This window comes from Nicotiana tomentosiformis, chromosome 9 (assembly GCF_000390325.3).
Source record: "Nicotiana tomentosiformis chromosome 9, ASM39032v3, whole genome shotgun sequence".
Classification (NCBI taxonomy): Eukaryota; Viridiplantae; Streptophyta; class Magnoliopsida; order Solanales; family Solanaceae; genus Nicotiana; species Nicotiana tomentosiformis.
The window spans coordinates 107,798,854-107,870,942 of record NC_090820.1 but is presented as its reverse complement, the minus strand read 5'-3'; the positions used below and the strand labels follow the sequence as shown (position 1 = coordinate 107,870,942).

The 72,089-nt window shown below is 39.0% G+C and overlaps 2 protein-coding genes and 1 long non-coding RNA gene across 3 annotated transcripts; 1 reads left to right on the top strand and 2 right to left on the bottom strand.

The window, feature by feature from the left end:
- Positions 1-26,300: 26,300 nt before the first annotated feature.
- On the bottom strand, positions 26,301-26,741 carry LOC138899338 (uncharacterized). The gene has a single exon (XM_070185501.1). It carries the CDS (start codon positions 26,739-26,741, stop codon positions 26,301-26,303), a length of 441 nt encoding a protein of 146 aa, XP_070041602.1.
- Positions 26,742-41,996: 15,255 nt separating this feature from the next.
- LOC117280039 (uncharacterized) lies at positions 41,997-55,257 on the bottom strand. The gene is made up of 2 exons (XR_004510500.2): positions 54,247-55,257; positions 41,997-42,299 (listed from the first exon to the last, which is right to left on the bottom strand). It is a non-coding gene; the product is annotated as an uncharacterized lncRNA (long non-coding RNA).
- Positions 55,258-55,692: 435 nt separating this feature from the next.
- LOC104110195 (disease resistance RPP8-like protein 3) lies at positions 55,693-59,992 on the top strand. The gene is made up of 2 exons (XM_009619641.4): positions 55,693-56,783; positions 58,386-59,992. The coding sequence occupies exons 1-2, from the start codon at positions 56,078-56,080 to the stop codon at positions 59,843-59,845; spliced, it is 2,166 nt and encodes a 721-aa protein (XP_009617936.3). The 5' UTR covers positions 55,693-56,077; the 3' UTR covers positions 59,846-59,992.
- Positions 59,993-72,089: the final 12,097 nt, after the last annotated feature.

The window sequence follows — 72,089 nt, the reverse complement described above, 5'->3', positions numbered from 1 at the left end:
ATGAGAATAACTCAACCACTATTTCGTCTTCCTTCTCGTAGAACAATAACAAGGGATTGTTATGAAGTTTATGGTGAATTAAAGCAAAATCTAAGGTCTTTTAGAGAAGCACAACCAAAAAATTTTCTCACAACAGACACATGGATTTCATTACAAAGAATAAATTATATGCGTTTGACAACCCACTTCATTGATAGGGATTGGAAGTTTCATAAAAAAATACTAAATTTTTGCCCTATCACTAGTAATAAGGGTGAAGAGATGGCTAAATCTATTTCTAATTGTTTGCTTGAATGGAAATTAGACAAAGTATTCAATATTACAGTAGACAATGCTTCTTCAAATGATGTCACAGTAAAAGAATTGTCTAAAACGTTAGATATGTGAAAAACTAATATGATGAGTAATAAACATCTTCATGTGAGATGCATGGCTCATATACTAAATCTAATTGTGCAAGATGGTTTGAAAGAAATTGATGCTTCTGTCACACGTGTTAAAAATATTGTGAGGTATGTGAGATCTTCGCTTGCAAGGACCTTAAAGTTTAAACAGTGTTGTGCACATGTAAAGGTAGAATGTACCAAAATATTGTGTTTGGATGTTCCTACTAGGTGGAATTCCACCTATTTGTTGTTGGATATGGCACAAAACTTTGAAAAGGCCTTTGACAAGTTTCATCTTTTTAATGATGGATTTTCTTCTTATCAATGTTCTCATCTTTTTGAAGATGGTAGTAGTGCAGGTCCTCTTGAATTTGATGATTGGGTGAATGTGAGGAATGTGATAGAGTTTCTTGCATGATTTCACGAGCTCACCAAAAAAGTATCAGGTTCATATTATGTCACTTGTAATTCCTATTTTGAGGATGTATCTGAACTTTATTGTCATTTGAAAATGTGTTTAGTTAGTGAGGATGAGCATTTGAAAAAAATGGCTGAGCCGATGCAAAAAAAGTTCAAGAAGTATTGGGGTGAGCCTAAAAAGATGAATAAAATAATTTTTATTGCTTCCGTCTTGGATCCACGTAACAAATTTGAATATATAGAGGGAGCACTTAAAGAACTTTTTGGGGAGGAAAAAGGGAAGAAAATAAATGATGAAGTGTATGCTCATATGAATTCTTTGTTTGAAGAGTATCTAAAAAAGTATTCAACTTGATCTTGTCCTCAATCTCCATCTAGTTCTACTTCATCTAATAACACATCTAATACATCTAGTGGGAGTGTTATAACTGTATTATTTATAAGGACGAAGTTTCACTTGAAGAAACAAAAGGAAGACAATGGAAGTGGGGGTGCTAAATTGGAGTTGGATAAATACATTGTGGTCGAGTCTATAATGTTCATTCAAAGAGGAATGGCACATATTGTTTAAGGAAGCATATTAGGCATTGTCTTGAGCGTCTTCCTGAAATTCGTATTTAAGAATTAAGACTAAGTTGATTCGAGTCTATTAGTATGAATTTGAATTAAGGGATGCCCTCTCTGTTTTTGTTGCACTGTGTTTAATTCAGCTGCTACTGTTAATTCTGCTACTGCTACTATTATTTTTGCTACTGTTAATGATGCTACTGTTAATTCTGCTACTGTTAATGCTACTATTGTTGCATATATTTTCTGCCAAAAGATTACATTTAACTTGGTCATTTTCAGAGAAACAATTTGCAGCATGTTAATGGCTTAATGCTGCTACTGTCGCATGTTTGCTGAATAGTGGATTAAGGCATTAAGCCACAAGAATGCGAGTTGTCTCCAAATGCCAGCATTAAAAAATGCATCATGTCTATTTACTTCTTTCTGAAGAAATGGTTGTTCAATTTCATTGTATTTCTTGGCTGAACAGTCAGACAGGGCATTGAAACATAGGAGAATTGTCACTCGTTAGTGTTGCTTATTTAGCGAATATTAAACCGAAATCGTATCGAACCAAAATAAGAAATACCGAACCGTACTGAAATACTTTGGTACAGTATTTGGTATACATAATTGATAAATCAAATACCGAAATACAGAATCAAAATTCTTAAATACCGAAGAAGCAATAAAGCGGAAGAAGGTAATATGCAGATGCAGAAAATGTAAAAGTGACACGATTTTCTTTACCAATTCGGATTCAATATGAATCCTAATCAAATCCCCTTGGTTTACAAGAGGTCTCCTATGCACACACCAACTATTTTTCAAACTTGTTTCACTCTCGATTCATTTTTTTAAAAGCAAATATACCACTCGGCTTGATGCCTTGTGGTGAATATATAAATAATAATCTATTCTTTTGATACAATGGTTCACTAATATTTTTCTGGCTCTCTTCTCTCTTTTATGGGGTAAAATTGATTTATACAAATGGTCGAATGACTACATGATACGTGGAATCGAAGATAGGCAAAAGGCAAGTCAAGTAATGACCAATACTGAATACACAACCAATACCAGATACAAAAAATGTAACCGACATCGGGTAAATTTCAAAGGGAGCATGGTCAATGGAAGAAAATTATTTGTCATCGGATCACATTCAATGAGGGAATATTCTCTAACATTAAATAAGCAATCGTTACAGAGAATATTTGCATTCATTGTCTGCCGTTACATGCTCATCAATGGCTCATTTATCATCATTTAAGAAGAGCTTGATCCTAGGATCTTGTTTCCCTGGGCAAAATTATATATAGTAGGCTTAGCAGCCATTGTAAGGACACGAAATACTTTCTGCATAATAAAACTTTGTCTCGTTATTTTTACTCTCAATTTAACAACTTTGCTTACACTTTATCGTTACTCTCAGTTTTGCTCGCAGGGACATTGTGTTCGGAGCCAGACTTATCATCTTCTTCAATTTCAATTGCTATTATTAATATTTATTTTAAATATATATTATTTTCTCAATCAAATCAATTCGCTTGTCTATTAATTACGTAACAAATTCAATTGTAATATTTTACGGGTAAACAATATACACAATAAATTGACTATAAGTGAATTAATATACTTGTTAATAATAGAAAAAAGAATTGTAATTGGGTAAACAACTGTACTTATTTATTTCTTAAATTTTTCCAATATATAGGTTCTTGATTGACATGTTGAAAGTACCGGGCGGGGGAGGGGGGTGTTGTTGCCATTTTTCTGAATAATGCTTAGTTGTAACGACCCGACATGTCGTTTTGAGCCCTGACGTGTCATTCGACAGTTAGAGGCCTTGAGTATCTTTACTTTAGGTATTATTACTTGGACGTGTGGTCGGAATTTAATTTTGGAAAGTTCGGAGTTGGTTTGGAAAGAAAATTCTAAATTTGAAAGCTTTAAGTTGGAAGAGTTGACCAAACTTTGACTTTTGAGTAAACGGCCTTGAAATCGGTATTTGAAGGTTCCTACATGTTCGTATGATTATTTCAGACTTGGGCGTATATCCGTATCCGGTTTCGGATGACCCGGGAGCGTTTCAGCGCATATTGTGGAAGTTGGCAGTTTGGAAAAGATTTCCTAAATTTGAGTTAAAGTGCATTTCAATGTTATCAATATTCGTTTGGGATTTCGAGCCTGGGTATAGCTCCGTATGGTGATTCTGGTATTGGGAGCACGTCCGGATATGGATTTGGAGGTCCTTAGGTCATTTTGGGGTCATTTGGCGAAAGTTAGAAATTTGAAGGTTTTTGAGAAGTTTGACTGAAAGTGGACTTTTTGATGTTGGGGTCGGATTCTGATTCTGGAAGTTGGAGCAGGTCTGTAATATCGAATATAATTTATGTGTAAAATTTGAGGTCAATCGAACGTGATTTGATAGGTTCCGGCATCGAAAGTAGAATTTTAAAGTTCTAAAGTTCATAAAGTTTGAATTGGGGTGTGATTTGTAGTTTTGATATTGTTTGATATGATTTGAGGCCTCGAGCAAGTTCGTGTTATGTATTGGGACTGGTTGTTATGATTGGACGGGGTCCCGGGGCCTCGGGTGTGATTCGGGGTGGTTCCGGACTAAGCTTGGGTGTTTTGATGCTGCTGGTTGTTGGTTCTCGTGTTGTTCTTTGCGTTCACGAAGAAGGAATTTTTGTTGTCCGTCATCTGACTTCGGCAGCTTATATCTCTCAATATATAATGAATCCGGAGATGATGTAAAAATGAAAGTTGTAGCCCTTGGTGTCTAGATTTTGGAAAGGTAAACCATTTGTCATTTAGAGTTGTGTAAAAAATGTTATGTTGGATAAAATACAGACTGTCCGAGAAGAGTTTGGAAAATCTCTGATGCATGAGGCTGACTTTGGAAGCTTATATCTCGCAATCTATAAGGAATAGGGAGATGATAAACATATGAAAGTTATAGTTCTTAATGTCTAGTTTCCAGAAAGTCAAACCATTTGTGATTTGAAGTTTTTTATAAAACGTTATGACCATTATACTAGAGGCTATCTGAGAAGAGTTTGAAAATGGCTTTTGAGAATTTTGTGCATCGCGAATGCGATGGGGGTTCGCGAACGCAAAGAAGGGTCGCCTCGACAGTGTATAAGTCTGAAAAAATTGGTTTGGCTCATTTCATCTCATTTCCTCCATGGGAGCCGACCTAGGAGCGATTTTGGAGCTCCATCTTCATCATCTATGTCAAGGTAAGTGATTCCTACTTATTTCAAGTTAAATACTTAGTTTATATACGAATTTAGGCGTGACAATTCATGGAAATTTGTAGAAATATGGGATTTTGAAGAAAAACCTAGAAATTGATATTTTTAGATTTTGATCACGAATTAGGTCATGGTATTGAGAATAAATTATATGTTTGAGTTCGTGATGTTATGGGTAATGCTTATCTTCGAAAATTTTCGAAATCCGGGCACGTGGGCCCGAGGATGATTTTTATTGACTTTTCGATCGAGGTTAGAAATTGTAGTAGATTGAATTATAACGAGTATTAGAGTATATATTTATGTATTTGCACATTTATTGACTAGTTTTGGAGCGTTGGGCATCGGTTTGAGTTGTTTGAAAGGCTTTGGAGCCTTTTATGGAATTCCAAAGCGAGGTAAGTCTCCTTTCTAACCTTGTAAGAGGAAATTAACCCCATAGGTGAACTAAATTATTGTGTGCTTCTATTTGTGGGGGCTACGTACACACGAGGTGACGAGAGTCCGTACGTAGCTACTAGCTATGCCTATGTCCGGGTAGTTTTAGGCTCACATCATGCCTTGTTGATATTGTTATTGATTTATGTTTATAGATTGCCTCGAGAGGGAGCGATATTGAGTTTGGTTATTAAATGTTTTGAAAGGAGTTAAAATTGATAAACTTGAGATTTAAAAGGTTTCATTTGAACTTCGTAATTTCAAAAAGGATTGAGGAATTCTATAATAACTTAAGAAATCTATGTGTGACCGCGTCGCATGTATGTTTCGCGAGCGGGGTAATTTCCTTAAAAGGCTACACGCTGAATTTCTCTTATTTTGAAAAGAATAAAGAAAGAGATAGGATTTTAATGTTAAAATTATATTTGACCGCGACAAATATGATCCGCGAGCGGGGATATTTCCTTAAAGTTTTATTTGACCACGTCGCACGTATGGTTCGCGAGTGAGGTATTTCTTTCTACCACTCTTATGGAATCGGGTCGTTCGCCTCGGCAGGATTTACGTACCACACTCTCATGGGAGCGGGTCATTAGCCTAGGTAGGTAAATAGATACATCTATGGTTCATGCCGTTTGACCCTCGGCAGTGCACAGTTTACTTTTATGTTGGATCGAGCTGTACGCCTCAGCATTTCCTATATATATTATGCTCATGGAATTGTGCGTAATATTGGCAAGAAGCTGGTGTATCTGAGGTTTTTCCCTGATTTAAATTATGACCACCTCTTTGATGAAATCCACCATCTCTATATATGCTCCAGTTACAGAGGGAACTTGTTAGTAGAGAACTCGAGTAAAATTGTAAAGAGGTAAATTATGCCACGTATTTTATACACGTTTATTTCGTATATTTACTCGGTTTCATATCTATTCACTTCTTTATTGTACCTGATATTGTTGGACCACTAGTAAGTGTTGAAGTCGACCCCTCGTCACTACTATTTCGAGGTTAGACTGGATACTTACTGGGTACACGTTGATTTACGTACTCATACTGCACTTGCTGCACATTTTTGTGCAGGTGCATATATGTCTAGCAGCCTTGCAGGCGCAGAGGTGTGGTTAATGCAGAGATATAGGTGAGCTGCATTTTCATCTACGATCCGCAACCAGCAGAGCTCCCTTCAGAGTTACTTATATATTTTTCTGTCTAATTTGTATTCTGGACAGGTATTGTATTTTATTTTATCTTCCTAGTTGACGCTCATGCACTTGTGACAGCGGGTTTTGGGATGATTACGGGTTATTCAGTATTGAAATCGTTATAAACATTATTATTTATTCTGTTAAGTCCATCTTTTACTATTAAATGGAAGAAAAAATCATGATTTCAAAATACTAAAATGAGAACCAAATTAAGTATTTATTTTTGGCTTGCCTGACAGCGGTGTCCGACGCCATCACGACCTTTAATGGATTTTGGGTCGTGACATTAGCAGCCGACTAATTTACAAGTTAGTCGACTATAAGTTAGTGCAGAAGTATAATCAGAAAATAAGTGTAGAATAAAATATGCAGAACATTAAATGACACTGGATGTTTTTATACTGGTTCATATTTAATGTGAATCCTAGTCCAGTCCTCTTGGGTTGCACAAGGGTTCTCTCTTCAAATCTCCTTGATATTCCGAATACACTTTTGTTGATGAGTTTCCTACGCACACATCAACTACTTTCTTTATGCTAAGTTAACTCTTAATTATTTTTTATACAACGCTTCACCAATGATTTTCTCCCTCTTCTCTCTAGATGTTACGCAGTAAATCAGATTGAATTACAATGCTTTCAAAGAGTAAAACAAAGATCTTGAAATTAGTCAGACAAAAGAATACTTCATTCTTCTAGGTTTTAGAATATATATAACTTCAGCGAGGATCTAGTTATGTATCTAGATTGATGCTGATTTAGAGAGATTGGTAACCTTAGGGAATTGATGCTTGGAATGAATTTTGATTGATGATTCTTACCAAGTTTGGCATCATTTGGAGTTCGTTTACCAATGGGCTTGGCTTAGCCAAGTTCATTGGCATTGTCGTAATTAGCTGAACCTTGCAAAGGCTATGTCTCTTTCCCCAGAAATTGGAAGGGGATGAAATTTCATCGAAGTGTGAAGGAAGTCAAGACAAATTATTGAGAAAAAAATGGTGCCTCATTTGTAATTCAGAGTAGAGAGAAAGGTCCATTATGATGTTGTGGCCAAAACATGTCAAGTGAGAAAATATGGACTTTTTCTTTTTAAGCATATCTAAGGGGGGAAGAGGTGTTGAATGCTTAGAGCCATCCTCCTATGTACGTGCTGCAACCAAGCCGGACCAAGTGACCAACCTTGAGGGGAACATCAAGGGCCTGCCTAGGCATCTTTAAGGAGTGTGCAAGGTATCCATACGAGTTATGGAACTCTTTGGATGTCGCCATGTCTTAGGGCTAGCGTTGGGCACATAACTAGTGTCAGAGGCTTGACGTATGGAATGACTAGGCCCTGCGGACTACCGTAGAGAAGGATAAATACCTATGTGTTGATTAAACACTCGAGGGCCACTCTTAAGAGCCTCGTGTGTCGACTTGTGAGCATGGCTTGGGTTCAGTCTTGCAAGCAGAGTCCGTTGGCCTAGACGTGTAGCTGTGGGGCGACGATGCACTAGGCAGGATAGAAGTATGTTGTGAGGGATATTGTCACGACCCTAATTTTCCTTTGTAGGGTATAGTGATGGCACCTACTCTCTATGACTAGGTAAGGCTCATAATTTGCGGAATAACTGAACATAAAATCAAAAACTCAATCCTCAACGACTGAAATAAATAAAAACTACAAATTTAATAATTACAATTCCCAAAATCGGGTAGAAATAAGTCACAAGCTTCTAAGAGAAATACTAGGTGTATCTATATATTAGAGTCTACTAAAAGTAAGAAAAACAACATGATAAGGATAGAGGGGGATTCCGAGGTCTACGGACGCCGGCAGATGTATCTTGAAGTCTCCACGTACGGTTATCTCACTGGTATCTGGCAAGATAGGAAGAACCTAGATCTGCACAAAAAAGATGTACAGAAGAGTAGCATGAGTACACTACAATGACACTCAGTAAGTGCCAAGCCTAACCTCGGTAGGGTAGTGACGAGGTCAGGTCAGGTCCTACTGGAAATAATAGGAAATACGACAGAAGATATCTTACAGTTAAATATCTAATTCACATCAAGGAAAGCATGTAATTCAACTAAGCATGTTGCACAAAATTTCAAGTAAGAGTGAAGGCATGTAGACATGCGATACTAGGCTAAACATGATCACTACATATGCTAAGGCAACTCAATTAATGAATTTAAAAGAAGACTACTCAGCAGGAACCAGAATTTTCACATTTAGCCCGCGTACACATTCGTCACCTCGCGTACACGACACTCATATGTCACAACTTGTTACATATCTATCACGACCCAATTTCTCCTCCGTGTGACGTCGTGACGGCACCTAGTCTCTACAACTAGGTAAGCCTAACATTTGCGGAATAATGAAATGAAAACATAAATTTAACCAACTATTCAAAAATACACAACAACCCCAAAACCTGCAACATCGTGAATCACAAACTACAGAAGAAAATCTAATGTCTCTATACATCAGAGTCTAACAAAAGAAAAATACAGAAAATAATGAACATAGGGAAGAGTAGAAGGGGACTCCGGGGTCTGCAGATACGGCAGATATACCTTGAAGTCTCCAAAGTGTCCTGGCTCATTAATAGTGCGGCTGATAAGGAGCACCTGGATCTGCACACGAAAAACATGTGCATAAGAGTAGCATGAGTACACCACAATTGGTACCCAGTAAGTGTCAAGCCTAACCTCGGTAGAGTAGTGACGAGGTCAGGTCCGGGCCCTACTGGAATATGATAATAAGGCAAGGCAAGAATGAAATATCGCAGTAAAATAAAGACTAAAATTTAACAAAAAGGAAATTCATAGAAGGTAACAGCTCAGAGCATAGAAATACAATAGGGGATCTCCCGAGATACTGTCTCATAGTCCCAAAGGTAAATGTGCATGGGGATCTCCCGGAATACCGTTCCGTAGTGCCAAAGTAAATATGCACGATAGGGGGATCTCTCGGAATACCGTTCCGTAGTCCCAAAGTAAATATGCAGTGCATGGGGATCTCTCGAAATATTGTTGCGTAGTCCCAAAGTAAATATGCAGTATATGGGAATATCCCGAAATACCGTTCCATAGTCCCAAAGTAAATATGCAGTACATGGGGATCTCCCGAAATACCGTTCCATAGTCCCAAAGTAAATATGCAGCTAAACAATAGAATTCAATAGTTACGGCACGAAATTCTATAGTTCAACCTAAGTACTAGTTAAGGAAGATAGGTAAATTCACTAAACATGTTGCACGTAGTTCAAGTAAACAGTTAGGGCAAGTAGGCATGCAATTCAAATCTAGAAGGATACTACACATGCTGATGAAACTCAAATAAGAAAGAAAACAGGTTATTACTTAGTAGAAAAATTGGGTTTTTACACAATTAGCCCATGTACGTACTCGTCACCTCACGTATACGGCGCTCAAATATCAAAACAATACAAATTCTAAGGGAATCCCTCCCCCCCCCCCCAGTTTAGGCAAGCCATTTACCTCGAACCAAGCTCACTCAATCGGTCATAATGCCTTTCTCACGAATATCCGGCTCTGAATGACCCAAATCTAGCCAAAAATAATTACATATCATAAATACAACTTTAATAGACTAATCTAATTAATGAAATCAAGATTTTAACAAAATATCCGAAATTAACTCGAAAATCGTCTGTCGGGCCCATGTCTTGGAATCGGGTAAAAGTCACAAAATACGAACACCCGTTCACTCACGAATCTAACCATATAAATATTACTCAAATCCGACCACAAATCCCCTATCAAAACTCGAAATCTTTGTTAAAGAAAGTTTTCCACTTTTTTCCCAATTTCAAACCCAAAATCCGAAATTAAAGAGAAAATTAATGATAGATTAGTGGAATATAACCAAAATGAAGTGTAGAATCATTACCCAATCGATATCTCTGAAACTCCCTCAAACGCTCGTCCAAATCCGAGCTCCCAACTCATGTTTTTGATAAAATGGCAAAACCCCCGTTTTTGGAATGTTTAAATACTGCCCAGGTAATCCTTCTTCGCGAACGCGGCCATCTCATGGCGTTCGCGTAGAACAAAAATCCACTGATTGAAATTTCTCTTTCGCGAACGCGAGAGTCCTCTCGCAAACGCATAGCTTCACCAGCCAGACCCTTCGCGAACGCGTTCTCCTCTACGCGAATGCGTAGAACAAATCCATGGGTTCCTAACTGTTCGCATAGAACAATTCTATGCGAACGCATCCTACTGCTTGCGTTCGCGATGCTTCCACTGGCAATAGCTTCGCGAACGCGAAGAACAAACTTCTGCAACAAAACCCAGAAAAAATCTGTTATCTTTCCAAAGTCCAAACAGATCCGTTGGGCATACGAAACACACCTGAGCCCCCCGAGACCTCAACCAAACATACCAACATGTCATAAAACACCATACGAACTTAGTCGAGACCTCAAATCACATCAAACAACGCTAAAATCACGAATCACCCTCCAATTCAAATTTAAAGAAACTTGAAACTTCCAAATTTGACAACTGATGCCGAAACCAATCAAACCACGTCCGATTGACCTCGCATTTTGCACACAAGTCATATTCAACACTACGGACCTACTCCAACTTCCTAAATCGGAATCCGACCCCGATATAAAAAATTCCACTACCGTCCCAAAACTTCCAAAAATTCGACTTTCGCCATTTCAAGCATAAATGAGCTACGGACCTCCAAAACACAATACAGACACGCCCCTAAGTCCAAAATCACACAACGAAGCTAACGGAATCGACGGAATTCCATTCCAGAGTCGTGTTCATACTGTTCCGACTACGGTATCAAATCCTAAGGCTTAAACCTCCATTTAGGGACTAAGTGTCCCAAACAATTCCAAAAACCAAAATGAAACCCCTCGGCAAGTCACAATAGCAGAAAAAGATACGGGGAAAGTAGTTAATAGGGGATCGGGACTCTAACCCTCAAACGATCGGCCTGGTCGTTACAATATCACATCTTAGACAAGTCACTACCTTAAATCTCGCTCAATCTATCAGTAAGAATGCCTTTTTCTCAACTTTCCAACTCCGATCGGCTCGAATCTAGCCAAAATATTTCATACTATAAATATAACTATAAGAAACTAATCTAATTAATGAAATTAAGACTTTAACAAGAAATTAGAAAATCGCCCCAAAAGGTCGACACGGGCCCACATCTCGAAATTGGTTAAAAGTCATAAAATACGAATATCCTTTCAACCACGAGTTCACCCATACCATAATTACTCAAATCCGATACCAAAATCCCGATGAGAACCTCAAAATTTGGTCTAAGAACTTTCTCCCATTATTTCCCAAATTTTCCACCCCAAAACACTAATTAAACATAATCATGAAAACTAATCAAAACTAGGTAAGAATCACTTACCCCAAACACCCACGTGAAAATCTCTCCAAGAATCGCCTAAACAGTGAGCTCTCAAGTCCAAATGGTCAAAAATGACATAAACCCTCAATTTTGGGATTTTAAGTCCTGCCCAGGTGCTTCCTTCTTCGCGAACGCAGAAGTTTTCTCGCATTCGCGAAGCACAACAATGCTTCTGCCCAAAAACCTTTTATGTGAACGCGAGGTCCCACTCGCGAATGCGGCACTTTCCATGCCTGACCCTTCGCGAACGCTTGCACCTCTGCGCGATTGCGTAGGCTAAAAGCTTGAGGCCCCAACTGGCTGTTCCTCTATGAGAACGCGGAGTCCCTGATGCAAAAGCGTAGACCTTAGACTCCACAACTTCGTGAATGCGGGACCCTCATCGCAAACACGAAGGCAAAAAATCCCAGCAACACTTAACTCCTCTACTCAAACACAGGAGCAACATCGCCAACGCGTAGAAGGAAACCACACACCACAACTCTTGAAGCTTCAACCATCATCTAAGTCCAAATTCCAATCTATTAACCATCCAAAATCCACCCGAGGCCCCCGAGACTTCAACCAAACCTACCAACAAGTCTTAAAACATCATACGAACTTAGTTGAGCCTTTAAATCACATCAAACAATGCTAAAAATACAAATCACAAATCGATTCAAGCCTAATGAAATTTAAAACTTCCAACTTCTACATTCGACGCCGAAACCTATCAAATCAAGTCCGATTGACCTCAAATTTTGCACACAGGTCATAATTGACATTACGGGCCTATTCCAGCTTCCGGAATTGGAATCCAACCCCGATATCAAAACGTCCACTACCGGTCAAACTTTTCAAAATTTAACCAATTTTCCAGCTTTCGTCAATGGACACTAAAATGATGGACACTGAAATGACCTACGGACCTCCAAATCAACATCTGAACACGTTCCTAAGACAAAAATCACCCTACAGAGCTATTGGAACCATCAGAACCCCATTCTGGAGTCTTTTTCACACACTTCAAACTACGGTCAATTCCTATAACTTAAAGTTCCATATTAGGGACTATGTGTCCCATATGACTCCAAAACCAAAAACCAAATTTTAGCAACGATATATGACAATCATAGGCTTTTTATGAAGATGCACATGAAAAAGGCCTAGGATTGAGGGTTTCCCTACTCGGGCAAAGCACAACCATGTGTCAATGCACAAGGCAAGTGTCAAGCTTGAGGATTGGACTGTTTGCGCGCGAGCGATCAATACCAGCGAGGGAATAACATCTCCGTAGCCAAACCCGGGTGTGTGCAATGTCAAGACCTAGATTATGAAATATGCCACAAGAATATGTCAACAAGACAAGGCTGAAGCCTTGGCATCAAACCACTACTAAAAAATGCCAAAATTTTGACCACAAAATCTGTTAGAAAGCAGTCGGAAATCTTTATTTCCGACAGATTTCCGATGAATTTCAAGTGGTCGGAAAAATGATGGTCACAAAATATTTGGCTGGATGAAATTAATGCTTGTGCAGTTGACTGGATGGAATTGTGCAGTTGAGTGGATGAAATTAATGCTTGCGACCACTTTGGTCAGTAAATTTGCGACCGATTAATCACACTATTATTAATAAAAATTAATTATATATTAAATTTTTCGACCAAATCAGTCAGAAATTAAGAATATCCGACCAAACCAACTTCCGGTCACTTTGGTCGGAAATCAGTCGCAAAATTTGGTAAAATACAACAGAATTTTGCTATATTTTAAGTCACGCCCCCTGCCAAATCAAAAAAACAATACACAACAGCCAATATCATAATACTATATCTATTGAACCTAAAACAATAAGTATAAAACTTGTTTAAACATAACAAAACCATTTATTCTATTAAACCACATAAAAATCTAAAGCTTTCAACCAAAATCACATTACACCAAGTCTAAAACGAACAAAGTTTTGCACCAACCAATCAAGTCTAAATATCTTATTACACAATCCAAATTACTACCGATCCTCATCGGTTTCATTCTCCTTATTGTTAGATTCTTCCATTGTATGACGTTATTTTCTAAGGTTTTCCATGAATGTCTGCATCATACTTATTGTTTCTTGAGCATTGTTCCATTTTTCAGACAATTCATTGATTTGTGTCCGCATAGTCTTAGTTTCATCGGGTGAAGCATAAGAACCACTAAATAATGCGGTTGGACAACTGGACGACGGCTGCACTCCAAGTAAGTAGATTCTATCTTTATTTATTTTCATGAGAAATAAAAAAATTTATTTAAATGAGCAAGAGAAGAAACATACAACTTGTGAAAAATGATATTAAAATGAAGTCATATATAAAAAGTTAAAGAATATATTATACCTTTATTTACTCCACCGGCTACTTGTATCCATATCGAAGTCATATCTTCGGTCGTCAGTTGAGAATCGGGCTGAGTTTGTTGCCACTCCTCCATTCTTCTTTGATACCCTTCCTGAAATGTTGTTGACAAACATTATATAAAAGAATTATTATTATTATTATTATTATTATTATTATTATTATTATTATTATTATTATTATTATTATTATGTGCCTCCTGAAATATAGTAGCATGAGACACATTTCCCGCATGTGCCTTTTCTTTTCAAAATCAAAACTATGAGTTTATTACTTGAATCTGATATAAGTAAAGCTACGTAAAATTTTATAAATAAATTACCAATCTCAATCGATGGGCCGCTGAACTAATTGAACCTCCGGTGCGCAACGAGCCACCCTTACTGGAGGCTCTGTTTGCCTTCGCTTTTACACTCTTTTGCTTTCATTATTCGATATTCCACTTCTCCAATAATTAAAGTCAGACATCTTCACGCAACCATAAAGGCCTACTCCCATCTTTTCGAGCAACAGAATGAGTATCTTTAATCTTTTTCTGAGCTCTCTTCTCGAAATTAGCATTCACTTGAATTTCATGTTGAGGCTGTTATACACACATAGTCTATAATTAAAACAAATGCTAGACGAACACAGTAAATATTATATAAATTATATTTATTTGTACCTTAAATTGAAGACACATATTCACTCTGATTTGGTATGGAATATCTCTCAAGGAATTCCATGGCTCAAGGAAAAATGGCTTCATACTTCCACATCCATATGTGTGGCCTGAAAGGATGGCAAAAACCTGTATTATATGTAAAATAAACATTCGTTAAATATATATATAAATATTTATTCTAATAATTAAAAATTAAAGAATTACTTACCGTTCCCATGGGGTACGATAATCATTCAATGCAAATGATCGTACTCTACAGTTGTCACGACCCCAATTTCTCACCTTAGGATGTTGTGATAGCACATACTCTCTAAGACTATGTAAGCCTAACACATGCCGATTTACTCTGATATTAAATAATGGGATAATGATGATAAAATCGGCTAATAGGAACCTCATGCCCACAATAACAATCACCTTCGCACGGCAAAGCCCACGTGCTACCATGTACTTTGCAACCGTGATAAATATTAATTTAGATGAAAGGAAGATATATTTAGATATCATAAAATATAATAACAATATTGAATAGGGTAAGCTGTCAAATGAAATAATGAGTTTATTTAAGAAATCAAGTAAAGTAAAATAATATACAATTTGTATGAAATAGAGTATAAGATGGTTTTAGTTTAGAAATCCATAAAATTGAGTAAAAGTATCATTTTTAAACAAAGCAAAATATAAGTTTAATTAACTAATTAAATATAGAATTTGTTAAAGAAAAATATGATAACAATTTTAAGTAAGGTAACCATCTAACAGGGTGATGAGTATAAATTGAGAACCCAATTATAGTGAAAATGCGACATCCATTTAGAATAATAAGGCACCGAGTGAGTTGACGAGTTCTATCTTAAGAGGACCATAAAAAAAGCATATTAATAATTCCTTTATTTAAACCATTATGCTACCAACAACTCAACAAAATATGATATAGTAACTCCACACAATTAAATTCACATGGACAATCAATTTACCAAGTTATAATAGAGGCACAGATTGGCATGTTAAAGCAACAAAATAAATAACGTAGAATTCATGGCTCACAAAGGAAACCACAATCGTTCCAACACCAAAATAACAACGAATAACCAAACACAATCAAATTGCGAATGAATGATTGAAGAAATAACAATGACTGTTCAAATCAATAAGTTGTCCCAAGATGGAATGTACAATGAAAATCACAACCGAGGTACCGCCTCGTATGCCTCGTATTCACATTTCACAATTTCAATAAGTCTTTCCTTATACCGCCGCGTGATCTTTACATTTGAAATAGGTTTTAAAAATAGTTTTTTTGAAATAGCTACACGCACTTTAGCCCATCTAATGACACTGCATGGCTTCACGTAGTTTCCCTACAAGCAAAATGCGTATAAAGTCCACCTTATACCACATCCACATTAACCCCAAGCCTTATACAGTCGCATGCACGTCAATACCACGTCACAATAACAACTCGCACCGCAAGTGCCCATATATCATAATTTTCAAACAATCAACAATATCTATGTTTCCACAATAATAGCCCATGGCTCCACCATAACGGGTACAAGAATATCAACAACAAAAATGAATGTAAAATGCCCAACAAGAAAGATGTTTCAACAATAACAATTCCCCCCTAAACATGATAATGGCCTTCACAACCTCAACACCAACAACTCAACGATGAGATAATGTATAACCACAACATTAAATAAGAATGACTCACAATGGAGGAGATAACGTATAACAATAACTTCAAATAGTTGGAATCAACATGGAAAGACATAACATAAACAATAACTTTAAGTAATGATAATGAAGAATGAAGGGGATAACATGAACAATAACTACAAATAATGATAATTAACAATGAAGAGATAACATGTAACAATAAAAGAGGCATCAAGTTCAACTAAGGCATGAGAGCAAATTATCAAGTAGGATGTAGAAGAAGTTTTAAACAAGTCAATTAAGGCATGCACAAATAGACTAACACAAACAAGAATAGATTAACTAAGAGAATTTAGAACAGGCTATGACATTTCAACTAAAGCATGGAAAATAGTCTAAGTAGCCTAAACCGGCCAAATACCATATCCAACCGGTGTACTCACTCGTCACCTTGTATACACGTCTTTCACATAGCACAAATGAATCAATTCAATACCAATCCTAAGAGGTAGTTCCCTCACACAAAGTTAGGCAAGACACTTACCTCAACTAGGCCAACTCAACCCTATAGAATAGCTTTTCCCTTAATATTCGCCTCTATACGGCTCAAAGCTAACCAAAAATGACTTAATAACATCAAACAATGCAAGATAAACCAACTACAATAAATAAAGCTATGATTTTTATATTTTCCCTAAAATGTCAACACAAGTCAACGTCTGGACCACCTTAGATTCATAATCCAAGCTTATCCTAGCGAAGCCCGAACCAATACAAGCTCACATGAATGAAAACTAACTCAGGCGGAGTCTGGTAGCTTAACCAATTTAAACATCTCTCTTGGGCGTTCATAACCCAAGAGTTCAACCCACACTAGTTGGGTCCCATATCTCCCGAAATACTCCTCCAAAACTCGCCAAATTCGAGTATATTATTATCCTAATAAAGGAGAACAAAACTCCTAAAGGAATCGGGAAATAAACGCCTCTAACTCATTTTCAATTTTTAAAATTCAGGACATAACCCCAGGTCTTGATTTAAGGAATTAAATGGGTATTCAATTAAAATCATGTATTAAAACTTAAACCAATGGAATAAATCAAAGGGAAATACTTAGGTTATGGTTTAGACCTTATACCATGGAAGAAATTTGAAGAACATCATTAAATTTTCCCAGTCCCAAACTTTCAAGATGAGAAAAACTCACACAACATTAATAGCCAAAAACACCCAGTTGTCATGCCTCATTTCTTGTGCCAAACAATCTTGAAACTCACTTTTGACACCTCCAGTAGATTCCTCGTATAATTCCAGTTAAGTTAGGCTTTTGAATCACTCCATTTGACCTTATAATGAAGGAGATATGTTGGTTTCAATATTTAGAAATAGTGCATATTTGTTAAATACGAATGCAGTGTCAATTTCGTAATTAATCTGAAAAATCTGGCTATCCAATTCTTAGTAATATGACCATAAATTCCTCATACGATGTCGACACCTGATGATTTCAGTTGATATGGTTCTAATATTACGATACGGATTTAATGGTTTAATCGAAACACGAATCAAATGCCGTTTGTTCAATATGGTTACCTTTATGCTCAAATCGACGTCGAAATTGAAAACATGCACCATACAACCCAAACATATCCAAAACTCATCGGAATTTAACCAAACTTTGTGGACATGTCAAAAATTAACATACAAACCTATTGGTATAATTAAAACCTGATTCTGTGTCCGTTTATCCAAAAGTCAAACATTGCTTAACTCTTCCAACTTAAAGCTTCTAAAATGAGAATCATTCTTCCAAATTAATCCCGAACCGCTCGAAAACCAAAACCAACCATACGCGCAAGTCATAATACATAATATGAAGCTACTTAAAGTCTCAAACCACCGAATGGAATGCTAAAGCTCAAAACGGTCGGTCGGGTCGTTACATTCTCCCCCACTTAAACATACGTTCATTCTCGAACGTGCCAAGAATCGTTCCAAAGCCATCAAATCTCAATATAACCTCACCATACACATAACCATGTGTGATCCCACGTCACCTCAATCCATATAATTCCGACAACACCACCTAACAGTGGATCCTTACTTCTTAGTCCATAAACCTTAAAACCCAAATTCCCAACATCCGGAACTCATTATATGACCCGATCCTTGCATCTATGCACCGTATAATTCAGAACAAGATGTATCAATCCATAAACATATCTCAATACATAATCACATGATATACCACATAACTCAAATACTCATATCAATAACTTCTGATTGCAATAGCTTCTCGATAACCAACCCGACACCGGTAACAAACCTCATATCAACTAAAACCTTGTTCTGAACCTTCGTACACTGCCAATAATGAAAGAAACATACAAAAACTTATAACCACCCATCAAATTAACAAGTCGTGGAGCTTTCTTACCCGATAAGAACCATAGCCAAAATCTAAGCCGACTAGTGACACAATTCTTGCAAACATACCTTAATCAAATCTGATGGCACTCATTTCAAGCCCAATAAACTCATGTCATCAAGTATAAGCTACTCGACCGAATTGTCACACAAATCCTACTTAGAGCCACATATCATGCAATCCGTGCACCAACGAACAATATCTCGAATATACCTAATGATGGAAAGAGAATGGAAATAAGGAAACCATCTCGCCAACTCAACAATACCACCATGAAGCGCAATGCTATCAATCCACCACACAAGGGGAAACATAACACACGAAATAAGCACAAAGGATCATATCCTAGCATAATGCCGCTGCGATGCATGACCCAATCTAACAGCGGTCCACCTGGAATACGTCGAACCATGATACTCACAACCAACAACCTTAAGCATATAAACTTCAAACACACGAAGCGCGTGAATTGTGCTTCGCACCCCAGGAGCAATCTCAATCGAATTTTGCTACAAAGCCCAAACATAATTGTATCGGTGTGCAGATAACCAATAGATCATAAACCATCGCAGCATAGGAGAGTAACAAATGAGACATATTAGAACACAAATCTGATCCACCCTAACCGATAACGTACCCCTCCACAATAGTTGTGCTGAGTAGATAAATCTGACCCGATTTAGAACACACATCCTTATTAGACCTACTAGTAGCCTCCAAATCAATTCTGATCCTTCAGAAGGAGGTAGATAGCCTGCGAAACACAATAACATATCTATAGTGCATACCATCAGTTACCAACCTCTTAACATACCTTCACCGTTCACAACCATGGAACAATATGCCTCGAGAACCCTCTTAGTCTTCAAATCCTTAGAATATTAGAATCTCCATATCCGATCACAACTACACACAAAAATAACCGACACATTCCTCACATATGGTCAGCCCAGGAGAAGTACTTCTATAATTCTTTCATGCCACAACACAAAATCTGGACATAAGCAGTCGATGAACTAGGCGATTACCGTAATACCAGTCACGCATCCGTAAGTCAAAGCACAATACGCCTTTTGGAGTGCGCACCCTTCTTAGGTTGTATCAAATAATTCTAGAATTCTTCTAAACATCTAAAATCATTCGTGCTATCTAGAACTCATGACCCTATCCAAGCAAAAATCATAACACGCCACACATTTCTTATGCCAGTAGCAGACATCTAGCTCAAGTTATGGTCGACACTATCAAGAACTCTTCGAGGTCAGTCCGCACATTACCAAGCCATCAGAACTGAACTTTCCCAACTCAACCAAGTCACGCAAGTTGTCAAACCCAAAGTATTACCACAGAACACTAGTGAAGCATTACCACACCAAAAGACCAGTTACCTTTGTTGCTATGCTGACCTAACACCACCGAGCTAAACCATTTCTTCTAATCCTCCTCGACTTGTCTTCAGGACAACACTTTCCCTTATCAGTACACAATGATCATTAGTCAAAGCTCGCTGCTGAAGATCCTAGCATGGACCACGTCGTCCGAAAACCCATAAACCGATGTATTTCCTCTGGAGCACCCAACAATGCTGCAATCGAGATACCCACTCTAAAGAGACCTTCTGAAAATCTGAAGATGTTTCTCTAACCTCTCTGATACGGGAATGTATATTTAGAAATAATACAGATATACCACAAGTTCCAGCACCATCCCATGAAAATCTCAGTTCTTACTCATGTACAACTTTGGGGAACCCCTCAACACTCCATATATACCTCAAACCCAAGACTGATATGACACTTGGCCATGCAATCTGATCGTCGATAGTAGATATATGCTTCAAGCTGAATCAATGTCGCATGATAAGGAATGAAAGGAGTGGTTCCTAATAGTACTATAGCCTCTCAAATATAAATACAGACGTCTCCATATTGATCCACAAGACTCTACAAAACTTTCTTTTGACTCGTAGCACCTATGAACCTAGAGCTCTGATACTAATTTGTCACGACCCCAATTTCACACCTTAGGATGTCGTGATGGCACCTATTCTCTAAGACTAGGTAAGCCTAATACGTGATGGTTTTAAAATAGGATTAAACTATTTAATCATTTATCATAAACCATTAAATGACATACATAGATGCAAGCGGCCAATAGTTATACATTTTCCAAAACCGGTAGTACGGAGTCATAAGCACTAATAAAACACACTACAATTTCTAAACACAATACTATTTTGAATTACAATTTAACAGTAGCATAATGAAGTAAGATGGTGACTCTGAGGCCTGCAAACGTCATGCAGGTATACCTTGAAGTCTCCAACCGCACAAACGCAACTCTCAACAACACAATTAGAATATCTGGATCTGCACAAAAATATACAGAAGCATAGCATGAGTACACCACAACTGTACCCAGTAAGTATCAAGCCTAACCTCGGTAGAGTAGTGACGAGGCCAAGTCAAGACACCTACTAGACATATAAACCTATTCAAGATATATAAGCTAACAATGGAAAGAACATCAATGTAAGACCAACGATGGAAATGTTATTGATTTGCTACCAACAATGAAGTAATAAAAACATAAATGGCAGCAAGTAGTAAGTGAGTAATAAAGAAACAACATAATCAGAACACTGATGAGATATAAATGAACTCAAATAATGAAAAATCGGATGACAACTCAAATAATTAAACCACTCCTAACGCATGAACTTACAACAAGAATTGTCTCGAGGCACCACACTTCATAAACCACAAGTCATGAACCACAATTTTCAAATCTTACATATATGGCACCTCGTGCTCACAACAACAATAACCTTCGCACAGCAAAGCCCGCGTGCTACCATATACTTTGCAACAGTAATAAATATTAATTTAGATGAACGAAAGATATATTTAGACATCATAAAACATAATAACAATCTTGAATAAGGTAAGGTATCAAATGAAATAATGAATTTATTTTAGAAATCAAGCAACAACAACAAGAAGCCCAGTATTTTTCTATAATTGGAGAATACTGGAAAATAAGGCTTCGGCGGTACAACCATTCGCAAGAAAAGGGGGGGGGGGAAAGAAAGGTACAAGAAAGGTGTGGCGAATATAAAGGAAGAGAGAGACAAAGAAAGGGGAGGGAGAAAAAGGGGGAAGAAACATGGAAAAGGAGGAGGAGAGATAGAGAGAGAGAGAGAGAGAGAGAGAGAGAGAGAGAGAGAGGGAGACAAGGAGGAGAAGACTTACCTTGTACCTGTTGATAGAAGTCACCAGTGGATGGAAGTTCGTGAGAGAGAGAGAGAGAGAGAGAGAGAGAGAGAGAGAGAGAGATAAGTTAAATTAACGAATTAAATATAGAATTTGTTGAAGAAAAACATGACAACAATTTTAAGTAAGCTAAACATCTAACATGGTGATGAGTACAAATTGAGAACCCAATAATAGTGAAAGTGCGACAACAATTTAGAATAATAAGGCACTAATTGAGTAAAACGAGTTCTATCTTAAGAGGTACATCGAATAAAGCATGTTAATAATTATTTTATTTAAACCATTATGTTATCAACAACTCAACAGAATATGATATAGTGACTCCACGCAATTAAATTCACATTGACAATCAATTCACCAAGTTATAACAGGGGCGCAGATTGACATGTTAAAGCAACACAGCAAATCACGTAGAATGCATGACTCACACAAGAAACCACAATCGTTCCAACACCAAGATAACAACGAATAATCAAATACAATCAAAATGTGGATAAATTATTGAAGGAAGAACAATGGCCATTCAAATTAACAAGTTGTCCCAACATGGAGTGTACAAAGAAAATCACTGCCGAGGTTGTCACAACCCAATTCTCCTATAGGCCGTGATAGCGCCCAACTCTGTCACTAGACAAGCCAACAGTGAACTAACCATGTGATTACTCTTTTTAATAAGTTTCTAAGTAATTAAATTCCATTAATTAAAAGGTTAAGAAACATCAATTTTAAATAAATAAAACGAAAGCAGCTGAGTGCAATCATAACAATAGTAATAATCCAAGACCATAAAGTATGCTAGTGTGTCTGTGCCAAGACCTGGTGTCACAAGTGTATGAGCACTAATAGATTATACAAAACCCTAGCTACTGTCTAAAATGAAATAGACAGAAAATGAATGCAAAGGAGAGACTATAGGTGTTATGGAACGGCTAAGGAAGCAGCTCACCACTAGGCCTCCAGGTAACGGGGATGCGCGCTAGTGTGATTGCCAGATACACCTGCCTCAGATCTTGCACGGTTAGTGCAGAAGTGTAGCGTGAGTATATAAACAACATGTACCAAGTAAGTATCAATTCTAACATTGAAGAGGTAGTGATATCAAAGAGATAATAAAAAACAATTTTTATCAGGCACGACTATGCTTAGGTCGTACGTCCCGATCCGGAATAATATGTACACTGCGGAGGATCGTGTAACAAGAACTATAGATGCATCTATCTACTACAGAGGCATTCGGCCCGCTCCATAAGAAGATAGGATACTTTATGAATAATTTGTTAAAAAACTAATGCGAGTCTAATACACAGAGAAGCACAATTTCTAATAACAGTCAAGTAACCTGCCAAAACTCGATCTTTAGAATTTTTCTTATCAAGTTCCAATATAATTTAAGCACTTAAATTAACAAAACGCAAGTAAGAGTAGCTCGATCTTTCCAATATAATTTAAGCTCGATCCTAAACTACCTGGACATAAACAAAATTAGTAGCTACGTACGGACTCTCGTCACCTCGTGCGTACGTAGCCCCCACAATTAGGAGAAAATAGTAATTTAAATCACATATATGGTAAAATCCCTCTTACAAGGTTAGGCAAGAGACTTACCTTATCTCAAATCTCGCTTTCCATCCTCAAATTCACACTAAAGCCTCAACTCGGTGCCAAAAAATCCGAAACTAGTCAAATGTTGCATAAATTAATCAATACATGTTCAAAAGTTCATAATTTAACTATTAGAGTAATTACCCAACCCAAATTGGAAGATTCCTAAAATTCACCCCCGGGCCCATGTGACCGGATTCTGGAAATGTTCGAAGATAATCGCTACCCATAAACTTACGAACTCAAATATAAAGCTTTCATCACATTCCATAATCCTTTTCGTGGTTAAATTCCATTTTTATCAAAACCTAGGTTTTTCATCTAAACCCATAATTTTCACAAATTTACACGTTAAAATCTACACATAATCTATGTATTTAACTCACATTGGATAGAAATTATTTATCTCCAAATTACTAGGTGAAAACCCCTCTCAAGAAGCTCCAAAATCGCCCAAAAAGTGAGAGAAATGGGTTAGAAATGGCTTAAGTCCCATAATAAATGAAGCCTTCTACCTCCAGGACTACCGCATCTGTGGCACCGCTTCTACGGAACAAGGTCCTCTTCTGCGGAAATTCCTTAGGCTGGCAGGCTTCGCTTCTGTGGACGGGATCCCGCTTCTACGGATGGTTAAGCGCATATGCGGCCTACTCATTGCAGAAGCGAGGCCGCTTCTACGCGTGCTTCTCTGCTTCTGCGGACCACTAGCCAATTGCAAAAGTCTATTCTACAGCCAAGAGCTTGCATCTGCGGGATCGCACTTGAGGCCAAAAGCTCGCAGGTGCGGGCACACCAGAACTGGTGCACCAGCAACCCTTTTAAGCTCTAAAACGATAAGTGCATCGTCCATATTGCACCTCGAAGCCCCCGAGGCTTCGTCCAAACATACCGACAAGTTTTTAAACAGGATACGGACTTGCTAGAACCTTCGGAATGCGGAAAAAATACCAAAACTAAGAATCGCACGCCAAACCAAATCGAATCAACTTATGAACTTCAAGTTCTTCCGACTTTCTCTAAACGCACCATATTATACGTAAACTACTCGGAATGACACCAAATTTTGTGTTCAAGTCTTAAATAACCATACGGAATTATTCCCAGGCTCAGAATCCCAAACGGATCTCGATAACACCAAAACCTACTTCAAACCAAATTTAATGAACTTTTAAACCTTCAATAAGCCTACTTTCAACATTAAGCGCTGAAACACTCCCGGGTCATCCAATACCCGATCCGAACATACATCCAAGTCCAAAATAATCATACAAACCTATTCAAACTTTCAAATCCAGGCTCCGAGGTCGTTTACTCAAAATGGTTACCAAAGTCAAACTTTGCCTTTTAAAGCCAAACTAAGGAACCAAGTATTCCGATTTCAACCCGAACCTTTCCAAATCCCGAACTAACCATCCCCACAGGTCAAAAAATAGTAAAAGCACATACGAGGAGTATTAATTAGGGGAACAGCGATCTAGAAAGTAAAATGACCGGTGGGGTCATTATATTCTCCACCTCTTAAAAAAATATTCGTCCTCGAACGGGTCTAGAATAATCCCTGGAGTGCTGAATATATGTGGATATCTGCTCTGCATGTCCTCCTCGAACTCCCAAGTCGCCTCCTCGACTTGTTGGCCCCTCCACTGAACTTTTACCGCTGAAATCTTCTTGGACCTCAGCTAGTGAACCTGTCTATCAACAATAGCAACTGGCTCCTCTTCATAACCCAGGCTCTCATCTAACTGAATCGTGTTGAAGTCTAACACATGCGACCTGTCGGCATGATACTTCCGGAGCACAGACAAGTGGAAAATCGTATGAACTCTCGATAGACTGGGAAGCAAAGTAAGCTCATAATCAACCTCTCCAACTCGACTCAACACCTCAAATGGACCTATAAACCTTGGGTTCAACTTTCCCTTCTTCCCGAACCTCATGATTCCCTTCATCTGCGAAACCTTCAAAAGAACCTTCTCGCCCACCATAAATGATAAATCACGCGCCTTTTGATCCGTGTAACTCCTCGGTCTGGACTGTGCTGTACGAAGTCTCTCTTGAATCAACTTTACCTTTTCCAAGGCATCCTTTACCTAATCCATATCATATAACGTAGCCTCTCCGAGCTCAAACCATCCAATGGAAGAATGACATCACCGACCATATAACGCCATAAATTGAGCCATCTCGATGCTATACTGATAACTGTTGTTGTAAGAAAACTCGGCCAAAGAAAAGAATCGATCCCACTACCCTCCGAAGTCAATCACACATGCTCTGAGCATATCCTCCAAGATCTGAACTGTCCGCTCCGACTGCCCATCGGTATGCGGATGAAAGGTTGTGCTGAGATCTACCCGGGTCCCCAAGTCATATTGTACTGCCCTCCAGAAATGTGAAGTAAACTGAAGGCCGCTATCTGATATGATGGCAACAGGCATACCATGCAACCGAACAATCTCCCGAATGTAAATCTGGGCTAACCTCTCTGAAGAATACATGGTCACCACCGGGATGAAGTGCGCCAACTTGGTCAAACTGTCGACAATGACCCAAACTGCATCAAACTTCCTCAAGGTCTACGGCAACCCAACTACGAAGTCTATAGAAATGCGCTTTTATTTCTACTCAAGTATAGTCATCTTCTGGAGTAGGCCACCTGGCTTCTGATGCTCATACTTGACCTGATAGAAAGTTAGGCACCTCTCTACATACTTAACTATGTCCTTCTTCATCCACCGCCACCAATAATGCTTCCTCAGGTCGATATACATCTTCGTAGCACCTAGATGAATAGAATACCGAGAATTGTGTGCCTCCTCTAGGATCTTCTCCCTTAAGATATCAACATTATGAACACATAGGCGTCCCTGGAGTCGTAGAACACCATCATCACTGATAATAGCCTCCTTGGAACCACCCTGCAGTACCGTCTCTCTGAGAATAACGCATGCAAGAACTTGGCTGGGCTCTGAAATATTCAGCCTCACAAGTCTGTTAGCCAAGGACTGGATGTCCAAAGTTAGTGCCCTCTCCTCTGCTGAAATGAATGCCAAACTACCCATACTCTCCGCTTTTCTGCTCAAGGCATCTGCAACTACATTCACCTTTCCCGGATGATAATATCATAATCTTTTCGTAACTCGAGCCACATGCGCTGCCTCAAATTGAGATCCTTATGCTTGAACAAATGTTGCAACCTGCGATGATCGGTGTAAACCTCCCTGGACACCCCATAAAGATAATGCCTCTAGATCTTAAGTGCATGAACAATCGCATCCAACTCCAAATCATGTATAGGGTAATTTTTCTCGTGGGGCTTCAACTGACGCAAAGCATATGAAATAACACGCCCCTCCTTCATCAATACACAACCCAAACCATCATGCGAAGCGTCGCAATACACAATATACATCCCTAAATCGGAAGGCAACACTAACACTGGTGCTGAAGTCAATGCGGTCTTGAGCTTCTGAAAGCTTGCCTCGCAATTATCGGACCATCGGAATGGAGCACCCTTTTGGGTCAATCTAGTCAAAAGTGTTGCAATATATGTGAAGCCTTCCACAAACCGACAATAATACCTTGCTAACCCCAGGAAGCTCCTGATCTCAGTCATTGAGGTAGGACGAGGCCAACCCTGAACTACCTTAATCTTCTTGGGTCGTACCTTAATACCCTCGACTAATACAACATGCCCCAAGAACGCCACGGAATCCAACCAAAACTCATACTTGGAGAACTTAGCAAGTAGCTTCTGTTACCCCAAGGTCTGAAGCACCACCCTCAAATGATGCTCGTGCTCCTCCATGCTACGCGAGTAGATAAAAATGTCATCAATAAAGACAATGATAAATGAGTCAATATATGGCCTGAACACTCGGTTCATCAAATCCATAAACGTCATCGGGGCATTATTCAAGCCGAAGGACATCACTAGAAACTCATAATGGCCATATCTAGTCTGAAAAGCCACCTTCGGAACATCCGAATCCCGAATCTTCAACTGATGGTACCCCAATATAAAGTCAATCTTAGAGTACAACCTGGCACCCTGCAACTGGTCGAACAAATCATTAATACGCGGCAACGGGTACTTGTTCTTAATGCTAACTTTATTCAACTACCGGTAAGCAATACACATCCGCATAAGACCATATTTCTTCTTTACAAATAACACTGGTGCACCCTAGGGTGATACACCCGGCCTGAAGAACCCCTTTGTTAGCAACTCCTCAAGTTGTTCCTTCAACTCCTTTAACTCTTTCAGAGCCATGCGATATGGTGTAATAGAGATAGGTTGGGTACCTAGAGCCAAATCAATACAGAAATTAGTATCACGGTTTGGTGGCATGCTTGGATCAATGGGGAATACATCGGAGAACTCCTGGACCACGGGCACTGAATCAATAGCCGGAGTATATGTGGTAGTATCCCAAACATAAGTTAGATAAGACAAACAACCCTTCTCCACCATGTGTGGAGCCTTCAGAAAAGAAATAACCCAACTAGATGCACTAACAAACAAATCCCTCAACTCCAGTCTAGGCAACTCTGGCATCGCCAAGGTAACGGCCTTGTCATGACAATCAAGAATGGCATGATATGGAGATAACCAGTCCATTCCCAAGATGATCTCAAAGTTGATCATATCGAGCAACACAAGATTCGCTCTAGTTTCATAACCACATAATGTAACAATGCAAGACCGATAGATCCGATCCACAATAACAGAATCATCCACCGGTGTGGACACATAAACAGGAATACCCAATGACTCATGAGGAACACCTAAGAAATGAGCTAACAGAGATGAAACATATGAATATGTAAACCCTGGATCAAATAGTACCAAAGAATCCCTACCTTAGATAGAAATAATACATGTGATCATGGCATCTGAGGCCACCTGACTGGCCTCCACCTCTAGGACGGCCCCTACCCGTCGGCCCTCTGCCTATGGGCTGTCGGACGGCTGGTGTGGCAATTGGTGCTGGAATCATAGGCTACTGTCCCTGATGCACTGCCTTGCCCCGAAGCTTGGGGCAGAACCTCCACACATAACTGAGATCCCCGCACTCGAAACAACCTTTCAGTATGGTGGACTACTGACTTGAAGTCTGATCATGATGTCCTGAATACCCATTGGAGAAACCCTGAATAGCCGGGGGTGGTAGGAACTCTCTGGCATGGTGCTGAAATAAGGTCGCACAGTAGCACCTCGAAGAGGCAGCGATGCTGGATATGTGGGCCTGCTAGACTGACCCCTCACAAACTAGTCGTTGCCCCCAGCGGGGTCACCTATGAACTCTCCAAATTAACGAAACCGCTTATCCTTTGTATCCTGCTCCCGGATACGCTGACGTACACCCTTGATTCTTTGAGCTATCTTTACAACTAGCACATAAGAAGTCCCCATCTCAACCTCTCGGGCCATGGTGACCTGAATGCCAGTGTGCAAACCTGCATCAAACCTCTGCACTCTCTCTGCATTGGTGGGAAGTATCATAAGTGCATGGCGAGACAACTCAGAGAACCTCGCCTCATAGACGGTCACTAATATCTGACCCTGCTGGAGCTGCTCAAATTGAAACTATAACACTTCTCTCTAAGAGGGCGAAATATACCTATCAAGAAAAATACGGGTGAACCAGTCCTAAGTCATGGGAGGAGAATCTGCTAGTTTGTCGAGAAGATATGACTGCCACCACCTAGGGACCCTGCCCTCCAGTTGGAAAGTAGTAAAATCCACACCATGGGACTCCAATATCCTCATGTTGTGCAGTCTGTCCCTGCACCGATCAATAAAGTCCTGGGGATCCTCATGTCGCTCACCTCCAAAGACAGGAAGATGAAACCTGGTCCAGCTGTCCAATAGCTTCTACGGCTCACCGGCCGCAGATGGTCTAGGCTCAGGTATAGCTACCGCTACTAGTTGGGCTCCACCTACGGGTAGTGCGCCCGGGGTCTGATATACGGCAGCTGCATGCCCATGAGCCTGAGCAGTAGGGGTTTGTACTCCCCATCCCGCCTGCGATGTGGCTGGGTCTGCTAGAAATAAACTAGCCTGAGTCATAGATTCCATGAACTACAGCATACGGCCCATGACCTCCTGGAATCCCGGTGCGGACATGAAATCCATCGGGGCTGGCTCTGCTGCAGGAACCTTGCCCTGCTTCTCAATAATAGGATCCTCTACTAAATCCACTGGTGGCATGATTGGAGTAACTCTAGAACACCCTTATTCTCTACCACGAGCCGGAGCCCTCCCTCAGCCTCTTCCTCGGCCTCTGGCAATAAGGGGAGAAACTACTCCATGATCGGGCACATCTGTCGTGCACGTTCTCACCTTCTGTGATGAAATTGGGTGAAATATATTTAGCACAACATCAACTACACGATAGGAGATGAAGAAAAAGTAGTTTCCTAACACGCTATAGCCTCTCGAAGATAAGTACGGACGTCTCCGCACCGATCCACAAGACTCTATCAGGCATGCTCATAACTTGTGAAACCTATGTGAACCTAGTGCTCTGATACCATGTTGTCATGACCCAATTCTCCTATAGGCTGTGATGGCGCTCAGCTCCATCACTGGGCAATCATAATAATAGTAATAATCCAAAACCATAAAGTTTGCTAGTGTGTGTGCCAAGACCTGGTGTCATAAGGGCATGGGCGCTAATAGATTATACAAAACTCTAGCAAGGCAAGTTAGGGCACATCTGCTCCTCCATGATCGGGCACATCTGCCACGCGTTCTTACCTCTAAATTTCTAGATGAAATCCCCTCTCAATAAGCTCCAAAATCACCCAAAAGTGAGAGAAATGGGTTAGAAATGGCTTATGTCCCGCAATAAATGAAGCCTTCTACTACTAAGACTTCCGCATCTGCGGTCACTAGGCCACGTCTATGACACAACTACTGCGGAACAAGGTCGGCTTCTACGAAAATGCCTTAGGCTAGTAGGCTTCACTTCTGCGGATGGGATATGACTTCTGCAGTCCCACTTCTGCGGAAGGTGAAGCGCATATGTGGCCCCCTCGCACCTGCGGGCTACTCATCGCAGAAGCGAGAGCGCTTCTACGTGTTCTTCTCTGCTACTGCGGACCACTGGCCAATTTTCAAAGGTGCTTCTACGGCCAAGAGCTCGCATCTGTGGGCTTGCACCTGCGGCCAAAAGCTCGCAGGTGCGGGCACACCAGATATGGTGCACCAGCAGCCCTTTTGAGCTCTAAAACGATCTATGCAACATCTGGATTGCACCCGAGGCCCCCGAGGCCTCGTCCAAACATACCAATAAGTTTGTAAACATAATATGGACTTGCTTCAACCCTCAGAATGCAGAAAACAACATCAAAACTAAGAATTGCACGCCAAACCAAATCGAATCAACTTATGAACTTGAAGTTCTTCCAACTTGCTCTGAATGCCCCGAATCATATGTAAAGTACTCGGAATGACACCAAATTTTGCGTGCAAGTCTTAAATCACCATACGGAACTATTCTGAGGCTCAAAATCCCAAACGGACCTTGATAACACCAAAACCTACTTCAAACAAAATTTAAAGAACTTTTAAACCTTCAATAAGCTAACTTTCAACATTAAGCGCTGAAACGCTCCCGGGTCATCCAAAGCCAGATCCGAACTACGCCCAAGTCCAAAATCATCATACTAACCTATTGGAACTGTCAAATCCCGATTCCGAGGTTGTTTACTTGAAATGTTGACCAAGGTCAAACTTAACTTTTTAAAGTTAAACTGAGGAACCAAGTGTTTCGATTTCAATCCGAACCCTTTCAAATCCTGAACTAACCGTCCCCGCGGGTCATAAAATAGTAAAAGCACATATGAGGAGTCTTATTTAGGGGAACAGGGATCTAGAAAATAAAACAACCGGTTGGGTCGTTACACAGTTACCGCCTTGTATTCACATTCCACAATTTCAATCACAATTTTTTCTTATACCGCTTCGTGAGCCTTACAGTTGAAATAGGTTTAGAAAATAGTTTTCCCGATATTGCTACACGCACTTTAGCCCATATTATGTTGTTGTGTGGCCTCACGTAGTTTCCTAACAAGCAACACGCATATAAGTTCCACTATATACCTCTGCATCCACATTAACCCCAAGCCTTGTCACACCTTAATCGAAATGGAATTATTATTTATTTCAGAGTCGCCACTTGAAATAATTTATGGTGTCCCAAGTCACCGATGTATTTTAAATCCCAAATCGAGGAAATTGACTCTATTTTTATTGTCCGCGAACACAGAAGATCGGGTAAGAAATTCTGTTAACCCGGGAGAAGGTGTGAGGCACTCCCAAGTTCCGTGGTTTTAGCATGGTCGCTTAACAATTAATACTTGGTCTAATTATCTGATTTATTACATATTTAAAGCCTATTGTGCATTTTTACTTTTTAACCGCTTTTAATTATTTATGAAATTATTTCTGGAACAAGTCACGATGTCATGCACTTGTCGTTTTGGCACATATCGCAAACCGCGCCACATGAAATGCACCCGCGATTTACGACATAACCCTAGGTCTTGATTTGAAGAATTAAATGAGATTTCAATTAAAATTATGGATTAAAGCTTAAACCAAGGGAATGAATCAAAGGGAAATACTTAGGTTATGGTTTATACCTTACCCCATGGAAGAAACTTTAAGAACATTCTTTAATTCTTTCAATATCAATCTTTCAAGATGAGAAAAACTCTAACAACATTAATAACCAAAAATGCCCAGTTGTTCTGCCCCGTTTCTTATGTCAAATGATCACGAAACTCGCTTATGATGCCTCCAGTAGATTCCTCGTAAACTTTCAGTCAAGTTAGGCTTTTGAATCACTCCATTTGACTTTATAATGAAGGAGATATGTTGGTTTCAATATTTAAAAATAGTGTAGATTTTTTAAATACGAAGTTAGTGACAATATCATAATTAATCTGAAACATCTGGCAATCCAATTCATAGTAATATGACCATAAGTTCCTCATACGATGTCGAAACCTTATGATTTCAGTTGCTATGATTCCATAATTATGATACAAATAAAATGATTTAATCAAAACACGAATCAAACGCCGTTTTCTCAATATGGTAACCTTTATGCTCAAATCGACGTCGAAATCGAAAATAATCACCATACAACCCCAACTTATCCAAAACTCATCGAAATTTAACCAAACTTTGTGGACATGTCCAAAATCAATATACAAACTTATTGGAATACTTAAAACCCGACCCCGAATTCGTTTACCCAAAAGTCAAACCTTGGTCAACTCTTCCAACTTAAAGCTTCTAAAACGAGAATCATTCTTCCAAATCAATCTCGAACCGCTCGATAGCCGAAAACAACCATACACACACGTCATAATACATAATGTGAATCTACTCAAAGTCTCAAACCACCAAATGGAGCGCTAAAGCTCAAAATGACGGTCGGGTCATTACAACAGTCTCACCAGCATACTGTCTCCATGAAGGAGCAACTGAAGGAGTATTAGTAGATGGGGATGCAGCCGCCTGAGATCCTCCAATATCCAGTCTAGAAATACTAGGAGTATATGATGATGGAAATTATAATAGAGTGGATGATGATGGAGGCATCAAAGATAAACTATCATGCTAACTGTAATACCCGATCTGGGATGGAATCAATGGTGAACCATCATGCTGACTAGCCGGGACATGATGACTCAAAGGTGGCAAATTAGGTGTGGGCATAAAATTAATGGTAGTGGAGGCTGAACCATCCTGGGTCGGCATAGAGTAATACTATAATGTGCTAGCCAGGGGAAAGGGATTCTGAAAAACTCAGGTGGTAATGAAGTAGTCGACTGAGAAGGACGAGGAGGACTCATCCTAGGCATATGTGAAGGAATGTGATCACTCATGGAAGGCAAAGTATTTGTTTTCTTCTTAGATTGTTTCGGTTCTTTACCCTTAAAAATCATGTGTGCAATTTAAGTAAAACAAAATATAATAATAAAAAAAAATCAATAGGTAATAATATAAAGGAATTCTTCTACATATTACAACAATTAAAAAAAGAACATATGTAAAGTCCAACAAGATATAAATATAAAATAATAACACAAGGAATAACATAAGAAATCAAACAAGTCATAAAATACACAAACAACTCAATCCTCACCGCTTTCTTCATATTGATCATTTTCATTTTCATCATTGCTTTTTTTTTATTTTCATCATATAATTCTTCATCCTAGCTCGCTTGATATTCATCACTTGAATCTCCATCCTCGTTTTCCGTGGATGTTCCTTCCTCATACTCACTTTGATTTGATCTAAGGACTGAAGGCTCGAATACCTCATAAAGGCCTTCACTATCCTGCAATTCACCGGCTAGACCATTATCCACCATTGCTTCAACACTTGAAATGTCATTCTGGTATGCTACATCTAATGCATCATCGACCTCAACTCTACCACGGGCTTTATTTTTATCACTACCCGCCATGCATCCTGCTTCTTGCACAAAGGATAAGGTGTGTAATACACATGTTTCACATTTTGTGTCATGATAAATGGGTCATAGAGTCTATATTTCCCGTGCTCTTTATTTTAATTATTTTATATAGAGGATGCACCTTTGTACATCTAGTAGGTGTTGGATCATACTATTTACACTAAAAGAGTACCAACCTTTTCTTCAGCCAACCAACACTATACTCGAGTTCTAATATCTGTTGAAGCACACCACAATAATCAACATCACCATCAACTTTCACACACATGCCACTATTATTGGTTTTTTGTCCTTGGATGATTCTTATGTATGAAACTTGTACCCATTGACGGAGTACTTAGACATCATTCTGACCTTAAGGATAGGTCCCCAAGCAATGTCACGCAAAATGGATCATGCACGCTATTATCTGGATTATGAACCTAGATCGAACCTAATATATAACAGTTAATTAGAAATTAAAAAGTACGTATGACTGATAATAATTTGCGTTGAAAAAAACTTCGCTAATACTTACAAAGTGTTTAAAACATTCTGCAAACCTAGGATAAACATGCTCGTGCCCATATGTACCCACAAATCAACTGTCCGATAGATTTGAAACTTTCTATAACAACCCAAGTTGTCGTTTTAAGAATTAACACCTCGTTCAGTGACTTAAGGTCTCAAGCAGCCTCATAATATGTATTATGACCTGCGTGTGTGGTCGAGATTGGTTTTTCTAAGATTCAGAATTTAATTAAAAGAACAATTCTCATTTTGAAGCTTAAAATGAAAAGAGTTGACCAGAGTTTGACTTTTGAGCAAACGGTCCCGGAATGGATTTTTGATGATGTCAATAGCTTCGTATGGAAATTTCAGACTTAGGCGTATGTCCGGATTTGGATTTGAAAGTCTGTGGGACAATTCCACGCATTATGGCAAAAGTTGGAAAAATATAAGATTTTTGGAGAGTTCGACCGAAAGTTGAATTTTTGATAACGAGGTCGAAATTCGATTCTGAAAATTGAAACATCTCCATTATATTATTTAAGACTCCTGTACAAAATTTGAAGTCATTCCGGATTGATTTAATACGTTTCGGCGCAAATTATAGAATTTGGAATTTTCATAACTGGTTGAGAGACTAGTAAAGTTAAAAAATTTGGGAGTTTGACCATGGTAAGTATCGGGTCAAGACGACCTTGTTTCAGTATTTTGAGTACGCGAGCAGGTCCATAGTGTGTTTTATGATTGAAATTCATATATGGTTTGTGTCTGGGAGGTTACGGATGCGTTTCGGGGTGGTTTTGAATCATTTCGGAGAAGTTTGGGTTTTACTAGTTTCTGGTGTGGCACTATTCATCCGCAATTGCGAAAATTGTTCATCCGCAATTGCGAACACTGTTCATCGCAATTGCGAACACTGTTCATGGGAGGTTACTGTTCATTCGTAAATGCGAAAGTTTTGTACGCAAATGCGAACCTAGGCAGAAACTTAAGGATCGAAAATATGTCATTTCTTCATTTTTTATTGGGATTTCTTGACCTCGATTTTTGTGTGATTTTGAGAATTTCTTCACGACTTCGACTGGGGTAAGTGTTCTATATCCGAAAGTGATTATATTTTATGAATCTATAGATATATGCATCGTTTAATTTGAGTTTTAATGGAGGAAATTGAGATTTTTGTAAAACCTTTCAAAAACGAAAATTCAAGATATGGAGGACGATTTGTTAGTAGAATTCGATAAAATTGGTATGGTTGAACTCGTATCGGAATGGGTGTTCAGATTTCGTAAAATTTCTGTCGGGTTCCGAGAGGCGAGCCCCGCATTGACTTTTGGTTGACTTTTTAGAATACAATTTTAAGTCGACGTTTTATTATCCGGAATTATTTTCGATGAATTTTAATGAAGTTATACAATTAATTTGGATAGATTTGAGTTGTCCGGAGATCAATTCAAGCAAGAAGGCGATTTTGGAATATCGGTATAACTTCAAAAAGGTAAGTATCTTGCCTAACCTTGAGTGGGGGAATTACCCCTTAGGCATCGAGTCTTATGTTCCATTTGTGAAATTTGAAAAGTCATGTACGCGAGGTGACGAGTACGTACTCGGGCTTATATGTGAAAATTTTATTGGTTTAAAGTCTTAGGAATTTTATTTAGTAAAATGGATAATTGTTGGCATTTATTAAATCATCTATTTGTAGTGCCTCAACCCTTGTTGTCGAATTTATTTTTATATGATAATTTGGTGTGATTGTCACTTGAATTTTTATGTGAATTCCGTGTGTTTGTTGATTTATATTTCCTGGAAATAATTTTATTATTGATTTTCCATCTGAAAATAATTAATTAAATAAGTTTAAACTGAGGCGTTAATATAATTAACAAGAATTTGGATTAATGAAGGTGTTGCCCTATACGAAGTATATTCCATCTCTGTTGATTGTTTTGAGGTTATATATACGTTGTGTGAAGCCTTGGGCTATTTTTGAGAAGCTCAGAATGGCCATATCTAGTATGGAAGACGGTCTTCAGAACATCTGAGTCCCGAATATTCAACTGATGGTATCCCGATCTCAAGTCGATCTTAGAAAATACCCTAGCACCCTGCAACTGGTCAAACAAGTCATCAATATGCGGCAATGGGTACTTGTTCTTAATGGTGACTTTGTTCAACTGGCGGTAATCAATACACATCTGCATAGTCTCATCCTTCTTCTTCACAAATAATACTGGTACACCCCAAGGTGATACACTCGGTCTGATGAATCCCTTTGCTAGAACCTCCTCACGATGTTCCGTCAACTCCTTCAACTCTTTAGGAGCCATACGATACGGTGTGATCGATATAGGCTGAGTGCCTAAAGCCAAGTCAATATAGAAATCAATGTCACGATCTAGAAGCATGCTTGGTAGGTTAGAAGGAAACACATCGGCGAACTCCCAGATTACTGGCATCGAATCAATGGTCGGAGACTCTGCGATGGTATCCCGAACATAGGCTAGATAACCCAAACAACCCTTCTCGACCATATGTCGAGCCTTCAGAAAAGAGATAACCCGACTAGATGTACTGACAGACGAACCCTTCCACTCCAATCTAGGCAATTATGGAATTGTTAAGGTAACAGTCTTGGAATGGAAATTAAGGATGGCGTGATATGGGGATAGCCAGTCCATGCCCAGGATGACCTCAAAGTCGGTCGTAACAAGTAACAGAAGGTCTGCTCTAGTCTCGTAACCACATAATGTGATTACACAGGACCGATAAATCCGATCCACAACCACAAAGTCACCCACAGGAGTGGACACATAAGCAGGAGTACCCAAGGACTCACGAGCAATGTCCAGGAAATGAGCGAACAGATATGATACATATGAAACGGTAGACCCAGGATCAAATAATACCGAAACATCCCTACCACAGACAGAAATAATATCTGTGATAACGGCATATAAGGCCATAGCATCTGGTCTGGCTGGGAAAGCATAGAATCTAACTGAAGTGACGACTGGCTGTCCCCCACCTAGCTAAACAATAGTTGGGTGACCTCCCCCTACCTGGCCTCGACCTCTAGGACGGCCCCTGCCCGCCTGTCCCCCACCTCTGGGCGGTCGGACGACTGGTGTTGTAATTATGGCCTGATGACCCTGTTGTACTGCCTTGACCCAAAGTCTAGGACAGGTTCACTTCATGTGACCCGGATCTCCACACTCGTAACAACCTCTCGGTACCATAGACTACTGCCCCGAAGTCTGACCCCGATGGCCTGAATACCCACTAGAAGAACCCCGAATGGATGGTGGGCGATATGAACTCTCTGGCATGGCACTGAAATAGGCACTGGAAGAACCCTGATGAGCTGGTGGGATGTCACGCCCCAAAACCGAGGAGCGCAATCGGCGCTCAACCGAGTGAACCCGATCGAGCAAGCCTGTTAGATTTCATTCTACCCAAACTCATCCATGAATAGAGAAAATACATATTATCATTAATTAGACGAAAATGTGTTCATGTCTACAATACCAATTCATTTCCAATAGTTTCATCATTTTTAAAGTCTCAAATGGACAAGTAATACATCCACAACATAACATAGTTTGTCTTTCTCCAGCACGAATACACAACCCACACTATGTCTAAGAGCCTCTATAGATAAAGAAGAGTGCAGTGATAATGCCGGCAACAAGGCCCCGGCTATACCTCAAACAGAATACACAAAGTACAAAAGATTTATGACCCCGGAATGAAGTGGGGCTCACCAAGTCAGCTGGGAAGAAGGTGCACTGCTACAAATGATCAATATCTCCTGCTGTGGAACCACCTGCATCCATTTAAAGATGCAGCGCCCCTGGAAAAAGGGACGTTAGTACCGTCGAATAGCACTAGTATGAATAATTAAACACCCTCTCAATAGAATGACAAATAATACAAATAATATTATCATAATATCAATGAAAGACTTAATCAACATCAAACCTCAATTTAGGATCGAGACAATGTTCAAATTAATTTCCAGATCTCACATTGGGAGATTTTTAGTATCGATATACCATTGTCCACAATACCATTATTCACAAAACCAGTACCACCGTACTCTCAGCGCGGAGTTCGATCACGACCCGATCAGCTAGGCCATCTCATTAGAGGCATTAACCATAATTTTTCTCAATATCAATACCACTGTCTTTAACACGGAGTCCGATCACGACCTGATCGGCTAGGCTATCCATTAGGGACATCAACCACAATTACCATTTCAATTACAATTTCCAGCACAATCACCACCATGTGTGCGGCACGGTGTCCGATCACGACCCGATCGTCTAGGACGTCTTATTTGTGACATCAACCTTTTTATATCAATCATCGCATTTCATATTACTTTCACATCTTTTCATTTCATTGGCACTAGTGGCCAAAATTATAAGATCATTCTTGGCACGTTGGCCATATTCAGTATTTCATGCTCACATTATCAATTTCAAATATCATCCTCATCATCAACAACAAACACAATTCAAATCAAAGTGTGTAGTACAAATGTGAGCAATTTAGAGTCTAATGCACATAGAGATATCTCACAAATTTTGGCATAATATCCTTCATTTGAACTTGACTTAAGGTCGAAACATTATTAATGCACAGCCCATATTTTAACACATCCTCAATTGGTAGCATAACATGAATAGAGCATTTGTAATGCTTGTTGAACATATATCGTTCAACCTAATCTTACTCGGAATAGCCAATTTCATAATGAATCACTCGGAACTTACATAATTTACATGAATATCGTGGGATTTAAATCTAAGAGAAGAGTTTAGCCAACATACCTCACTTGAGCTTCCTTACACTATAAAATGTTCCGGAATTCTTAGCAACTTCAATCTATTTTAGAAATATAACAAATTGAATCAAAATAAGGAAGATGACCATGGTTCTAGCTCACTTGAGCATTTTATCAAATATTAGGTGTGCATAAGGTTTCAATGTCCTTTTTATGAAGGACTTCATCATCCCACAACCCAATCTTTACCATTTTTAGCTCAACAATCTTCCTACACCCTTTGATAACACATGCATGTAAAATAAATAACTCTCATTCCCAGAAATTTATCTTGCTAGTTACCAATTTTCAGAAAATTTCGAAATTAGTGTTTAGGGTGTAGAATCTTATCTCTAGGATGAAGACCTAGTAAACTTCCCTTCTTAATCTTCCAAAACTTGAGCAAGAATTGAAGAAAAATTATGGAAGAACACTTTCTCACTCTAGGGCACTCTCTCTCACTCTAAAATATCAGATTATGACTCAAAAATGGCCCAAAGAGTGTATTTAACGAAATAGGGTCGGGTTTTAAAAATCCAAAAATGGAGCTTCGGAACAAGGTATGCGATCGCATAACCGATATGCGGACCGCATATCGTTCGCATATTTGGTTACAAAATAGCCAAAAGAACTGCCTGTGTATGCGGTCACTATGCGGTCGCATAATGAACCTCATAACAGTTATGCGATCGCATAGTCGACCGCATAGTTGCTTCCAACTGACCCAATCAACTGCCTCACTCTGCGGCCATTATGCGGTTCGTAGAGTGGTTCTGCAGTCGCATAATGGACTGCAGAAATGCACTTTTCAGCCAAAAATATTTCTTTACTTTCTGGTGCATTGTTCAACCCAAAAAGAATTTCTACCAACCTTAAACACGTAAGCCTATTCTGGCATCAAGAAACATTATTTCCTTTGCAAACTTTACCGGGATTTACACTTAAGTACTTCGAAATTTTTCGGGGTGTTACATGGGAGATAAGAAATCTCTGTCATAGAACTGAAATAGGGTCGCGCCGGAGCACCCCGAGGAGGTGGTGGTGCTGGATATGTGGGCCTGCTAGGCTGACCCCTCCCAAACTGCCCTCTGCCCCTGGCTGGGGCACCTCTACACTCTCACAGAATTGGACCCTCTTCTCCTGTTGTATCTGCTCTCTACCCCTCTGGTGGTAGCCCTCAATCCTCCGAGCAATCTCTACTACTAGCTGATAGCCAGTACCAATCTCAACCTCCCGGGCCACACTAGCCAGCATACTGGGGTGCAACCCCGCAACAAATCTCTGCACTCTCTCTGCATCGGCAGGAAGTATCATAAGTGCATGGCGAGACAACTCAGAGAATCTCGCCTCATAATGGGTCGCTAACATCTGACCCTGCTCGAGCTGATCGAACTGACCTCGCAACTCTTCCCTCTGAGAGGGTGGAATATATATATATATCCAAGAGAAGTTGTGTAAACTGGTCCGAAGTCATGGGAGGAGAACTCGCTGGTCTGCCAAGAAGGTAAGACTGCCGCCATCTACGGGCCTTGCCCTCCAACTGGAAAGTAGTGAAATCTACCCCATGGGACTCCAATATCATCATGTTGTGCAGTCTGTACCTGCACCGGTCAATAAAGTCCTGAGGATCCTCATTCCGCTCGCCCCCGAAGGTAGGAGGGTGTAGCCTAGTCCATCTGTCCAATAGATTCTACGGATCGCTGTCTGCAGCTGGTCTAGGCTCTGGTGCAGCTGTGGCAACTGGCTGGGCTCCACCCACAGGTAGTGTATCCGGAGTCTGGTATACTGCAGCTGCGTGCCCAGGAGCCTGAGCAGTAGGGGTCTATTCTCCCCCTCCCGCCTGAGATGTGGCTGGGTCTGCTAGAAATAAACAGCCTGAGTCATGGTGTCCATAAACCGCAGCATACAACCTATGACCTCCTGAAAGCCCGGTGCTGACTTGAAATCTACCGGGGTTGGCTCTGCGACAGGCACCTCACCCTGCTCCTCAATGATGGGATCCTCCACTGTATCTGCTGGTGGTGCTACTAGGGCAGCTCTGGGACACCCTCGTCCCCCACCTCGGGTCGGTGCCCTCCCCCGGCCTCTGCCTCGGCCTCTAGCAACGGGAGAAGCAGCTCTTCCCGGGTCTCGAACGTCCGTCGTACACGTCCTCACCATCTGTGAGAGAATGAGGAAAAGGAACTTAGTACACCATCAATTGCACGATAGGAGATGAATAAAGAGTAGTTTCCTAACACCCTATAGCCTCTCGAAGATAAGTACGGACGTCTCCGCACTGATCCGCAAGACTCTACTAGGTCTGCCCATAACTTGTGAGACCTACGTGAACCTAGTGCTCTGATACCATGTTGTGACCAACCAATTCCATCATAGGCCGTGATAGCGCCCAACACCATTGTTGGGCAAGCCAACACTGATCAAACTAATTGTTTCCCATTTAAATAAATTACTAGGTGGATAACATTTCCTCATTTTTTAAAAAGATTTAGAAATTTGCAAACGTGACATAATTAAAAGGAAACAAACAAGTACTAATCGTAATCATGTAAACAAATCCAAAATCATAATTCTACTAGTGTGTGTACCAAGACCTGGTATCACAAGTATGTGGGCAATCTAGTAGAATATACAAAAGAGTACTAGACTACTGTCTGAAAGGAAATAGACAGAAAAATAAAGCATAAGAGAGACTCCAGCTGCTGTAGAACGGCTCGGAAGGCAGCTCACCGTGAAGTCTCGAGAGGGGGATCAAAACTGCGTTACAGACTGGTAACCAGATGCACCTGCCTCATATCCTGTACATTTAAGTACAGAAGTGTAGCGTGAGTACATAAATAATATTTACCTAGTAAGTATCTAGTCTAACCTCAAAGAAGTAGTGACGAGGGGTCGACTCCGACACTTACTAGGGCCAATAACATGATAATATGAAATTCTAACTAAGCATAATATACAACAATAAGACTCAGAACAAGAAATAACTGAACAAGTTTTCACCATATTTAAGAGCTTAAATCACTTCATTCCTTTAAAACATATGATCACACAAAACAATGACTTTGTACCAAATATGAAAGGAACTTCATGTTCTATTATCACACACGAATACCACCGAGGATGTTCGGCCCGATCCAACATAAATGTAAATTATGCACTGCCGAGGGTCGAACGACGCAAACCATAGATGCATCTATTACCCTGCTCGCAAATAATACATGCGATGCGATCAAATATAAATTTATCAATAAGTCATAACCCTTTCTTGATTCTTTGCAAAATAAAGACAATTCGGCATGAAGCTTTTAAATCCTTAAAAATCCTCGACTTAGTTCCATTTGATACAGTTAACAAATATAATCAAATAACGGTGTCCACAAGCATGGTGTAAACCTAACACTACCCGGACATAAATAGGAATAGTAGCTACGTACGGACTCTCGTCACATCGTGCGTACGTAGCCCCTGCAATTAACAACACATATTAATTAAGTTCACCTATAAGGTAAGTTCCCTCTTACAAGGTTAGAAAAGAGACTTACCTCATCTCAAATCTTACTTCTCAATTCAAGAATGCGCTAAAACCTCCAAATTTAATGCCAAGCGACTCGGAACTAGCCAAATATTATATAAATCGATCAATCTATGCTCAAAAGTTCATATCTCCACTATTAAAGTGATTACCCAATCCAAATTGTAAGATTCCTAAAATTCACCCCCGGGCCCACACGCCCGTATTCCGAAAATGTTTGAAGAAAGTTGTTACCCATAACCTTAGGAACATAATATATGATTTTCACTAAGTTTCATGATCATTTTCGTGGTAAAATCTCTTCTTTTTTTTTATTTAGCCCTAGGTTTTTCAGCTAAACCCATGATTTCTACCAATTTTCATGTGGAAATCAACCCATAATATATGTACTAAACTCATATTTAATAGAAATTACTTACCTCACAAAGCTAGGTCACAATCCCCTCCTTAGAAGCTCTCAAATCGCCGATGAGTGGGAGAAAAATGTGATAAAAATGGCCTTAACCTATAATAAATAAGGCTCACTGCCTCCAGTGGTTTCCACACTTGCGATCATAGGGCCGCAAATGCTATCCCGCACCTACGGCAAGACCTTCACAGGTGCGCCTTTTCCACGCCTGGTCAGGCTTCACATCTGCGGACACTAGGAGCTGCATCTGCAAGCCCTTTCCGCTCTTGCGACAACAATGCCTGCACCTGCGGTCACGCAAGTGCGTAAATTCCTCCGCACCTGTGATGCCAGGCTTCCTTCGCATTTCCGCTTCTGCGGATCAAGGCTCACACCTGCGAGCTTGCACCTGCGGCTGGCCAAGCGCAGGGGCGGTTATGACAGAGCTGGAGCTTCAGTAGCTACTCCCAACTTCTAACTTAGTCTGAGCCTCGTCCGATTGACCCCCGGGGCCCCGCCCGAACATACCAAAAAGTTTGGAATCATAAAACGGACTCACTCAATCTCTCGGGACACCCTAAACAACATTAAAACTAAGAATCGCACCCCAATACCAATTGAATCAAACTTAAGAACTTCAAGTTCTTCAATTTAATTCTAATGTGCTGAAATGTACTTAAACTACTCGGAATGACACCAAACTTTGCGTGCAAGTCTCAAATGATATTACGAAACTATTCTTGGTCTCGAAATTCCATTTGGACCTCGATATCACCAAAACCCACTCCAAACCAAATTTAAAGAACTATTAAAACCTTCAAGAACCCACTTTCAATATTAGGTGCTGAAACGCTCCCAATTCATCCAAAAACCGATCTGAACATACGCCCAAGTCCAAAATCATCATACGAACCTATTGGAACTGCCAAATCCCGATTACGAGCTCGTTTACTCAAAATGTTAACCAAAGTCAAACTTGGCCTTTTATGCCAACCTTAAGGAACCAAATGTTCCGATTTCAACCTGAACCCTTCCAAATCCCGAACTAACCATCCCCGCAAGTCATAAAACAGTAAAAGCATGTATGGGAAGTCTTATTTAGGGGAACGGGGTTCTAAAAAGAAAATCAACCGATCGGTCCATTACACATAGGTTCTACAAGTCTAGTTGAGTCTTCCAGATTAGTACGGAGATGTCTGTACTTATCTTCGAGAGGCTACAGAACTGTTAGGAAATTTCCACTTCTTTTATTCCTATCGTGCAGATTTGTTGATTGTGGAATTTGAGCCTTTGTATCTCTATTCTCTCATAGATGGTGAGGATACGTGCTACCGGGTTAGCTGAGCAGGCATCCGCACATACTGCTAGGGCTGCAATAGGCCGGGGCCGATGAAGGGCACGTGTCGCGACTAGAGCACCTGTTAGAGCAGCAGTTGAGGAGCCGCCAGTAGCTCCAATTGGGGGACAGGTACCAGAAGCACGTGTTGTTACCCCCGGACTTCAGGAGACTTTAGCACAGTTCTTGAATATGTTTGGTACATTAACTCGGGCGGGATTGATCTCTGTTGCACCAAATATTTCACAGATTGGGGGAGTAACTCAGACTCCTACTGCCCGTACTCCATAGCAACAAGTTCATATTGATCAGGTTCCGGGTGTAGTACCGGTATAGCCTGTTATTCCGCTTCAGCCTGAGGTCAGGCCAGAGGCATCAGAAGAAGAACAAAATAGACTTGAGAGGTTTAAGAGGTATAGTCCCCCTACTTTCAGTGGCACAGCTACAAAGAATTCCCAAGGATTTCTAGAAAAGTGTTACTGTATTCTCCGCACTATGGGTATAGTAGAAGTGAGCGGAGTTGCCTTTACTATATTTTAGCTGTCAGGTGCAGCGTATCAGTTGTGGCAAATCTATGAAGAAGGTAGACCAGCCGATGCAACACCACCAACTTGGGCTCAATTTTCGGAAATGTTATTGAAAACGTTTGTTCCCTAGACCCTACGAGATGCATGGCGCATAGAGTTTGAATAGTTGTATCAGGGTACTATGACAGTGTCAGAATATGCTATCAGGTTCAGTGAATTAGCCCGTCATGCACCTATCTTGGTTCCTACAGTCAGAGAGCGGGTCTGCAGATTCATTGAGGGGCTCGATTATGATCTTAAAATATGCATGGCTCGAGAGATGCAAATTGATACTCCATTTCAACAAGTAGTGGAGACTGCGAGGAGGATTGAGAGTGTTCTAGGTGAGGAAAGGGAGTCAAAGGAGGCCAAAAGGTCTCGAAGCTCTGAAGGGTTCAGTGGATTTCACTCTTCAGCTATGACCCATTATGGCGGAGGCTCGAGCACTCGGCCAGCTCAGTCCGCACTTCAGGTTACTCGGGGTGCTCCGGTAAGTTCTTATAGTACACCACCGACACGAGATTCTTACAATGGTTATTTCAGTTATCCAGCACAGACTCAGTACGAGCAGTCACGACCTCAGAAGGGTTGTTATGAGTGTGGCGATATTAGGCACATCATGAGAGATTGTGTACCAGACTTGGGAGAGGCAAATTTCGTCAAAACATTCAGGCTACATGCTTTATTCCAGTTAATATTCCACGTGCACAGCCAGTTAGAGGTGGAGGACAGGCGGGTAGAGGGCTCCCTAGAGGGGGAGGCCTAGCCCGTTGATATATTTGTTATGGTGTGGCTGATGCCACTACACCAGATGGTGCCATTACTGGTATGATCCCAATTTGTTATAAAAAGATATTTTTCCTTAATTTGATCCAGTTCTGAATATTGAGGCGAGTCCTCCTATTATGCTCCGCTTATGGATAAGCTTCGTAATTTTGTGAGCCACTTATATGTTTATTCCTATTTGGGAGATTTGGATGTTATCCCGTGTCTATCATTTTTATTTTGTACACTACTGAGGGCTATAAGTCCAAAAGTGACTTTATATTACTCACTACAGTGGGTTTTGATGTGATTTCGGAATAATTGATCTCAATTTTATGAATTATATGCCCTATTGGTATTGGGGTTCATTATGTGTTGTGGAAATTGTTTACGAAATTCATTAAAAAGAATAAATAAAGGAAATTAAAGATTTCAGTTGGCACAATATGCAAAATACTTGTGATACAGAGTTGAAGACCAGATCCTCGCATTTTTATATGATATGAAATATTTAAAATGGGCTACAAGCCGCGGTGGAAGTTACATAAGGACGAGATCCTTGTGGAAAATAAATTGAGTTTAATTTCTCCCTTTATGAAATTTAAATTTGTACTATAATATTAATAGGGAGTCATGCCCGTTAGGCTTATTCGATACTTCTTGTATGTGTTTCTGTGCACATTTAACCATATTCGTGCTGTAAATATTGAGTTTTAGCCTATAAGGTAAGTGCCCAAGTGGCATTAAATGCGACTCGTTAATTCGGATAAATAATTAAGAGGTCTTCATGCCTCGCATGTTGCTGTCAGTGCTGCGAAAATTTTAAATGAGATTTTTGGTTAATATGATATTAATTGAGGATGTTGGAATTAATTATAAACAACTATTATGACCAGAGATGTGGTTATGGGAATATGTATGATGTGTGTGTGAACACGAAATTTGCTACAGCCAGTGGAGACTAACACGGTGTGTTAATATGAAAAATCAGGCATTTGAAATTGATTGGAGAGTAAGGAATTGGCTTTAAAGCTTATAAGTATGGATAAAAGAAACAATATCTACTGAGACGGTGTTGTCGGGCCCTTGTTAGATTTACGGTGACTTAGAATCACCCGTGAGTATGTGTGCAATAATGCACTTAGTAATTTAAAGTCCTCAGAAAGATTCCTGGCACGTTCGAGGATGAACGTGTGTTTCAGAGGGGGAAAATATAACGACCCAACTTGTCATTTTGAGAATTAACGTCCCCTTCAGCGATTTAAGGTCTCGAGCAGCTTCACAATATGTATTATGACCCACGTGTGTGGTCGAGATTGGTTTTCGAAAGATTCAGAATTTAATTAAAAGAACAATTCTTATTTTGAAGCTTAAAATGAAAATAGTTGACTAGAGTTTGACTTTTAAGAATGGATTTTTGATGATGTCAAGAGCTTCGTATGGCGATTTCGGACCTAGCATGTGTCCGGATTTGGATTTGGAAGTCTGTGGGACAATTCAACGCATTATGGTGAAAGTTGGAAAAATAGAAGGTTTTTGGAGAGTTCGACCGAAGGTTGAATCTTTGCTAACGAGGTCAAAATTCGATTCAAAAAATTGGAACAACTCCATTATATTATTAAAGACTCGTGTGCAAAATTTGAAGTCATTCCAGATTGATTTAATACGTTTCAGTGCAAATTATAGAATTTGGAAATTTCATAACTCATAATTCGATTCGAGGCGCGATTCGTAGTTTCGGCATTGTTTGATGTGATTTGAAGCCTCGACTAAGTTTGTATCATGTTTTGGGACTTGTTGGTATGATTTGACGGGGTCCTGAGGGGCTTGGGTGTAGTTTTGGATCATTGGTTAAGAGATTAGTAACGTTAAGAAATTTGAGAGTTTGACCATGGTCAATATCAGGTCAATACGATCTTTTTTCAGTGTTTTGAGTACACGATCAGGTCCGTAGCGTGTTTTATGATTGAAATTCATATATGGTTTGTGTCCGGAAGATTCTAGATTAGTTTCGGGGTGGTTTTAGATCATTTCGGAGAAATTTGGGTTTTGCTGATTTCTGGTGTGGCACTATTCATTCGCAATTGCGAACACTGTTCATCCACAATTGCTAACACTGTTCATCGCAATTATGAACACTATTCATGGGAGGTTACTGTTCATTCGCAAATGCGAACCTGGGCAGAAACTTAAGGATTGAAATTTTGTCATTTCTTCATTTTCGATTGGGATTTTTGGAGCTCAGTTTTTGGGCGATTTTGAGGATTTCTTCACGACTTCGACTGTGGTAAGTGTTCTATATCCGAAAGTAATTATATTTCATGAATCTGTGGTTATATTCATCGTTTAATTCGAGTTTTAATGGAGGAAATTGGAATTTTTGTAAAACTTTTCAAAAACAAAAATTCAAGATTTGGAGGACGATTTATTATTGGAATTCGATAAAATTGGTAAGGTTGAACTCGTATCGGAATGGGTGCTCAGATTGCGCAACAATTTTGCCGGGTTCCGAGAGGTGAGCCCCGCGTTGACTTTTGGTTGACTTTTTACAATAAAATTTTAAGTCGACGTTTTATTATCCGAAATTATTTACGATGAATTTTAATGAAGTTATACAATTAATTTGGATAGATTTGAGCTGTCCGAAGGTCAATTCAAGAAAGAAGGCGATTTTGGAATATCGCCATAACTTCAAAAAGGTAAGTATCTTGCCTATCCTTGAGTGAGGGAATCACCCCTTAGGCATCGAGTCTTATGTGCCTTTTGTGAAATTTGAAAAGTCGTGTACGTGAGATGACGAGTACATACTCGGGCTTATATGTGCAAATTTTATTGGTTTAAACTCTTAGGCATTTTATGTAGTAAAATGGATAATTGTTGGCATTTATTAAATCCTCTATTTGCAGTACCTCAACCCTTGTTGTCGAATTTGTTTTTATATCATAATTTGGTGTAATTGTCACTTGAATTTTTATTTGAATTCCGTGTGTTTGTTGATTTATATTTTCTGAAAATAATTATATTATGAATTTTTCATATGCAAATAATGAATTAAATAAGTTTAAACTGAGGCGTTAATATAATTATCAAGAATTTGGATTAATAAAGGTGTTGCCCTATACGGAGTATTTTCCATCTCGGTTGATTGTTTTGAAGTTTTATATACGTTGTGTGGAGCCTTGGGCTATTTTTGAGAAATTTATTGATTTTACTATATAATTGGAATTGGTTGTGGTCATTGAGAAAATTGTGATAGGAATTGATTATGTTATGTTGTCGTGATAATATTCCGTGTAAATTGTTATGTGATTTGAGTTATTATTATGAGGATATATGGGTGTCATTTCATTGTTGATATTATGTGGGTATAAGGGTGGCATTTCACTGTGGTTATGTGTGTTGGGATATTGTTTGGACGGAGTGATAAGGGTGGCTATTGATATTGTCAGGACGGAGGGATAAGGGAGGCTATTATAGGAGTGATAAGGATGGTTATAGGAAAGATAAGAGTGGCTATTGTTAGGGATGATATGTGATAATATGGAGTTATTGTGTTGGTAATTTTTATATGATGATGTGGGGTTATTGTATTGGTAATTTTCATATGATGTTGTGATTTTTCTTGCGTTTATTTTTGTATCTTGTGCAATTTCTCTTGTTATTTAGGTAAACTTGATAATAGTTTGATCTATGATGAAATTGGGAGCTTGCGGCTATTGCCAGGCGGATTATGAAATAAAATGTGGGCACAAGGTGTCGTGAGTAAATAATGATGATATTGGCACGTGAATTGTCCGTGCAGTTGTGATATGAAAATATGGGCACGAGGTGTCGTGAGTAAATGATGATGATATTGGCACGTGAGTTGTTTGTGCGGTTGTGATAGAGAAATTGGCACGAGGTGCCGTGAAAATATGAAAGTGAGTTAAGACCCGTATTTTATTATATTTGAAAGAGATTTATTTGAAAGATTTATATTGAGAAGATATTTATTTGAAGGAATTATATTTGAAAGAGATTTATTTGAAAGAATTATATTTGAAAGATATTTATTTTAAGGGAGTATATTCGAAATATATTTATTGAAAAGTATTATATCCCGGATATTATTATTTGAAAAACATATAGGCGAAAGATTTATATTTGAAGGACTTGATTAATTGGTTGTACTTATATTCATTATTTGTTGAGCAATATTATAGTGTTCTTGTTGTCGTGCTGTGTATATCACTGGTTGATTATTGTTGCCATCATTGTTATTTATTTTCTATTATTTTTGTATACTATATTGCACAAGTTATTAGACTACTGAGTGTTTTGACTGTACCTCATCACTACTCCACTGAGGTTAGTCTTGATACTTACTGGGTATCGACTGTGGTGTACTCATACTACACTTCTGCACATTTTTGTGCAGAGCCAAGTATTGGAGATATAGTACTCGGCCAGAGTTAGAGTGTGATCGCAAGGATTCAAGGTAGAGCTTATTGGTCATCACAGTCCCTTGGAGTCTTTCCATTTTTATTGTACTGTTAATTATTAATCAAACAGTATTGAGTATTCGATCTTTGAGATCATTTCATGTATTCAGTTAGAGTTCGTGACTTAGTATTAACAGTCTTGGGAGGTTGTTTGTAATTATTTCCGTTGTTGGTATTGAAACTAGTATTTAATTATATGTTTTTAAAAAAATTGGATTGAATTGTAATTATAATCGGCTTACGTAGTCTTAGAGACTACATGCCATCACGACGCCTATGATGGAATTTTGGGCCGTGACACTTTCATTAGTTAAAATGATTGATAATTGACCTTGAATGTAAGTCGACAATATAAATGTACACTTACGTATAATAAGGTTGGACTTCGGGATAATTTAGTAGAACATGTGTTGTAGCTAACTTTAGCTCCATCTCAATCAAACATCGTGTTGGACTACGTTTTGGCCGTCTTTTCCAGGTTGATTGAATATGAAAAAGGGTGGTGCCAATGGATCGGTATTGCCACCATCATCATGCCGATCAGGTCTATTTATTAAACAAGGTACATCATGTTCAAAATAATATAAACAGAAATAAGAAGTTTCTCTAGCCAGATATGCCTGACATATCGATCCCTCAATCCTTAATCTATTTTTTACGGTCCGCTTACATTTTTCAATCATCCTACATAGCACGATTTTAAGATGAAATAATGTTTAACTAAAACATATAAGGATAATTGATTAAAGATAATTACCTCTCGAAGGTAAATATCCATGTACATTGAATTGGCCCTCTTAGTAGTACCTCTTGCGCAATGTTAATTGGAAGATGTTCCATGACATCGAAAACACCTAGTGGGAAAACTTTTTCCAACTTGTTTAACGTTAAGCGAATGTTACAATCCATGTAAGCTAGGTTCTCCGCCCTGTATGTGTTAGAGAACAACTCCTTGAAAAATAAGCATATCTCTGTGATGGGCTTCCATATTCTATCAGGTAAAGCATTGGATGCAATAGGCATCAAAGATTCCATGAAAATGTGACAATCGTGACTTTTCATAAACGTCAACTTCCCTTATTTCATGTCATCACACCTAGATAAGTTTGATGCATACCCATCAGGCATCCTCAAATTATTAACCCAATAATAAATCTCTCTTCTCCCATCCAAAGTGAATGTGTAACTGACATTAGGCTTCTGAATCTTGTTGTTCAAGTATGTCAAGTACAACTCAGCTCGCCTACAGTATTCTTTCAAATCCATCATAACCTTCAAGTTATCCTTTGTCTTGTTGCTTACATTCATCACAATATTAAATAAGTTATCAAAAATATTCTTCTCTATATGCATGACATCAAGATTATGCCGAAGAAGATTGTGCTTTCACTAAGGTAACTCCCAAAATATGTTTTGTTTTATCAAGTTGTGTGTTACACCATATCACGGTATCTTATTAGGCAATGGATACTTTGTTATCTTAAGTAAATTCCTAACTCTATTCCAAATCTCTTGAGGCGATAAGACATGCGGTGGCTCCTCAAAATTAGTTTTGTTATTCATAAATGCACTAGTATTTCTCCTAACCTCATGATCCATTGGCAAGAAGCGGCAATGAAAGTCAAACCATGTGTTCTTGCCTTCATATTTCAAAGTGAATGCCTTTGTGTCTTCCATACAAGTCGGGCAACCTAACTTTCCGTCAATTGATCACCCAGACATCATTCCATAAATAGAAAAATTATTTATAGTCCATATCAAAGCAGCATAGAGTCTGGAGTTTTGCTTAGTTAATACATCATAAGTTTCCACACATTGATGTTACAATAACTTCAACTCATCAATTAGGGGATGCATGTATATATTAATATTTTTGGATTGCGTGGACCAGGAACAATACAAGTTAGAGATAAATATTGACTTGTCATACATAATTCAGGCGGCAAATTATACGGCGTAACAAACACTGGCCAACATGAATATGATGCAACAGACACTGCAAATGGAATGAATCCATCAGCACATAATCCCAACCTAATATTTTTTGGTTCACCGACAAAGTCTGGGAACACCCTATCAAAATGCTTCTATGCTTCTCCATCTGACGGATGACATAGCACACCAACTGGCCTTCTATATTCATAATGCCATGTCACATGAGGAGCAGAACTCATTGATGCATACAACCTCTTTAACCTTGGTATAATGGGTAAGTAGTGCATCGCCTTCACTGGAACCTTGTTTTGTTTAGCACTTATGACTTCTTTGTAATGCGGATGGTTACAAAATTTATAATTTTCTAAAGTTGCATCATCCTTATAGAATAACATGCAACATTTCTCACAACTATCAATCCTCTCCGATGAAAGACCCAACTTGGAAATCAATTTCTTTGTCATATAAAAATCTTTGGGAAAGTCAATCTTGGTGGGATTAAATTCATTCATAAGGCCAATGATAGAATCCATGCCCGTTTGAGAAATAGAATTATCTGATTTAATACTTAATAATCTAACTACAACAAACAACTTGGAATGCAATGTGCCTTTATAAAGCAGACAACTAGCTTCCTCTAACTGTTTGAAGAATCTCCTAGCCTTATCATTTGGTTCAGATTGAGCACTAGGGAACATCTCAAAAGCATCCCTCATCATTTTATTAAATCTAGAACTTTTAATATTAATATTCTCTGCTATGGGACTATCTTCTTCCCCACCAAAAGAGTTCTGAAAATGAACATCATCTACACTAGCATGACTCTCCTCATGAAAAATCCAAATATAATAATTTTCCATAAACCCCTTCTTATATAAATGAATATTAACAATATCGGGGCCCAATAACTTAAGACACTTGCATTTCACACAGGGGCACCTAATCGTCCTTTCGATAAGGAAATCATCAAGTGTCTTTGCCTTAGCAATAAAGCTAGCAACTCCTTCTATAACTTCATCTCGCAACCCCGTACGATTTGGATGTTTCCTATCATACATCCATCTACGATACCCAAATTTCATCTACACATAGAAGAGAATTAGAACTTGAAATATATCTATGTTATTTACACTAACTAATAAATTTTATTATATTCTTCAAAGGTTACTTATCTAAATAGTTTAATTATATATTTTAGGGTAATATAATATTTATCCATCTTATACTGTAATCTAAAAAAGTTTTTGCATTTATCCAAATTCATTAGTAAACTAAATGGCAACAATTAGAGTTAAACATTATATTCAAGAAACCTTAAAATTAATTCAATTTCAAACTAATAAATTTATTATATTTAATAAACTTTAATTTTACAACCATTTCAGATGTTTACTCACTATTTTTAAAATTATACTAGCTACATCACATTTTATAAGTTTACCCACTGGGCTTCGTTGTTATCAAACAAAAGGAATAGTCGTAATTAACAAATATTTAAACTATTTCAACATATAAAAATTAAGAAATCATATAAAAATTAAGGCATTTAATATAAATAGCATAATTGTTTAATATAACAAGTAAAAGGAATTCAAATATTTAGGATATATAATAACAATTATGCAAAACAAATTGACTAATCTACAAGAATAATTTAATAATTTACCAACTAATGTCTAACAATTCAACTAATTTTCCTAGCAATTAAGCCATAGAACAATTTTCAAAAAATTAAATCTAACCTTGCTATGAAGAAATCTACGGCTGGATGAGGTGAAGATGGTAGGGGCCGCTACAACTAAAAGCTTCTGGAGATGCTGGCCGCTACAAGAAAATAGTTAGGGTTCCGCGGCACGAGAGAGAAGAAGAAGAAGAAGAAGAAGAAGAAGAAGAAGAAGAAGAAGAGAGGAGGAGAAAGAGTTATACCTTGGAGAAGGGGGATGGTGGAAGTGTGGAGAAGCTCAAATTTTTCAACGGGGCGGAGAAAAAATGAGAGGAGGAAAAAGAAGAAAGAGAGGAAGAGAATAGAAGAGAGACGAGGAGGGTTTTTTTTAAAAACCATTTTCGACCTATTCGGTCGGAAACATAAAATAATATATAATTTTAAAAAATGTTTCTGATCGATTTGGTCGGTTAAAGCACTGACAAGTCAGGCTTTGGTATTCACAACATTTTTCGACCATATCGGTCGGAATATTAAAAAAAATAGTTTTTTATTTTATTTTTTTTCCGATCGAGTCAATCGAAAACCTAAATCTAGTCAAACTCCGAAATTTTAACTTTTATTGACCGATTGAATCGGTCCAAATTTAATTCCCGCTTTTGCGGCAAAATTAGCGACCAAAATTGTCGGTACAAGGTCGAAATATATTAAGAAAAAAATTATTTTTTTTGGCTATTTCCGATTGAAACGGTTGCAAATTTCCGACCTCTTTTTTAACTCAAAAATTTTCAGTCGGAATTTTGACATTTTTAGTAGTGAACGGGCAGCACATGAGAAGCTTAACCTTTGAGGCAAGCTTCGACCACGTGATCGTGCTAGAAAACCTAGAATAAGAGAAGGATGGCTTGTAGTCAGGTGGGACTATAGGCGCCTCACGAGCTATTTGAGTGCCGCTTACAGTTTGGAGGAGTCGGCCCGTGATAGTAATCATGCCACCGTTGGAAGAGTATTTTTCTAGAGAAAGAATATTTAGTTCTTTACTAGCTTAGATTTCTTGGACAATAGAGGTGGGCAAGGGCGGGAGTGCGCATGTGTGTGTGTGTGGGGGGGGGGGGGGGGGGCAGGGATTGGGTAGAAGTGGGTGTGCGTGGGGAGGATTTAAACCATCAATTAGAAAGTTTCAGAAAATATTTTTGCACTCCTTTGTAGCGAAGTTATTTTTTTGAAATTAGAAAAAGATGAGTGAAATATTTTCTCCAATATATAAGCAAACCAAACCGAGAAAAGTAGAAAATATCTCCACACCAAACACACCGTAGTAGCTCTCGATTTGGTCAACTAATAAGTGAACCGCATTTTCTTTTTCTTTTTTCGATTTCTTTTTCTTCCTTTCGTTGTTAATCTAGACATGGGCTTTTGTCTTTAGTTAATGCACATGCCAGCGGAGGGTGATACTGCGAGAAGAATTACTAAATTTATTTCTAAATTTAAAAATATATTATTTATTTTAAAATAGACTAAAAAGGACAATTAACAAAGAAATGGAGCTAGTACTTAATTTATGAGCAGCCAGCAAGTAGAATCATGAACTGAACTGAACCAAGAGTTGACCACGATGTCGGAGCTAGTGCTCCGGTTAGCCGCGGAAAGGCTTCAGAGTTTAGTGTTGGCAGATCAAGAAACTGCACCGTTGAATCGATCAGCTAGCGGACATTTATATGCCATACTAGGAGAGCTAAAGCGGATGCAAGTTTGGTTGAAAGGGAAAACACAACACGATGACAGAGTAAGGAAAATTGAAGAGCTTGATTATCAAATCGAGGATGTTATTGAAACTTATCGTGTTTTTTTGAAGATCAAGAAGAAGCTTATCAAACATAGAGATATTTAACGGTATCAAAATTATATGTATGAGATACGCTTTGATTCCTTTCGCTCTCCGGAAGATCAAATCTGATATTGCGAGCATCATCAAGGAAATCGAAGAAGCAGTTCCTGTAGCAGATAGCTTCGAAAATCAAGGTCCGACGAGAAGCTCTCGTGCTGTGTACAGCAGTCTATTTGGGCTTAAAGAAGACCAAAAGCGAGTGCGTCAAGTTATATTATCTGGAACAGGGTCCAACATCCCTGAGTCATCCTCCCAAATTGGGGTCCCCGTCATCCCAATATGTGGAGCTGTTGGCTCGGGCAAGACTACTCTTGCTAAAAGAATACTATACGAGGACCCAATCGTTACTAAGGAGTTTAACACTCGCATCTGGGTTAATGTTTCCGAAAAGTTTGAAATCAGAGACATACTTAGACAAGTACTTGTTTCTTGTCATGGGTGGATGAAGCACATGTTTTACAGCTCCGAAGAACAACTGCTTGAACGAATAGAGGAAAGACTTAAATCTCAGAGGACCCTAATTGTCCTGGATGATATACGGTCAATAGAAGCTTGGGAAACCGTGTGTAAAACATTTCCAAAATTAGACAAACGTAGCATTGTACTGGTAACCACCCGGGTAGGATATGTAGCGGAATACATATGTAGAAACGAGTTTGTGCATACAATGACGCCCTTGAACGAGGAGGCTTTGTTTAGGGAGGCTCTCCCTCCCCGGGCGGATACAGGTCTGTTATTTTTCCTAGTCCAAACTTGTTTCAAATTACCCTTACCTTTAATTTAATGTATACGATATTTGGTATGATCATACAAGTCTTTTATTTTATTTTTTTTGAAAATTATTACTTAGTTTCCGGTGATCTATATTTTATCTAGCTAAGCTCACTGCCTCAAAATCTCCACGTGCCCGTCCAACTAGTGGCGGAGCCAGAATTTCCGTTAAGAGGTTAAATTATATAAAAGTAAACATACCAGAAAATTAAGGGGAATTAATACATAATATATATACATATAATTTTTTTTACCTGCCTACACAGTCTATTTTTCCCGCACATGCCTTTCTATAAGATGGCTCCGCCACTGCGTCCAACAAGCAGGATTTTTAGGGATGAAGCAACTGCATCCACAGACCACCCTTTGATTTGCTGCAATCACGGTCTTATTTCATTTGAAATTCCTTTACGTTTTCGGCTGCTCTGCCTCCATACCCCACAAGGGGCGCTTCCACCTTTGACCCCGCATTGGGACAAAGGAACAACGTCGAGGCAACAACTAACACACCGTCGCGAACACCAGCACCATCGATCCCATCTATATTCAGTTCAATCCCAATTATCCATTCAACACACTTTAACATACATGAATATTATTCTTTGGTCTTGAATTCTCAAGTAATAGCAGAATACTAAGCTGGTTTGTTCTTATTCTACATTAAAGATAAAAACTTCTTGTGAGCTAGCACAAAATTATTGGTTCACCTATCTTAGATATAAGTATTCCTGTTATGTTATTTCTTTTGAAACTTTTTGGCATTGCTTACAATAATATACTACTCCATAATGATGACTTTCAGTTATTCTGGATACAAGTATTAAGTTAAAGTCTTACACATTGCTTTCTGTCTTCAGTTTACTTTTCTAGATTAATATCCTTAATACTTTCTGACTCTTACAAGAAAGTACGAGCTGTACACATTTTTCCAGCAAGGCAATTAATCAATATATAGTTGTAGGAATAAGTTTATTTGCTCCTGCTACTCTACCTGCCAGCTTCTTCATCTTCCCCTCAAGAAACAGATGAAGCAAATCTATACTTATAACTTCAAGCTGTTACCACTGCCGCAAGCTTAACTTCGTGTATGTTAATATCTACTCCATCTGTCCCAATTTGTGTGATACTTTTCTTTTACGAGATTCAAACTTCTTAATTTTGATCATGCATTTAAACATAGAGGATTTTAGTTTTTCGAGATAAATTTTATATATTTGGGAACTACGTAAAAAGTACTATAAGTCGTAACAATTAATAATTTAAAATATTTAAAAGACATATGAAAAGTTTACGATCAAAAAATAATTTGTTTGACTCTCGGAAAAAAAGAGAACGCATGTTGGTCTTGAGATCTCTTGGCAGGTATATATGGAAAAATATTCAGCTCTATCAACCACCACTCTTTATGACATTTTGATAATTCTGGTGGTGTAAAAATAAGTGTATATGTCAGTGCATGAAACATTAAACTCATTCTGTTACGAAAATAGGAAGACAGACATTACAAGTGATTTTCATGTAATTGAGATTTTTTCTATTGTCTGAATTCTGTTGTACAGTTTATAATGAGTTACCAGACCACTTGAAACCATGCTTTGTGTACTTGGGTCATTTCCTGGAAGATCAAGAGATAGATCCCGAGAAGCTGTCCCATTTGTGGATGATTGAAGGCTTATTATCAACTGGAGAAAGCGCTAGAGGGGAGAGCACGATGGAAATGACAGAGCGATATCTCAGAGAATTGACACTTAAGGGCATAGTAAAGGTGCAAGCAGAGGAAGTTCCCACTACTAAGAAATTCAAAGCTTGCTGCATTGTTCAAGGAATAGAAAACTTCTGTGTTTCAAATTGTGAACAAAAACGTTTTCTCAAAATCATAGATTTAAGAGAAAAGGACTATTCGCTCTCATCAATTGATGAGCCACGTCGACTTGTGATATATCTGGGCAATCATAGAGTTGATATTGAGCCTAAAGTTGCTAAAATTATTCGGAGTCTTCGAGTGGTTCTTGGAAACATGCAGCAAATAGAAAATGAATTTATCTGGCCGAATGAAATGCTTAACCTCGAGGAGTTCAGAGTACTCAGAATTCTTGATTTCAATGGGATTGATTTTCGAGGCCAGAAACTACCAACAGGTATATTTAATCTTGAACTCTTGAGGTATCTGAGCTTCAAAGGATGTGTCCTAGAGGAGTTGCCATCTTCTATTAGCAAGTTGTCCTACATGCAAGTTCTTGATTTGAGAGTGAAAGAATTAATTGAAATAAAAATTCCAAACGTCCTAGGGAACATGAGGAGGCTGAACCATTTATATCTTCCACTAAAGTTTGTAACTCAAAATGGTAAAAAACTGGGACTCAATAGCTTGACTGAACTTGCAACACTCGAAAACTTCAATACGAGGTTGTGCAAAGCTGACGATATCTTTAAGCTTCTTAAACTCCGGTATTTGGGAGCAAAGGTGGAAGGAGATTTTGACGATTTGGTGTCAATCACCAATTACATGAAAACAACATTAAGCAACTTTCTGCATTCCACCGTTGATGTCATTGATTTTGATTGCTACGCGGAGGAAAGGCATTCAGTTCTTAGAGAATTGTTTCAGTGTCAAGCTGCTCGCATCTTGCGTTTTAAGGGACATATTGGCCGCCTACCATCATCTGATGAAATCTCGCCAAGTTTTACTCAGTTAGTTCTCAATAAATCTCATCTCAATGAAAGTTCCATGCCAACCTTGGAAAAGCTTCCTAATTTAGGGGTGCTTGTCCTGTCTGATGATGCTTATATTGCGAAGAAAATCATCTTCTCTGATTCAGGTTTCCCTAAGCTCAAACGTTTAGAACTCTTGAATTTGTGCTTCCTGGAGATATTTGAGGTGAAAAATACGGCCATGCCTATACTTTGCAGCTTAGAAATCAGGAACTGTGAGAAACTTGAAAGCCTCCCTGATTGTCTGGATATCCGTGCTTCCAACCATTTCTTGAGTATCATTTGGCCTGAAAAGGGAAGGCAGTGAAACTCCCTTAATAGTGAGGTATCCATGAAACGATGCTTTCTAATACACTTTTATCTTTTGGCATTGAAAGTGAGACTTGTTATTATGCTTCTCTTTTCAGCTACACTGGTTAATTCAACGTTTTCAATATGATTGTTGCTTGAGATAGTAAGCTTTTCCAGGATCACTTTATCGATTTTGAAGATTTAAGCCATCATTTCCTATCACATTTTATGGAAAAAGAAATGCATCGACGTTACAACTTACATTTTTCATTGTATACAATTCGGCCAAAACATACAATTTGCATATAATGTGCAGTTATGTTGTATGTCATTAGTACATATTTTGTATATTTCATGTATATCCCTGTATGTCCAGTAATACATTGGACATACAAATAACATACATACAACAAAATGTTCTTTCTCCTCTTCGAGTTTCAATCTGAAATTCCAATTAAAACCAATAATATATTTACCAAACTCTCTCACAATTGATATATAAACTCCAAAAGAGATTTTCAATCTTTTGCAACAAGACTCAATCCAAATTAATTATAAAAAAACTTATTTTCGGTGTAGATAAATTTAGTTTGATTATAAGGAGCGATTTTAATCCAAAGTACAAGACTAAAGATAGATATATAGTTTGTATGTGCCTTTAAACTTGTGGCAACTTCTTCACTTCTATAGCGGGCTTGTCTTGACTTTGCAATGTCGGCACTTGCAACAACACATAGCTGCGCACCGCGTGTTGGGGCTATTGCTGGTGCGAATCGGCGAGGCAAGTGTATGTATGGCCCATAAGTGGTGTTCGGCTTGTGTGGCTAGGTTGGATCCCTGCTTGAGCATGGACGTCATATTTCGCATGCCATCTCAGTCATGGCACAAACGCAAATTAGGCTTGTTCGGTGTCGGTTTTCTGTGTTGCATACCTAATGCCCAGGCATTATCATGTACAGTTGGTTGCCTTTTTCCCCTTGTGCTCCACATGCGGGGTGAACCAAAAGCTGCAGTTGTGTCCCACAGCGTCCTTGCGTTGTCGTGCGATGACTTGGTCCATGACTAGTATGCTCGAAGTTTCGAATTCGGTAAACACAATGGGCATGAGGTCTTCATTGGCTCCTATTTGTCCAAAGAATGCTCCTTATGTATGACGGTCGAGCTCGTCTTGGAGTTGGTCGTGCCCTTTGGGTTGGCCATACTCAGGCGACGCCGACATCAATGAGGAATACTACCTGGTTGATCCTGCCAGTAGTCATATGCTACTTTCAAAGATTAAGCCATGCATATATAAGTATGAACAAATTCGGACTGTAAAATTGTGAATGGCTCATTAAATCAATTTTATTTTGTTTGATGGTATCTACTACTCGGATAAACGTAGTAATTCTAGAGCTAATACGTGCAACAAACCCTGACTTCTGGAAGGGATAAATTTATTAGATAAATGTCAACGCGCGCTCTGCCTGTTGCTGCAATGATTCATGATAACTCGACTGATCGCACGACCATCGCGCCGGCGACGCATCATTTAAATTTCTGCCATATCATCTTTCGATGGTAGGATAGTGGCATACCATGGTGGTGATGGGTGACGGAAAATTAGGGTTCGATTCCAGAGAGGGCATGAAAAACGGCTAACACATCCAAGGAAGGCAGCGGGCGCGCAAATTACCCAATCCTGACACGGGGAGGTAGGGACAATAAATAACAATACCAGGCTCTGAGTCTGGTAATTGGAATGAGTACAATCTAAATCCCTTAACGAGGATCCATTGGAGGGCAAGTATGGTGCTAGCAGCCGCGGTAATTCCAGCTCCAATAACATATATTTAAGTTGTAGCAGTTAAAAAGTTCGTAGTTGGAAATTGGGATGGGCCGGTCGATCCGCCCTAGGTGTGCACAGGTCGTCTCGTCCCTTCTGCCGGTAATGTGCTCCTAGCCTTAATTAGATGGGTCGTGCTTCCGATGCTGTTACTTTCAAGAAATTAGAGAGAGAGTGTGTGTATGTGTGTATATATATACACGCAACGGGTGCATTTTCCTTTCATCCTGTCAACTCACCAAGTACAACTTGACTTTTTATTCAACAACCAGTAACAGTGAACTCTCATTACAGTTCACTTGATTATGTTCTTGTTTTAGAAGAGACACGGAAAGAAAATGAAAAAGTTGGAGTCTAATCTCTTACTTTATATACATAATTATAAGTATGTTAGATAATTAAGGAACCTCCGTAATAATGGTAATTACGTTTATTATTTTGCATATATAAGTAAATTTATTTTGACATGCATAAATGCAGTCCAACCCGTTAATTTGATACCCCTAATTTTAAGCATCCAACTTATTAATAACACTAACACATATTGAGATTCAAACTCCTCTACATATATAACATACACTCGATAAGTTCCTCTATTAGTTGTTTTGTGTAGACTATCTTTTTATGTGTTCTTTGGTTGAATTTGTAATTTGATTCATTTCAACTTAAAAGCCTTCTATATTTGTCTCTCATTCACTGAAATTATTAAGTAGGAGTAACAAGATACTGAAACAACCTTTTTCCTATTTTATATAGCATCAACAACAAATGTTAACTGAGAGTGATGAATCATGGGTTTAGCTACGCATGCCACATCATTCATTTGTCAAGACTTCATTAGTCGCATACAATACCTTTGTTTTTTCTTCTTTTTCTAATTCTAGATCCATTACATGATTGGTCGATATTCTCTGTTGATTATAAGATAAATTATTTGTAATACAAAAATTTTGTGTCTTGATTCAATTGTATTTTCAGCAATTATAATACTGTTAGGCTTTATCATATACAAAATACCAAAAAGCTCACCGCTTAAAAATGTGAATATTGGTCCCGTACTTGCACGTGCCATATATATATATATATATATATATATACACACACGCAACGGGTGCATTTTCCTTTCATCCCGTTAACTCACCAAGTACAACTTGACTTTTTATTCAACAACCAGTAACAGTGAACTCTCATTACAGTTCACTTGATTATGTTCTTATTTTAGAAGAGACACGGAAAGAAAATGAAAGAGTTGGAGTCTAATCTCTTACTTTATATACGTAATTATAAGTATGTTAGATAATTAAGGAACCTCCGTAATAATGGTAATTACGTTTATTATTTTGCATATATAAGTAAATTTATTTTGACCTGCCTGGATGCCGTCCAACCCGTTAATTTGATACCCCTAATTTTAAGCATCCAACTTGTTCACATGAGAGTGCAACTTCAACGTCTACATATCTAATTGCATTATATTTAATAGGAAGACTTTTAACAAGTCTCTCTCTCTCAATATGTAGTGTTTAGTTGCACTTTATTTAAAATGAAGACTTTAATCAGTCTCTCTCTCACAATATATAATGTAATGAGGCTCAGATGTGAAAGAATATCATAATAGTATTAGAAAACAACATTATCTATAGTTAGCTTTAGCTCAGATGTGAAAGAATACCATAATAGTATTAGGAAACATGACAACATATTTTCTAATCTAATCGTTTAATAACCTAGTTAGCTTTAGTTTGAAAATATTTAGAAAGATATTCAAAGAATTGAAAAACAAATCTACAACAACGAAGTTCAAACACGAACAATTCAAGTTCAAATGCATTAGATAAAAATTAAGATAAGAAATAGATACAATTTATTTGCCTACTATTTTCAAGCGTAATTACATTACATATTTTAAAGTAGTACATAATATAAACTTCGAAAATATGGACGTAGTGGTTAATAAAAAGTGACAACATATGATTGCAAAAATTATTTTTCACTAAAAATAAAAATATAATCATTTACTTCCTTCATTCCAGTTTATGTGAACATATTTCTTTTTTGTCCGTTCAAAAAAGAATGACCTCTTTCTAAATTTAGAAACTATTTTATTTAAACTTACAATTTCTACTTTAATGAGAAGCTTTTATAGCCACACAAATACTTTGGGCCCATTTTTGACTTGTTTAGGACCACACATTCCAAAGTTTCATTTTTTCTTAAACACCGTGTCCAGTCAAACAAGTTCACATAAATTAAAACGGAGGGAGTATATATATATATATGACAAAAGTGAGTTGCTCTACTGGTGAGCACCCTGCACTTTCAACCAAAAAATTGTGAGTTTGAGTCACCCCAAGAGCAAGGTGGGGAGTTCTTGGAGGGAGGGAGCCGAGGGTCTATCGGAAACAGCCTCTCTACCCTAGGGTAGGGGTAAGGTCTGCGTACAAACTACTCCCCAGACCTCACTAGTGAAATTATACTGAGTTGTTATTGTTGTATTAATTTTGGGGCCTTACTATTTTGGAGGCTAAAGGGCCTTTAGGGTTGAGCCGCCCCTGATCCCCACTCATGATTCTTAGTACTGTGAAAATTTTGACTCCATGCCAGATGTAGAAGAAAATGTGGATCTATATATAGCATTGGTTATCTGTTGCCCCAAAATCCAAATTCAGAACTTTTTTCTGTTTGATCATCGTCAATAATCATATCATAAAAAAGTGTAGTCAGATCAAAATAAAATTAAAAGAACGGTGTCCGCGTTTACATCCTTTTATTTCTTTTGAAACCTCAAATATGTGCGAATTAGAACATCAACTGAAAACATCTACTGAAGTAACTGAACACAGGTGTAAACATAATACAAGGGCATACTTCCCTTACTTCCCATATTTGATGATTGGAGAGAAGGGAGTGCTTCCAACAATAAAGTCGTAACATTAACAAACCTAGTGTATTCCCATAAATGGAATCAAGGGAGAGTAGTGTGTATGCAGACTTTACCCTTATTTTATAAAGATATAGAGGTTGTTTCCGATAGACTCTCGACTCAAGAAACAGTGAAGATAAAGCAACAAGTAGCAAACAATAATAACAACGGTATATTGAGTTAACGGGCAGGAATGACACACCATGTAATAGTAAAGAACCATAAATAAAATAATACAAAAATAATCCTAGTAGTTCTGGTAAGCCTATGAGGAACATATACTATCTTTCAACCTACAACCTTAATCCCTGAACTCCACTTCTTTCTATCGTGGGTCATATTTTCAGTAAGTTGGAGTAATGACATGTCTCGTACCTCCTGTCCGGTGCATCTATGTCTCTTGCACCAACAAAAAGTCGCAACAGTTGCAAAATCAACGGCTCGTGAACAAGTATAAGAGGAAATTACTGAAATTAAAATACGCAAAGAAAACACATCCTATAAACAATTATTTACAAGAAACATTCTCTCTATTGAACGACAAGAGTTTATTGCTCTAGTGGTTAGCACCCTCCACTTCCAACCAAGAGGTTGTGAGTTCGAGTCACCCAAGAGCAAGGTGGGGAGTTCTTGGAGGGAGGGAGCCGAGGGTCTATCGGAAATAACCTCTCTACCCCTGAGTAGGGATAAGATCTGTGTATACATTACCCTCCCCATACCCTAATAGTGGGATTATACTGGATTGTTGTTGTTGTATTCCCTTTATTGAACAAGTAATGATCAAGATCCAAATTTCCTTTTCCTTATTTGTGGCAATACATCAGTCATCATCAAGTTTCTATCCAGTAATCTGATTCATCTCAACCAAGAGAACACTATCAATATATATATATATATATATATATATATATATATATATATATATATATATAGCAGAAATCAACGACATATCTTTTTACTAGAAAATAGACCTTGGACAAAACTCAACCCCAAAAGCTATTAATCAAGGAATGACCTAGACCATATAAGAAGACAACATTCCATTTTCTCTACCAACGTACGGAATGTAACATCTCGCATGTCCTTGGATGCACATTTGGAGTGTGAACTACATAACATAGGGGCCAAACACTGGGTAAACCACGAACTGAGATGGCTTTGGCTTTGATCCCACAAAATGCAGCAAGGCACTGCTTTCCGGTAGTGTCTACTTCCAATAACTGATGGTTGTTTATACCAACTACATAAGGCCTGTTTTATGCTTCCTTGCATGACCCATTGAATCCCAAAAATACCAAGAAACATTGACTAGATCTGGCAAGTAAATTGCAGTGGAGGAGAGATCAATGATACTACACGCCAATCCTCTATGTATCCTACTCAATACGGGCATATTTCATTCAACACTGGTAAAATTTGCATTTTAAGGCAAATTAAGGGTCCTCAAAACTGGAGTTCTATAAATCTCAAATTTATTCCTATCCTGACTCAATGCATATGTAAATAGAACAACTAATTAATCCCAACTAATTGTCGTAGTCTACATGGATCTTTTGCTTTAATTGTGTTCTATCTTAGCTATATATCCGTGTTGATTCCTAGAGAATCAGAGATTGTAAGTATTTTGAGATTCTATTTCAGGTCTAACTCATCTTTTTAAGCAACTTTAATCACCACAGTAGAGACCGGGGAGGTTTACGTAGGACATCTACAAATCATCTCATGGTCCTTCTCTCATTTTATCATCCAATTGGGCTACTTGCCCACTAAGTCTGTTATGATCATTTCTAATCTTTTTAATCATTTCTAATTTTGTATAATTGCACATCCATATTAAAATTCACATTTCTACTATATTCATCTTGTGGATATATTAGGTCATTAACATTCACTCACATATGACACCATTGGTCTCACAATCGTTCTGTAGAACATCCTTTTCAACTTGCAATGGACCTCTGATGCAATCCTTTTGTGCAAATGTTTGGTATTGCAGAACGCACATCCATATTTTGAATAATTGCACATCCATATTAAAATTCACATTTCTACTATATTCATCTCGTGGATATATTAGGTCATTAACAATCACTCACATATGACACCATTGGTCTCACAACCGTTCTGTAGAACATCCTTTTCAACTTGCAATGGACCTCTGATGCAATCCTTTTGTGCAAGAGTTCTGTCACGACCCTAAACTCAAACCTGTCATGATGGCGCTTATCGTGGAACTAGACAAGCCGACTCATTTTTAAAACAAACCGATATTTTCATTTCAAAATAGAAGTGCGGAAAAGAAAAGCCCGACATCGGGGTGTCACTAGTCATGAGTATCTACTATAATTTGTCTGACAATATCGAGACTAACACAGTATGGAACATAGCTAAATGCAACTAAAGGAAGATAAGAGGGAGAAGAGCAGGGCTGCGATCGCCAGGCAGCTACCTTGCTATCCCGGAGAAAATCTGTAACCGGAATAGTCAACAACCGCTACCGTGTCCAAATACGCTTGAATCTGCACACAAGGTTCAGGGAGTAATATGAGTACACCAACTCAGTAAGTAACAATAGTAAATAAAGACTGAGAAGCAGTGACGAGCAATAAAGCATATAAATTCATATCATGAAATCTCGGTAAAATACAACATGCTTTAAAAATCAGTGTTTGAATCAAATCATCTCATTTAAATCCAGTTCTAGTAAAAATCATTTAAAGAAATTTTTCAACAGTTTCAAACAGAGGCTCAATGCTAATGTGAGCAAAAATTGATGAAATCATAAACAGCCGCTCGGGCAGACCACACAATCACTCATATACATCCCCTCGGGCATACCTCACCATCACTCATGCTTCCCAGTCACTCAACACTCGGCACTCGACACTCGCACTCATTAGGTACCTGCGCTCACTGGGGGTATGTACAAACTCTGGAGGGGCTCCTTCAGCCCAAGCACTATATCAAGCCAAATTATTGCATAATCATTCAGGCCCTCGGCCTATATCAAACATGTTCGGCGTGCGGACCGATCCCATAAATATCCTCACAAATCAGGCCCTCGGCCTCACTCAGTCATAAACCTCTCAAGTCACTCTGGCTCTCAGTATAACAGGGTATTCAGCTCAAAACAACATTTATATGCATCTAAACAGAGTAATAAAAACTGAGTTATGTAGTAAACAGGTATAACCATGACTGAATATAGATTTTCAATCGAAAACAGTGAGAGAATAGTAAGAAAAGGCCCCTAAGAGTCCAAACAGCACTGGCACAAGGCCCAAACATGGCATTCAACCCAATTTATAGAAACTCTTTCTAAAACACATAGGTATCATATAGTTTCAACAAAATATGCAACTTTACAATTGCTACGGGACGGACCAAGTTACAATCCCCAACAGTGCACGCCCACACGCCTGTCACCTAGCATGTGTGTCACCTCAAAATAGTAAACTGATACGTAATACGGGGTTTCATACCCTCAGGATTAGATTTACAATCGTTACTTACTTCAATCCGAGCAAATCTCTACTCCTCAATGCCCTCGCCTCTCTAATCGGGCCTCCAAACGTCCCGAATCTAACCACAAGCAATACAATACGATCAATATAGGTTAAAGGAATCAATTCCACAAGAAAAATACCAAATTAGACTCAAAACCGGCCCCCGGGTCCACGTCTCGAAATCCGACAAAATTTACAAATCTAGATAGCCCATTCACTTACGAGTCCATACATACGAAATTTATCCAAATCCGACATCATTTGGTCCCTCAACTCCTTAATTTAAACTCACCAAAATCCCAAGTCCTAACCCCCTATTTTCATTCCAAAATCCTACTATTTAATGATGAACAAAGCCATAGATTCACGAAATTTATATCATTATGGGTTATAATCACTTACCCCAATGTTGCTCCTTGAAAACCTTTGAAAATTGTCTCTCTCTAGAGTTTCTCAAATCCAAAAATTAAAAATGAAGACAAAACCACGAGCTGGGGTTTTTCTGGCCAGCACAATCGCACATGCGGCCAAATGTCTGCTCCTGCGGAACTGCACCTGCGGTTGAATCCTCGCACCTGCGAGAACCACTGAAGTCCTAAAATTCTGCACCTGCGCCCCAGGTTATGCACCTACGGGCGCGCACCTGCGCAACACTTCCGCTTCTGTGGAACCGGCTCAACTTATCCTTTCCGCATCTGCGCTCAAGGCCTCACACCTGCGGGCTCGCAGATGCGGCCAATCCTTCGCACCTACGTTCCCAGCCTTGGCATTCCATTTCCACATTTGCGGCTCCCCTTTCGCAGGTGCGGAAACACCAACAGAATTCACACTAGTAGCTCTCAAACACCAAAAACCAATCCGTCGACCATCCGAAACACACCCGAGGCCCTCGGGACCTCAACCAATAATACCAACAAGTCATATATCAATATACGAACTTAGTCAAGCCTTTGGAACACTCAAAACAACTACAAAATACTAAATTAACCTCAGATTCAAGCCTAAGAACTTCTAAATTTCCAAATTCTACAAACGATGCCGAAACTTACCAAAACACGTCCGAATAAAACCAAATTGTGCACACACGTCACAAATGACACTATGAACCTACTCCAACTTCCGAAATTCCATTCCGACCCCGATATCAATTTTTCCACTGCCGATCGAAATCGTCAATTTTCTAATTTTTGCCAATTCAAGCTTAATTCCACTACGCACCTCCAAATCACAATCCGGATACGCTCTTAAGTCCAAACTCACCTAACAAATCTAATGGAGCAATCAAAATTTGAATCCGAGATCGGTTACACATAAGTCAATATCCAGTTGACTTTTTCCAACATAAGGTTCTAAATAAGAGACTAAGTGTCTCAATTCACTCCGAAACCACTCCTGACCCGAACCAACTAACCCGATATAACATAATATAGCTGAAAAGCACAAAATGAAGTAGAAATGGGGAAAACGGGGCTATAACTCTCGAAACGACCGGCAGAGTCATTACATCCTCTCAATCTTAAACAACCGTTCATCCTCGAACGAGTCTAGAAACATACTTGGAGTCTCGAATAGGTGTGGATATCTGCTTCGCATCTCCCACTCGGTCTCCCAGATGGCCTCCTCCACAAGCTGACCTCTCCATTGCACCTTCACCAAAGTTATATCCTTTGACCTCAACTTCCGAATCTACCGATCCAAGATGTCCACCGACTCCACATCATAAGTCATATAACCCTCCAACTTAACCGTGCTGAAGTCCAAAATATGTGACGAATCGCCAACATACTTCCGAAGCATGAAAACATGAAACACTGGATGCACACTCGACAAATTGGGTGGCAAGGCAAGCTTATAAGCCACTTCCCCTATCCTTTGAAGCACCTCAAAAGGCCCAATGAACTGGGGGCTTAACTTGCCCGTATTCCCAAACCTCATAACACCCTTCATGGGTGATACCTTCAGCAAAACTTTCTCCCCAACCATAAAAGACATATCACGCACCTTCCTATCTGCGTAGCTCTTCTGCCTAGACTGTGTCATGCGAAGCTACTCCTGAATCAATTTTGCCTTATCTAATGCATCCTGAACCAAGTCTGTACCCAAGAGCCTAGCCTCACCCGGCTCAAACCATCCTACCAGAGATCTACACCTCCTCCCATATAAAGCCTCGTACGGAGCCATCTGAATCCTCGACTGGTAACTGTTGTTATATGCAAACTCCGCGAGTGGCAGAAACTGGTCCCATGAACCCCCAATGTCAATGACACAAGCGCGCAACATGTACTCTAATATCTGAATAGTGCACTCGGACTGCCCGTCCGTCTGAGGGTGAAAAGCCGTGCTCAACTCAACCTGAGTACCCAACTCTCGCTTCACGGCCCTCCAAAACTACGATGTAAACTGAGTGCCCCAATCTGAAATGATGAAAACTGGGACACCATGCAGGCGAACAATCTCTCTGATGTTAATCTCAGCCAACCGCTCTGAAGCGTAACTAGTACCAACTGGAATTAAGTGCGCGGACTTGGTCAGCCGATCCACAATCACCTAAATAGCGTCGAACTTCCTCGAACTCCATAGGAGCCCAACTACGAAGTCTATGGTGATCCGCTCCCACTTCCACTCTGGGATCTCTAACCTCTGAAGCAAGCCACTCGGTCTCTGATGTTCGTACTTAATCTGCTAACAGTTGAGACACCGAGCTACAAACCCAACTATATCATTTTTCATCCGCCTCCACCAATAGTGTTATCTCAAATCTTGGTACATCTTCACGACACCCGGATAGATGGAATACCGCGAGCTGTGGGACTCCTCAAGAATCAACTCCCTGAGCCCATCTACATTAGGCACACATACCCGGCTCTGCATCCTCTACACGTCGTCATCACCAATGGTCATATCCCTAGCATCACCTGGTTGTACCTTGTCCTGAAGAGCGAGCAGGTGTGAGTCATCATACTGACGCTCCTTGATACGGTCATAAAGAGAAAACCTGGAGACCACACAAGCCAACACCCGACTCGGCTCTGAAATATCCAATCTGACAAGCTGTCCTGCTAAGGCCTGAACATCCAATGCCAAGGGTCTCTCTGCTGCTGGAAGATATGCTAAATTCTCCAAACTATCCGCCCGGCGACTCAAAGCATCGGCCACCCATTGGCCTTCTCCAGATGGTACAAAATAGTGATATCATAGTCCTTAAGAAGATCCAACCATCTCCGCTGATGCAAATTAAGATCATTCTATTTGAACAGATGCTTCAGACTCTGGTGATCAGTATAAACCTCATAATAAACCCCATACAAATAATGACGCCAAATCTTCAAGGCGTGAACATTGGATGCTAACTCGAAATCATGGACAAGATAGTTCTTCTCATGGGTCTTCAACTGGCGCAAGGCGTAGGCAATCACCCTACCCCACTGCATCAAAACACAACGAATGCCTATCCTCGAGGCATCACAATACACGGTGTAAAAACCTGAAGCTGATGGCAGAACTAACACTGGAGCTGTGGTCAAAGCAGTCTTGAGCTTCTAAGAGCTCACCTCACACTCATCCGACCACCTGAATGGAGCACCCTTTTGGGTCAATTTGGTCAAGGGCAAAGCAATAGATGAAAATTCCTCCAAAAAACGACAGTAGTAACCTGCCAAACCAAGAAAGCTCTGAATCTTTGTAGCTGAGGACGGTTTGGGCTAACTCTGAACCGCCTCTATCTTCTTCGAATCAACCTGAATACCCTCATTTGATACCACGTTCCCCAAGAATGCCACTGAACCGAGCCAGAACTCACACTTTGAGAACTTTGCATAAAGCTTCACCTCCATCAATCTCTGTAATACAATTCTCAGATGCTGAGCATGCTCCTCCTGGCTAGGAGATCCAAATATGGATGGAATACACTGTTCATCAAGTGCATGAATACTGCTAGGGTATTGGTTAGCCCAAAATACATCACCAAGAACTCATAATGGCCATATCGGGTCCGGAAGGCTGTCTT

Excerpts from the sequence above, each read along its gene's own strand:
- LOC104110195 (XM_009619641.4), top strand. The coding sequence starts at position 56,078 with ATGAGATACGCTTTGATTCCTTTCGCTCTCCGGAAGATCAAATCTGAT. Across the intron at positions 56,784-58,385 it reads CCCTCCCCGGGCGGATACAG|TTTATAATGAGTTACCAGAC; the intron begins GTCTGTTATTTT and ends TCTGTTGTACAG.
- LOC138899338 (XM_070185501.1), bottom strand. The coding sequence starts at position 26,741 with ATGGGTAGTTTGGCATTCATTTCAGCAGAGGAGAGGGCACTAACTTTG.